Here is a 70,289-nt window from a genome sequence, read left to right as displayed (position 1 = left end):
TATTTGAGGCCAATCACATGCATAGCATGTTTACTCCAAGGAAGAGGATAAGCAGCAATGGCAGCATTTAACATCCAAATAGTAGCACCCTTATCTGCTAGGTATTGATGAAGACGATCCTGTCTATTTATATTTAAGTCTTGCATGCTTAAGCATGTAGCAAGATTGTGAAAGCTTCTTTTCCTTGGAACACCCTCACTTATCTCATTGGAGGGATGTTTCTTGGGTCTTGGTTTCCTTTCAGCACAAGGGACCATCTAATTCCCAGTGCTGAATCTGTTGACAATATCTACAAATGTCCTTCTCCATAGGTAGTTGGTTTAGGGAGTGGGCCACCTAGCTGTGTCACCCGCATGGCCACCACTTCTCCTTGTCTTGTTTTTGTTGTAAAGCCCTTTCCAAATGTTCTCCCAGGTCACTGTCGTTCAGCTAAAGGGGTTCTTTTCCCTTTTAATTTATGTTTTAAAGTTAGGTCTCCAATTTCAGGTGTAACTCCACTGACAGAATGAGATGAAAGGGTTACTGTTACAACAGCACCTTTTTAAACTCACGAATGAGAATGAAAAATATTTCCTAAAAATACCTGAATTGGCATTTGGTATTTGGCTTTTTTATAACCATCACCACCCCTTTTTTGACCCTTTAGTTTACGGTAGAAAAGGGGGTCTTGTAGGTGTCTTTCTAGGTCAGTCCAATCAGCTTTTTCCGTTCAAGATTTATCATTTGAGAGCCCAACCAATATGTGTATCGGTTGATATATGTCCGTTAATCCTGGGTCATATATGCACCTAAAAGAATTTTAAATGCTTCTATGAATATTTTCTGGTCCTCTTTGGGTTAGAAACATCTTGAAGTATAAGCTCTTACATAAGTTCAGTTTTAAGATTTACACGGTGTGCTGTTGCCTTCACACCTCGCTATGGGAGGGACAGATCTTTAGAGGCCAGGGGCACTTTGGTGTTTTAGGTGAATTTGGAGGGCAAAGTGAGGGATCTATAGAAGGGGAGGGACAGAGAGCAGGTGCAGGAGAGAGACCAGATGCATAAGAGGAGAAGCAGATACAGGGACACAACTGGGGCATGAGGAGGGGAGGATTTACTAAAGAGGTTTTTCTACTTTATTCTTGTTTAGGTATGTCAAATTGTTCATTAGCTTTGTCCAAACAATCTTTCAGTGAGACCGTTTTTGATTCAGAATTTCCCTTGGAGGTCTCAACATAGCAACCAAAACGTATTGCCAATTAGGGTCCTTCCTTTTTCTAAGATGCTTCTCAAATGAATGATTTTGTTCAAATCAGCTAGTCCAGAGTTGGCCGTGGAGATCCAAATCATCATCTGTGAAGTCGTGGGGAACAAGAATTAAGATTATAATGAGGAGTGCCTGGGTGGCTCAGTCAGTTAAGCGTCCAACTCTGGATTTGGGCTCAGATCATGATCTCACAGTAAGTGAGTTCAAGCACCACATCAGGTTCTGCGATGACAGCACAGAGCCTACTTGGGATTCTCTCTCTCTGCCCCGTTCCTCCCTGCCCCCCCCCAACTGACCATCGCTTTCAAAACTAAATAATCATTTTTTTAAAAGATTGTAATGAAGTATATGTGAAAAGCAGTAATTTTTTTTTTCTGGCAGGGGAAAGAGTTTAGGTTTAGAGGATCCCAAGAGAGCTGGTGACATTTGTTAGAAATAGAACATTTGTGGACCTCATGCCTTGGGCCCCCAAAGTGACAGTTGGCCAACTGCCTGAACACAGACCCAACAATCTGTACTCCCCAGCCTGTGGGAAACCAGAGGGAATACTCTCAGGACACAACAATCAAGGTGGTGAGAGAACCTCAGTTGGCTTGATTGGTGACTTTCAGCACAGTTCATCCGGGTTGATACCAGTCCGGTGAGATCATCAAAGTCACGGTTCTGTGAGGCTGGCTCAAAGGGTCTAGACTCACAAGGGCCTGTTTGTGGCTCTATGCTCAGATTCTTCTTATAACGCACAACACTTTTACACAGCACAGCACAAAATAGTGACACAAAAGACAGCATAAGGGGACAACAAGGGGCCAGATTCCACCAAGGAAACCAAACAAACAGGAACCAAGAATAAGACCCAGGCACCAGAATGAGTGTCAATAGCCTAGAAACTCACTCCAACAGAGCAAATTTCAGATGCAGTGTTCACTCACCATGGCATCAGGGACTGGACAAGCTGCAAGCAGCAAGGCACAAGGGGCTTCTGTGGGCACCACACTTGCTTGAAGGTTGGGGTCTTGCAGCAACAGGCAGCTCAGACTGGGTCTCAGTGGGGCCTCTGTGATGAACTGCCCAATAAACAAAGGCCAACAAAATGAGCACAAGCAAAGAATATTTGTCAGAGCTTACTAGAACAAGGGAGTCAGCCACCATTACTTGTGTTTTGGCAGAGACTCAACATCATGGAGGAGACTGGGAATTCATTTGAGTGGGGCAAAGCGAAGGCTTTAGCTATGCGCTAATGGGAGGCTATTAGCATGGGGAGCCTATAGTGAGCTGTCAAGAAGCGAGGTATCCTATGTGATTCTTAGGGGTGCATATTTGTCTTTTCTCTGGTTCGTTGGCCCTCTGTTGGAAATGGGGACCAAAATTCAGGAATGTCTCTGTTATAAATATGGCCATTTGGGGCCAATTGTTACAAGGTTGTGGTGTAGAGTCCTGAGCAAGTTGCTAGATACAGCAGCCAGATTTCCTACAAGTCTGACTTATATATAGTAGACCTGCTTCCTCAGCAGAAAACAAGATAATGGGTCGGTTCCTGAATTAGTTGTGGGTCAGAAACCTATTTTTACATATGGTCTGGCTATGGCCCAGTGGTGTATTCAACCTTTGGTGTGGATGTGGGGGAGGGGGTCAGAAACCAGGGAAATGCTAGGGAAGTTGTTGAGCACGGCTGAAGGCAGAGGGTATAGATTTGAAGATCCAAGGACATCAAGTGCCTAGATGGGACCGGTCCTTCAGGATGAGAGTCACAAAATGTGGGAAAGAGGAAATTAGTCAAAGCTACATAAAGGAGCTGAACAAGAAGAAAGAGTGAGGGTAAAACAGATGAAATAGGAAAAAAAAGTACCTACCTATTGTTGATCTATGTATCAGAATCTTCCAAATCACCAGAGACGTCTTCCTTGTGTACAAGGACAGGAATGGGGATGGGTTGTCCTTGGGTAAGGAAAGGGGACAGTCAGGGTGAGGTGAGAACTTGAGCTGGTGCTCCTGGGATTAGTTTGCTGACCCCAGACCTCAATTCTGTCCTCAGCACTGCAGTCCCCTTCCCCCTCCCCCTGCCCCTCCTGGGGCCATGATCCCTTCTTCTCTGTGATGGGGAGGTTTTCTAAGATCTTTGGGCCCTTCTCAGGTCTCAGACTCCATACCTGGGACCAGGGAGCAATGCTTATCACCCTGTTCCTCCAGGAAGCAGTCACTGTCCCCATGACTTTTATGCGTGGTATTCCTTGCCTCCCACCTCCTTCCACTTCCTCCCTGTCTTCCTTCTTCTTCTTTCTCCTACTCATTTATTTCTCATTTCCCTTCTCCTTGTCACCTCCTACAGCCAGATTGTCCTGTAATAAGGGAACAGTGGAGAAACAATCATGGGTTTACTGCCACCTTCCCTAATCAATCAATTAGTTGATCAATTAACCAATCCAGCCAACACAAGGGCACCTGCCATGGGCCTGGGGTTGCTCTGGGCCCTGTCAGAGTGACCACTAACTCAGCATATCAAGTGACTGTCCTGTGCCTGAGGGATCTTAGGTACTTGAGACACACTTATTCTTCATAACAGCTCCTAAGTTTCCAAGCCCATTGTGGGGATAAACATGAGAGTAGAGGTAAAGTAACTTGTCCAATTTCCTACAGTCTAAATTTCCTATAGTCTGAAAATGGGATGATGGAATTTCTAAAGCAGGTGTGGCCACATAAACATCAGTGCCTGCCTGCATTTAGCCCAAAACTGAAAGGACTGGGGTGAAGCCCCAGGCAGGCCTGAAGGAAGGTCACAGGGTGGACCATGACCGTGGTGTTGGGAGCAAGTCCATCACTGTGTGGCTGGAGCAGCAGGTACTTGCAAGGGCAGAGACCCTGGCCCCACTTCAGGGAGCACCTGTCCTGGGCCTGGTCAGTCCCAGGAGTCATCTCAGTGGGGCTGCAAGAGCCAGTGTGTGCATCCGGCCCAGCAGCCTTCACACAGGCTTCTAGAATTCCCCCAACAAGGGGCGCCTGGGTGGCGCAGTCGGTTAAGCGTCCGACTTCAGCCAGGTCACGATCTCGCGGTCCGTGAGTTCGAGCCCCGCGTCAGGCTCTGGGCTGATGGCTCGGAGCCTGGAGCCTGTTTCCGATTCTGTGTCTCCCTCTCTCTCTGCCCCTCCCCCGTTCATGCTCTGTCTCTCTCTGTCCCAAAAATAAATTAAAAAAAAAAATGTTGAAAAAAAAAAAATTTAGAATTCCCCCAACCAGGGAGGGTCTCAGGGCACCTGCACACAGGCCTCTGTCACCTGGAGGCAAGTGCAGGATTCATTCTGGTCCTGGGACTGGGATTTGGGTGAGGAGAGGAGGAGAGAAATGTGATCCAGGGGTTGCCTCCCACCTCAATTCTGCCAAAGGTCCCGGGACAACTTGCAGGAAGCTGAGAGTGAACATTATCTGTGATGCCCACCCCAGAAGTGCCCTTTCACCCAGGGGTAAACCTGAGGGTGTCCCATGCAGGTGTTGCTCTGTGACCTGAAGGGCAAAGGGAGAGGGTCCCAGCTCCCCAGCACCGGACTCACAAGGAAGCACTTTGTGTCCAGTTCGAGTGTGCGTGACAGAGTGTGTCTCATGAAATGGCCTCAATATTAGGTCAATGCCAACAACCCAAACCAAAATCTCTCATGCTCTATTCCCAAGAGATTCTAATCAAACATAACCAAAGACTTTGACGCTTGGCAATGGCAAGGGTACCCTGAACTGGTCTTCTGGGAAAAATCATCTTAAATACCAAACAAACAAAAAAAATGATTACACCACTGTTGTTCAATGACAGCAGTGAGACAACAGAAAGAAATAAAAGGCTTACACATTGGCAAGGAAGAAGTCAAACTTTCACTCTTCGCAGACAACATGATACTCTATGTGAAAACCCAAAAGACTCCACCAAATGAGAGACCTGGGAAGATGGCGGCGTAGGAGGATGCTGGGCACACCTCATCCTGCTGATCACTTAGATTCCACCCACATCTGCCTAAATAACCCAGAAAACCACCAGAAGACTAGCAGAATGGTCTCTTCGTAAACAAGAGGCCCACGGAAGAGGGTAGGAAGGGTGGAGAGGTGGTGCGTGCTACACAGACTGGTGGGAGGGAGCTGGGGTGGGGGAGGGGCAGCTCGCCTGGTAAGGCACAGCCCCCAGAGTCTGGCTTGCAAAGGTGGAGGGGCCAGACTCCATGAGTTCTGACAGCCAGCAGGACTTAACATCTGGAATGTTAAAGGTGAACAGCTCTGCTCTTGGAGAGTGGGGAGGGCAAGAGGATGCCAGGAGGGAGAGCTGTTGAGCCCCAGATGACAGAGCTCAGCTCAGCGGGGAAACAAAGGCACTGGCAAGTGCTATTTCCCTCTCCCATCCCCCAGCCGAAATTCCAAAGGGAACCAGTTCCCGTCACCGAACTTGCACTGCGCAAATGCCCAAGGCTGTGCTTCTGAGGATCCATCCTTCCGACAGGCCTGCCTCCCTCCAGGTGCTGCAGGGCCCCTCGAGCAGGGTAAGACCGAGGGCTAAGTGACCTAAGCCTGCCCCTCCCACCCCTGTGCACCTTGCGGATCCACCCCAGCTAATATGCCCTTGGCCAGATCCCATCGAAGCAGCACCACAAGCCTGGCAGTGTGCAAGTAGCCCAGACAAGTAGCCCACACTACTCCACAGTGAGTCCTGCCCCTGGGAAAGGGGAAACTAAGGTACACAACAGTCTGACTGTGGCCCCAGCGGTGAGCTGGGGGAAGACATCAGGTCTAACTGTGGCCCCGCCCACCAACATAAGTTACTCCCGACAGCACAGGGGAAGTGCCTTGCAGTTTGGAGCTACCTCAGGGACTACCCAAAATGATGAAACGGAAGAATTCTCCTCAAAAGAAACTCCAGGAAGTAGCGACAGCTAACAAATGGATCAAAAATGATTTAGGCAATATAATGGAACAAGAATTTTGAATAATAGTCATAAAATTAATCGCTGGGCTTGAAAAAAGCATAGAGGACAGCAGAGAATCTATTGCTACAGAGATCAAAGGACTAAGAAATAGTAATGATGAAATAAAAATGCTATGAATGAGGTGCAAAATAAAATGGAGGCGGCCATTGCACGGACTGAAGAGGCAGAGGAGAGAATGGTGAATTAGAAGATAAAACTATGGAAAAAGAGGAAGCTGAGAAAAGGAGAGAGAAAAAAATCCAGGAGTACGAGGGGAGAATTAGAGAACTAAGGGATGCAATCAAACGGAACAATATCTGTATCATAGGAATTCCAGAAGAAGAAGAAGAGAGAGAAAGGGGCTGAAGGTGTACTTGAACAAATCATAGCTGAGAACTTCCCTGATCTGGAGAAGGAAAAAGGCATTGAAATCCAAGAAGCACAGAGAACTCCCTTCAGATGTAACTTGAATCAGTCTTCTGCATGACATATCATAGTGAAACTGGCAAAATACAAGGATAAAGAGAAATTTCTGAAAGCAGCTAGGGATAAACAGGCTCTAACTTACAAAAGTACACACATAAGAATAGTAGTAGACCTATCTACTGAAATTTGGCAGGCCAGAAAGGAGTGGCAGGAAATCTTCAATGTAATGAACAGAAAAAATATGCAGCCAAGAATCCTTTACCCAGCAAGTCTGTCATTCAGAATAGAAGGAGAGATAAAGGTCTTCCCAAACAAACAAAAACTGAAGGAATTCATCACCACTAAACCAGCTCTACAAGAGATCCTAAGGGGGATTCTGTGAGTGAAATGTTGCAAGGACCACAAAGTACCAGACACATCACTACAAGCATGAAACCTACAGACATCACAATGACTCTAAACCCATCTCTTTCAATAATAACACTGAATGTAAGTGGACTAGATGCTCCAACCAAAAGACATAGGGTATCAGAATGGATAAAAAAATGAGACCCATCTATTTGCTGTCTACAAGAGACTCATTTTAGACCTGAGGACACCTTCAGATTGAAAGTGAGGGGATGGAGAACTATCTATCATGCTACTGGAAATCAAAAGAAAGCTGGAGTAGCCATACTTATATCAGACAAACTAGACTTCAAATTAAAGGCTGTAACAAGAGATGAAGAAGGGCATTATATAATAATTACAGGGTCTATCCATCAGGAAGAGCTAACAATTATAAGTATCTATGCACCGAATACGGGAGCCCCCAAATATAAACAACAATTAACCACAAACATAAGTAACTTTATTGATAAGAATGTGGTAATTGCAGGGGACTTTAATATTCCACTGACAGTAATGGATAGATCATCTAGACACAGGATCAATAAAGAAACAAGGGCTTGACATGATACATTGGATCAGATGGACTTGACAGATATATTTAGAACTCTGCATCCCAAAGCAACAGAATATACTTTATTCTCGAGTGCACATGGAACATTCCCCAAGATAGATCACATACTGGGTCACAAAACAGCCCTTCAAAAGTATACAAGAATTGGGATCATACCATGCACACTTTCAGACCACAATGCTATGAAGCTTAAAATCCACCACAGGAAAAAGTCTGGAAAACCTCCAAAAGCATGGAGGTTAAAGAACACCCTAGTAAAGAATGAATGGGTCAACCAGGCAATTAGAGAAGAAATTTAAAAATATACAGAAACAAATGAAAATGAAAATACAACAATCCAAACACTTTGGGATGCAGCGAAGGCAGTACTGAGAGGAAAATATATTGCAATCCAGGCCTATCTCAAGAAACAAGAAAAATCCCAAATACAAAATCTAACATCACACCTAAAGGAAATAGAAGCAGAACAGCAAAGACACCCCCAAACCCAGCAGAAGAAGAGAAATAATAAAGATCAGAGCAGAAATAAACAATATAGAATCTAAAAAAACCTGTAGAGCAGATCAAGGAAACCGAGATGTGGTTTTTTAAAAAAATAAACAAAATTGATAAACCTGTAGCCATGCGTCTCAAAAAGAAAAGGGAGATGACCCAAATAGATAAAATCATGTATGAAAATGGCAGTATTACAACCATTCCCTCAGAAATACAAGCAATCATCAGGGAATACTATGAAAAATTATATGCCCACAAATGGGACAACCTGGAAGAAATGGACAAACTCCTAAGCACCCACACACTTCCAAAACTCAAACAGGAAGAAATAGAAAACTTGAACAGACCCATAACCAGCGAAGAAATTGAATCAGTTATCAAAAATCTCCCAACAAATAAGAGTCCAGGACCAGATGGCTTCCCTGGGGAATTCTACCAGACATTTAAAGCAGAGAAAATACCTATTCTTCTCAAGCTGCCCAAAATATAGAAAGGGAAGGAAAGCTTCCAGACTCATTCTATGAAGCCAGCATCACTTTGATTCCCAAACCAGACAGAGACGCAGCAGACAAAGAGAACTACAGGCCAATATCCCTGATGAATATGGATGCAAAAATTCTCAACAAGATACTAGCATATCGAATTCAACAGCCTATAAAAATAATTATTCACCATGATAAAGTGGGATTCATTCCTGGGCTGCAGGGCTGGTTCAACATTCGCAAATCAATCAATGGGATACATCACATTAATAAAAGAAAAGGTACGAACCATATGATCCTGTCAATTGACGCAGAAAAATTATTTGACACAATTCAGCATCTTTTCTTAATAAAAACCCTCGAGAAAGTCGGGACAGAAGGAACGTACTTAAACTCATAAAAGCCATTTATGAAAAGCCCACAGCTAATATCATCCTCAATGGGGAAAAACTGAGAGCTTTCCCCCTGAGATCAGGAACACCACAGGGATGTCCACTCTCACCTCTGTTGTTTAACATAGTGTTGGAAGTGCTAGCATCAGCAATCAGACAACAAAAGGAAATCAAAGACATCAAAATTGGCAAAGATGAAGTCAAGCTTTCACTTCTTGCAGATGACATGATATTATACATGGAAAACCCAATAGACTCCACCAAAAGTCTGCTAGAACTGATACATGAATTCAGCAAAGTCGCAGGACACAAAATTAATGTACAGAAATCAGTTGCATTGTTATACACTAATAATGAAGCAACAGAAAGACAAAGAAAGAAACTGATCTCATTCACAATTGCACCAAGAATCATAAAATACATAGGAATAAACCTAACCAAAGATGTCAAAGATCTGTATGCTGAAAACTATAGAAAGCTTATGAAGGAAATTGAAGATGATACAAAGAAATGGAAAAACATTCCATGCTCATGGATTGGAAGAATAAAATTGTTAAAATGTCAATACTACCCAAAGCAATCTACATATTCAATGCAATTCCAATCAAAATTGCACCAGCATTCTTCTCCAAGCTAGAACAAGCAATCCTAAAATTTGTATGGAACCACAAAAGACCCCGAATAACCAAAGTAATATTGAAGAAGAAAACCAAAGTGGGAGGCATCACAATCCCAGACTTTAGCCTCTACTACAAAGCTGTAATCATCAAGACAGCATGGTATTGGCACGAAAACAGACACATAGATGAATGGAATAGAATAGACTCCAGAATTGGACCCACAAATGTATGGCCAACTCATCTTTGACAAAGCAGGAAAGAATATCCAATGGAAAAAAGACAGTCTCTTTAACAAATGGTGCTGGGAGAACTGGACAGCAACATGCAGAAGAATGAAACTAGAGAACTGTCTTACACCATTCACAAAAATAAACTCAAAACGGATAAAGGACCTGAATGTGAGAAAGGAAACCATCAAAACCCTAGAAGAGAAAGCAGGAAAAAACCACTCTGAACTCAGCCACAGCAATTTCTTACTTGACACATCTCCAAAGGCAAGGGAATTAAAAGCAAAAAAGAACTATTGGGACCTCATCAAGATGAAATCTTCTACACTGCAAAGGAAACAATCAACAAAACTAAAAGGCAACCAACGTAATGGAAAAGATATTTGCAAATGACATATCAGACAAAGGGCTAGTTTCCAAAATCTATAAAGAACTCACCAAACTCCACACCCGAAAAACAAATAATCCAGTGAAGAAATGGGCAGAAGACATGAATAGACACTTTTCCAAAGAAGACATCCAGATGGCCAACAGACACATGAAAAGATGCTCAACGTCACTCCTCATCAGGGAAATACAAATCAAAACCACACTGAGATACCACCTCACAACAGTCAGAATGGCTAAAGTGAACACATCCAGAGACTATAGGTGCTGGAGAGGGTGTGGGGAAATGGGAATCCTCTTGCACTGTTGGTGGGAATGCAAACAGGTGCAGCCACTCTGGAAAACAGTGTGGAGGTTCCTCAAAAAATTAAAGATAGATCTACCCTATGACCCAGGAATAACACTGCTAGGAATTTACCCAAGGGATACAGGAGTGCTGATGCATAGGGGCACTTGTACCCCAATGTTTATAGCAGCACTCTCAACAATAGCTAAATTATGGAAAGAGCCTAAATGTCCATCAACTGATGAATGGATAAAGAAATTGTGGTTTATGTGTTATAATGTTTAAATAACTTCCAACTAGTAAGACTCCAATATGTATAAATTAGACCTCACTAAAATGTAAAATTTTAGTGACTCAAAGGACACCATTAAGAAAATAAAAAGACAGGGTGCCTAGGTGGCTCAGTTGGTTAAGTGTCCGACTTCGGCTCAGGCCATGATCTCATGGTTCCTGAGTTCAAGCCCTGCATCGGGCTCTGGGCTGACAGCCCAGAACCTGGAGCCTACTTCGGATTCTGTGTCTCCCACTCTCTCTGCCTCTCCCCAGCTCACACTCTGTCTCTCTCTCAAAAGTAAAATAAAAAAAGTAAAAAGACAACCCACATTATAGAGAAAATTTTGCAATTCATATATATAATGAGAAACATAGCATATATTACAACTCAGTTATAAAAAGACAAAGAACTCAATTTTAAAATGGACAAATGATTTCAAAAGAATATTCTCTAAAGAGGCTTTTCAGATGACCATTAAGCACATGAAAAGGTGTCCAACATCACTAGCCATCAAAAAGCTACAAATCAAGGGGCGCCTTTGTGGCTCAGTCGGTTAAGCGTCTGACTTCAGCTCAGGTCATGATCTCGTGGTTTGTGAGTTCAAGCCTCGCATTGGGCTCTGTGCTGACAGCTCAGAGCCTGGAGCTTGCTTTGGATTCTGTGTCTCCCTCTCTCTCTGCCCCTCCCCTGCTCATGCTCTGTCTCTCTCTGTCTCAAAAATAAATAAAACATTTTTTAAAAATTTTTAAAAAACTACAAATCAAAACCACAGTATATCCTTTCATAGACACAAGATAGCTATAGCTATAAAGACAGATAGGTGATTGCCAGTGAAATGACAGAGAAATTTGAAGCCTCACACATGGCTGGCAAGAATGGAAAGTGGTAGTCACTCTGGAAAACAGTCTTGCAGCTATTCAAATAGTGACACAGGGACTTACCTTATTACCCAGCAATTCCACTCCTAATTTTACAGCCAAAACAAATGAAAGACATATCCACACAAAAACTTATATATAAATGTTCACAGCAGCATTATTCATAATAACCCCCAAGTAGTAACAACAAACATCCATCAACTGAGGAATGAATAAACTGTCTTGTATCTATACAATGAAAGATTGTTCAGCAATAATAGAAGAAATGAAGTGCTGATCTATGCTACAGCATGGGTTGACTTTGAAAACATCATACCAAGTGAAGAAGCCAGACAACAAAGGTCATACATGGAATTATTCCATTTATATTAAATGTTCATAATAAACATATCAGTAGAAATAGAAGATAAATTAGCTGGGGACTTAGGGATTAGGGGAAATGAAGATTGTCTGCTAATGAGTATGGAATTTCATTGGGGACATGATGTAAAGCATCTAGAATTTATTGTGGTAACTTGGCACTATTTTGTGAATACACTAAAAAGCAGAATTGCACACCATCTAGTGTGACTTGTGTGTGAATTTTATCTCAATGGGAAGTGACTTTGCCAGAGAGGATTTCTATATGAATGGCTAATGTCTCCTTTCCCCTCCCTCCCATCAGCACTGGCAGACTTCAGTGAGCAAAACAGCACCATGGAGTGGAGGCTGGAGCCATTTACACCAAGTCTCACACCCCTGTGCCCTGCAAATGCATCATCACTAGGACAAGTCCACCTGAGAATCAGCACAGCAAGCCGCAGCCATAGACTAGCACAAAACCCATGCTCCCACCAAATCTACTGATCGTAGAGTGCTGTAAAGCTTCAGCTCCAGGGGAAATAGGATCTACCTTCCTTTGTTTGTTCATTTGTTTTCCTCTTAATATGGTCATTATTATCTCAGGAGCAGGAATAGAAGTTTTCCCTAACAATCACACAAGAAATGCAGTGACAAAGAACTTCCACTCAAATCCTATGGTTTTATAATTCTTTATGCCTTGTTAACCCACTGGTGCAAGCACAGGGAATTTTTAAGCTTCTAAGCCCACAGTTTTCTATGACTGAATAATATTCCATTGTATACATATACTACATCTTTATCCATTCTTGTATTGATGGACACTTGGGCCATAATTTGGCTACTGTAAATAATGCTGCTATAAACACAAGGGTCCGTGTATGCCTTCGAATTAGTGTTTTTGTGTTCTTTGGGTAAATATCCAGTGGTACGATTACTGGATTGTAGGGTATTTCTATTCTCACCTTTCTGATGATCCTCCATACTGTTCTCCACGGTGGCTGCACCAGTTTGCATTCCCACCAACAATGCAAGAGGGTTACTTTTTCTCCACATCCTCACCAACAATTGTTGTTCAAGAAATTTTTAATCGCAAGATGATTATTTAATTTGACTACAGGCCTTTAGTGATAGGTTATCTGAGAGGTCAAGTTCCTGTGTACATGGAATTGGTGGATTTAAAATTCAATGACATGCCTCTTCATGTCTTTTGCAGATTTTGTAATCAGACCATTTGTTTTTCACCACTGCATTTAGAGAGTTTTGTAGCTTCAGACACCTGGCCTTGGTTGCGTGTGTAGTTTGTAAATACTTCCTTTCAGGATGTATTTTGTTGTTTCATCTTCTTAAAATGGTCTTTCACAGAGCCTAGGTTGTTAATTTTAATAAATTTCAGTTCATCCATTTCTTTTTATGGATCGCACTTTTGGTGTCAAGTCTAAAATCTCTTTGCCAACCCTAGACCCCCGACTTTTCTCATAGACTTTTTCTCCTAATGTTTTACATTCTACAAATAAGTGTGTGATCCATTTAGAGTTAACGATTGTATGGCGTGTGAGTTTTAGGCTTTTAGTATAGTTTAATTTTGCCCTGATGTCCACTTGCCCTACTTCCATTTGATGGAGACACCATCTTTCATCCCATTAATTACTTGGGCATGTTTGCCAAAACTCAGTTCAGCATATTTGTTTGGGTTTCTATGCATTGCCATTGATCAACATGCCTATCCCTCCGCCAGTACCACACATAATTTACTAGCTATGTAATAACTGTTAAAATAGGGGAGATTTTATCCTAAATTGCTTTAGCTATTCTAGTTCCATTGCCTTTACATGGGGGTATTTATTTAATGTGCATTTTTTTTTCCAAGAGAAGCTCTGAAACTTTCTATTTTCATTATCAGCTCATCATCAACCTCTTTCCATGTCAGTACCTGTAGATCTACCTCATTTATTTTAAGTTTATTTATTTATTTTGAGAGAGTGAGAATCAGGGCAGGGCAGAGAGAGAGGGAGAGAGAGAGTATCCCAAGCAGGCTCTACACTGATAGTGCACAGGGCTCCCCACCAACCTGAGCTCATGACCTGAGCTAAGATCAAGAGTCAAATGCTTAACCAACTGAGCCAACAAGGGGCCCCCGGATCTATCTCAATTAAAAAGCAAAAATCAAAATAAAGTAAAATACATCTAGTACATCATGGCATTGATGTACTAGAATTTATTTAAGCTGGTCCTTCTTAACAGCAATTATTTCCCCTCAATTTCCTGCTATATTAAGTAATGTTGAAATCAATATCATATTCTACATGTGTTTGCACAAATGTTCCCCAAATCTGTTTGTTGCCATTTGACTTTGTTTGGGCTTTGTGCAAAGATCCATTTTGTATAAACGTTGTGAGGTCAAGTTTATTGATCATTTGCCTAATGGCTTCTGGGCTTTGTGTTATGCTTTAGAAAGAACTTCCCCACTCCAAAATTGTAAATAACAATGATTCATCCATGTTCTCTTGGGGTACTTTCACGGTTTCAGTTTCCCAGTCCTTGTCCCGCTGAGCCCCCTCAGAACTGACCAAGTCTCCCTGGAGACCAGAACCGCCTGGGCTGCTCTGGGGAAGCCCACGCAGCGCACCCTGGCCGCCAGCCTCTCAGGGAAATGTTCCAAGAACCCAGTGCGCAGCAGTGTCGTGCCTTGCAGGCCAGCAGCTCTCAGGAGGAGGCCCCGGGACGCCCTGGACGCCTACTTCCCACCCCCAGGAGGACAGATGCCTTGCGAGGTGGGCTGGGAGGAAATTACCCTATTAGACTGCCAAGGTGCACCCTCTCCAGCGCCTAGACTGTGTCGTCCCCTCGAAGGCTAATAACTGTTCTATGGCGCCATCTGGTGGCCACTTTTATATACTTTTCCACCGGCCTTCAGGCGAAATCTGCAAGTGTGGTGTTTGGCCTCTGTGCGCCAGGCAGAACTCCAGGAGGCCTGTGGCACCTGCGGCAATCTTCCGGGTCCCACTGGGAGTCGGAGCATCGACGCCTATCCATTTGCTGGAAAGTAAACAAGCAGCGTTTTGAGGAGTGACCGTCGCTGTCCTGCCAGGTGTGGACCACAACCTGAGGGTGCCCCTTCACACGCGGGAACCAACCAAAGTCGCTATGGTGTAACGGGAAAAAAGTGTTCGGCGCCCAGGCACTTTCACACACGTGGCTCCGCCATCGGGTCTTTGTGCTATCCGTTTTTTCCCACTCCCGCCCGAGGTGGGACTGGGTCATAATGGGAGGACAGGCTTGCACATCGCAGGGTCAGACATCAGCCCGCGTGTGTCCCAGCTGTCAGCAGCGCCTCCTGAAATTGTTTTCCAAGCCCCCATTCAAAATGGTAGGCCGGCACGAGCCGTCTGTGAGGGACAGAACGGGGCTCTGGCTGGGCTCAATTCCTTCGTGGGGTCCGGTGATCGGAGGTGCCTCCAAGATTTCCCGAGTTCCACTCCAGAGACACGGACCTGCTATTCCCGCACAGATGGCCCGGGAAGGTGTGTGTCCGGGCCTGGAATCGGCCCTGCGTGGGTATCGGTTGCTGGACTTTCCCATCAGCTTTTCCGAGTCCCGCTCTGGAAGTGGAGACCAGCTTGAGCCCCATGGGTTAAGTCTAGGTAGGGGCCCTTCATTCCAGGTGCCTGTCTGTGTGGAACGCGGCCTTCGGAACGCCCCCACATATTCCAAGTCCCTTCTCCGGAGCTGTGGCCTGGACAGGACGGCAGATGCGAGGAGGCCTGCGAAAGGCTCTCCTGGGCCTCCCAGTCCTCCGTCATCTCACCCTGACGGACCGCGACAAGGCCAGGCCAGGCCCACGAGGCGGGGGGATGCGCCCTCCTGCTTCGTGACCCAAATCCGTCCTGGTGCGGTCAGCGAGGGTGGTACTACGCCACCTGGCGGCCCCTTTTATATCGTTTTCTCCCAGAGCTCAACTTGAAAAGCGCTAGGAATAAGTGCGGAGGCAAAGCCCAGAGAGTGGCCACAAACAAGGGCAGGATCCTTCCAGTGGCCTCCCGAGCCCATGGGGAGCGATCCCAGAGATCGGACCGAAATCCCGGGAGGGTTGGGGGGCCGGGGAGCAGCGTCCTTCCCGCCATCCTCCCAAGCGGCTGGCTAACGTGGCGCTTAAGGGTCGACCAGCAAAAGGAGGCGTGGGTGGTTCACAGACTGGATCGCGTCCTGCATGGGCTTCACTCATTGGAGGTGTAGCTCAGAAAATTTTCCAAGTCCCCATTTATAGTCAGGGACCAGCACGGGCCGCCTTGAGCCCTTGGAAGGGGGTCCCTAGCTAGGCTGCCGTCCCTCTTGGGGTCCAGTCTTCGGAGGCACCTTCTGGGGAATGTTTCCAAGTCTCACTCTGGGACACGGACCAGCCCCTGCAGGCGGGGTAGCTGAGGAGGACACCCCTTGCTGGGAAATACTAACTGGGAGGAGGCTGTACACACGGAGGGGTCAGGAGGGAAAATAGTATCTATGAAGATAAGTTATTGAAGGGGTTTACTGGAATAGAAAATGAAAATCCTGAGATTTTTAGGAATAATGATTGCTACTATTGATGTTACTATTATTCATCATTATCGTAATTATTACTGGTTTTTTTTTCTGGCTAATTGTAGTTGTTGTAAAAACACTGAAGTTTCTACTCTACCCAAGAAGAGTGTCTGGTTGACTTAAAATGATGAAGCATGGGTTTCGGTCCACAAAATTTTTAAATATTGAAATACAATTGGCATAACAATGTATATTAGTTATAGGTGTACAACGTAATGATTTGATATTTGTATATCTTGCAAAATGATCACCACGGTCCAGTTAATATCTGTCACCATACATAGTTAGAAAAATGTTTTCTTGTGATGAGAACTTTCAAGATCCACACTCCTAGCTACTTTCAAATATGTAGTATGATATGATCAACTATAGTCACCATGCTGTGCATCCCCATGGCATTCATTTTATAACTGTTAACTTGTACCTTTTGACTCCCTTCACCCATTTGGCCCCCCTCAGGCCCTCCATTCCCTCCTCAAGTAACCACCATTCTGTTCTCCATATCTCTGAGCTTGTTTGTGTTTTTTCCCTAGATTCCACATATAGTAAGATCATATGTTTCTGTTTCTGTCTGACTTATTTCACTTAGCATAATGCCCTCAAGGTCCATCCATGTTGTTGCAAAGGCAAATTTTCATTCTTTTTGTGGCTGAGTAATATTCCATTTGTCCCACAGAATTTTCTAAATCCCCTCAGAAGCCCGGGAGCTTGCTTGCTCCAACCAGTGAGGCCCTGCCCTGAGAGCTGCAAGACCCAGCCTGGAAGGACAAACTACAGCCTCCACAACTGGACCCAAGCAATCAGGACCTGATCAATATCTGACATTTTCCCCTCAATGTCCCTTTTCCTCAAAAAGCTTCCAAAATAGAAAATGGAAGAAAGCCAAATTTTCTCCCCCTCACCAATCTTGTCTGACCTTGAGTCAGCCTGACCCTCCCATCAGGACGTGTCTTCCTTTTGTTTCCACCAGAAACTTCTCCCACTCCTCCACCTGCCTTGGAGTCTCTGCAACTGCTGGTGGCTGATTCCCTCGCCATGTAGAGCAAGCTCTGACTACATGGTGCTTGTTCTCATTTGGAAGGTCTTCCTTTATCTCAGTAGTGGGGGAACCAAACAAAGCGCTCAGAGAATCATACTGTTCCCCATGTTAACTCTTAAAAAAATATATATGTATGTATTTATCATATAATTTTTTAATTGAGATATAATTCATGTACCATGAAATTCACCCTTATAAGAATGAACAATTCAGTGATTTATACTCTATTCACAAAGTTATGTAAATGTCACCACTGCCTAATTCCAGAATATTTCATTGCCCTAAAAAAGACATTCCTTCCCATTAAATAGTTTCTTTCCATTCCACCCTCTCCCCAGACCCTGGCAACCACCAATCTGCTTTTTTATCTGGATCTATGGATTTATCTGCATCTCTGTATTCTGGATATTTCATGAAAATGAAACCATACATTATGTGGCTTTTATGTCTGGCTTCTTACACTCAGTATCATGTTTTTGAGACTCATCTATGCTTTATCATATATCAGTGATTCATTTCTTTGACCTAATATATTTACACTTGAAGCCATTGGGACATTTTTTTTTTTCTGCATGTTAACAAGTCCCTTAAAAAAAAGGTAGTAAAATGCCCATCACATTACATTTAGATTTTTAATCATTTTAACCTTAACTACAGTGGCATTAAGTGTCACCCTCCTCCCCAGACCCAACCTGCCCCACATACCTGGAGCCACTGGCATGCCCAGTGGACACCATTCCAGCCCAGTTGCCCTGACTCAGAATGCTCTACTGCACCCATCTACCTGGACTAGAATTTCATGGGTGGGCATCCCAAAGAGTATCCAAAAGGAATGCTATTAAAGGGGAGAGACAAAGAGAGGTTCTGGGGAGGTTGGCAGCTTCCCCACAGGACCATGGCCATGCATGGGCTGGCCAGAACAAGGAGACTATGCCTTGAGGCTGGCAGTCACCCAAAGAGCTTCAGGAGGTACAGTGACTATCACTTAAAGTGTGTTCACCTCTGATTCCAGTGCCCATGCAGATCCAAGTGTGCTTGAAGGGTCAATGGCAGAGGTGCTGTTTGCAGCCTTTGGCAGGCCCCTATTGGTGAACTACAGTGCAAGCCTTCGGGATTTGGGAGTAAGGCCTGCCATCATCTACAGATAATTACACTCCTTTTGAGAAACAGCTCTTAGCCCACTACTGAGTCTTAGGAGAGACTGAACACTGAACTATGGCCACCAAATTACCATGATCTGCCTATCACCTGAGCTGCCCATCATGAACTGGGTGCCATCTGACCCACCAAGCCACAACACCGGGCATGCACAGCAGCACTTCATCATCAAATGGATGATATCATTGGGCCTGATCAGGCCCTGAAGACAAGTAAGTTACATGAAGAAGTGGCCCAAATGCCCATGGTTCCCACTCCTGCTACACTGCCTTCTCTCCCAGCCTGCACCTATGGCCTAACATGGGGAGTTTCCTATCACAGAGAAAGAGAAGATGTGGGCCTGGTTTACAGATGGGTCTGCATGACCACCTGAAAATGGACAGCAAGAGCACGAAAGGTCCTGTCTGGGGCATCCCTGAAAGACAATGGTGAAAGGAAACCCTTCGAGTGTGTGGAACTCCTAGCAGAGCACCTGGTTGTGCACTTTGCTCAGAAAGAGAAATGGCCAGATGTGCCATTACCAATTCATAGGCTTGGCTGGATGGTCAGGGACTTGGAAGGAACATGACTGAAAAATTGGTAACAAACTTGGGGAAAGAGGTGTGTGGACAGACCTTCCTGAATAAGCAAAAGAAGGAGAAGGAGAAGAAGGGGAAGGAGAAGAAACGTGTGTCCAATGTGAACGCTCACAAAAGGGTGACCTCAGCAGAGGAGGATTTCAATCATCAAGTGGATAGGATGATCCATTCTCTGGATACCAGTCAGCCTCTTTGCCCAGCCACCCCTGTCACTGACCAATGGACTCATGAACAAAGTGGCCATGGTGGCAGGGGTGAAGGTTACATATAGATTCAGCAAAATGGACTTCTCACCAAACTGACTTGGAGATGGTCATCACTGAGTGCCCAATCTGCCAGCAGCTGAGGCCAACATGGAATGCCAATATTGCACCACTATACAGGAGTAATGTCCAGCTACCTGGAGGCAGATTGATTCCACTGGACTCCTTCTACCGTAGAAGGGGTACTGTCTAGTCCTTACTGGAATAGACACTTACTCTGGATACAGATTGCCTTCCCTGCACACAATGCTTCTGCCAAAATTACCATCCGTGGAATTACAGAATGTCTTATCCACTGTCATGTATTCTACACAGCATTGCTTCTGATTAAGAAACTCACTTTATAGGGGCGCCTGGGTGGCTCAGTCGGTTAAGCATCCGACTTCGGCTCAGGTCATGATCTCGCGGTCTGTGAGTTCGAGCCCCGTGCCGGGCTCTGTGCTGACAGCTCAGAGCCTGGAGCCTGTTTCAGATTCTGCGTCTCCCTCTCTCTCTCTGACCCTCCCCTGTTCATGCTGTCTCTCCCTGTCTCAAAAATAAATAAACGTTAAAAAAATTTTTTTAAATAAAAAAAAAAAGAAACTCACTTTACAGCAAAAGAACTACAGCAATGAGTCCATGCTCATGGAATTCACTGATCTTACCATGTATCCCATCATCCTGAAACAACTAGCTTCACAGAATTTTTTTTTCTTGATAGAGAGAGAGGGAGAGAGAGGGAGAGAGAGAGAATCTTAAGCAGGTTCAATGCCCAGTACAGGGCCTGATGCAGGGCTCAGTCTCACAACTGTGAGATCATGACCTGAGCCGAAATCAAGAGTCGGACACTTAATCAGATGCTTAACTGACTGAACCACCCAGGCGCCTGGACAGAATGATAGAATAGACTTTTGAAGACTCAATTACAGTGTCACCTAAGTGGCAGTATCTTGCAGGGCTGAGGCAAGATTCTCCAGAAGATCGTATACTCTCTGAATCAGCATCCAATACATGGTGCTATTTTTCCAATAGCCAGAAGCCATAGGTCCAGGAACTGAGGGATGTAAACTGAAATAGCACCACTCCCATTACCTTAGTCACCCACTAGCAAAATTTCTGATTCCTACTCCCACAACCTCATGCTTTGCTGGCCTGAAGGTCTTGAAACACAGAGGGAGAAAGGCTTCCACTAGGAGACACAATGATTCTATTGAACTGGAGGTTAAGACTGCCACTCAGCCACTTTGGTCTCTTCATGCCTCTGAATCAATAAGCAAAGAAGGCTGGTTGGGGTGATTTACCCTGACTACCAAGGGCAAATTGGACTACTACTCCACAATGGAAGTAAGGAAGAATATACAGGAGATCCCTTAGGGCCTCTCCTAGTGTTACCATGCCTTGTGATCAAGGTTAATGTAAAACTATAATGACCCAATTAATAGGCAGGATTATTAATGGCCCAGACCCTTCGGGAATAAAGGGTTAGGTTTACCCACCAGGTAAAGAACAAAAATTAGCTGAAGCGCTTGGTAAAGGCACAGGGATACAGAGGAGTAGTGGAAGAAGGTAACTATAAATACTAGCTACGACCACATGATCAGTTATATGAGGACTATAATAGTCATGAATATTTCCTCCTTATTTTACTATGAATACATTTGTGTCTGTCTTTGTTTTCTTTCCTCCCTTACATTATTATCATGTAACATAAGATGTACCAATTTTTGTTATAGGATTTAAGTATGGCCAATTCTACATCATAGTGTTTAAGTTACATGGTTTCAAGGAGAAAAGTAAACATCACTCAAGAACTTCCCTCCTCTTCTAGGGAAGGAGTTAGTGCCTTTTTGGTCTTACAAAGGTTGTATCATGCTAGACAGAATCATGACCTTGTTACTGTCCTTATTTGGCATTTATTTATGGCTTAAAGATGTATATGGGTGCCAAATTGACAAGGGGTGGGCTTAGGATGGTTAATTTTATGTGTCAGCCTGACTAATCATCGGGAGTCTATATTAAACATTATTTCTGGGTATGTCTGTAAAGAAATTTCCAGGTCAGAGCAGCATTTCCACTGAATCAGTGGCTTCCAAAGCATATTGTCCCCACCCTGTGTGTGGGCATCATCCAACCCACTGAGGGCCTGAATAGAAACAACAGAAAGCAGAGGAAGGAAGAATTCAACCCTTTTTCTTTGCCTTGCTGTCTGAGCTGGAACATCTCATCACATCTCCTGCTCTCAGACTGGGATTTTTATCATTGGCTCCCCTGTTCTCAGGCCTTCAGACTCACACCAAATTACACCATCAGCTTTTCTGGGTCTCCAGCTTGCAGATGGCCAATCATGGGACTTTTCAGCCTCCATAATAACATGACCTGACTTCACGTACTAACTTCATAGATATCTGCAGCGCACACTGACAAACCCATCATGTGTTTGTCCTTGCCTCACACACCAAAAAGGATGACAAAGAAACAAAAGGGCCAGAACTGCAGCAGGGGCTGTGGTATGCCCCATCACTGAGAAGCCCATTAAGGAGCCCACACCTCAGCAGAGCTCCTCAGGAGTCAGGTTGTGAGTAAAAAGTGACCTCAAAAGAGGCTCCACAGGCCTCCCCCAGCATTCTAGAAGGTTCACAGATGTTCTGCCAAGACTTCCATCAGCTGTGGTTCATGCCTTTGTTTGCATGGCCTATGTGGATGTGTGCAGGGTGCCAGGACACCAGAGCAGAACCATGTCTCTATGTACACAATAAGACACTCACACACAAAAACTCAAAGCACACACAACACTCAAGCACCAACCCCTATAAAAACCTCACAGTGAAGCTTTTAGCCCCACACACATAGATACACACCCCCTCACGCCACAGACTCAGCTGTGCCTGTTCAGGCACACAGTCAGAGACAGGGACTGTAGCTCCCCAGCACACAATACAATCAACCGTACCCGCCTGATATTGAAGAGTCAGCCCAGTGTGCTCCAGTCACCGAAGTGCTACCAGCCAGGTTCTTAGGCTTGGGAGGTCAAGTGGAGTGGACAGATAGTGACTACAGAGTGAAAGTCCATGGTAGACACTATCCAGTGTGTGAGTGTTATGTGGCTCCACTGAGTCCAGATACACAGGGGATGTGTACCCCCACTGCATGTCCCAGCTACATGCCAGTCCCCTGTTCCTGCAGACAAAGCTCCCAGTGGTGCCAAAACCATCAGCCCTGGGGATCTGGCGGTCAGAACACCTCCCTCCAGATTGGGCCCTTGTGATGACCCTGAGGTAGCCCAGGAGTCCCTGTGCCTGAGTGACCCACTGTCTATGTCCACACTGGGGAGAAGGGCCCCTAATGCAGGTCAGAGTAGGGTTGCCAGAGAGGGCCTTCCTGCTCCAGCAGCCGAACAAGACTGTGGAGCAGCCTCCAAACCAGGTCTGCCAGACTTTGCCGACCTGGCCTTCCCAGGACTTGGAACAACCAGATACACTGAGCTTGTATGGGCAGAGGGGCCTTATGGTCACCCAGATGACACAGCACAAATCCCTATCTTAGACTCCAGGCTTCATGCAGGTACCCTTCACAGATGGGGAACTGAGAGGTGGGCCCAGACTGAATCCCCATCACTTTCCGTCACCCAGGTCTCCTTCAGAACTTGGGTGGGCACCCTCACCCAGATGCTGCTATCACCCTCTAACCATGACCTCCAGGGAGGTGACAGCATCCTGGCCTAAACCAGCCCATTCCTCCAGCCACTCACAGCCGCTCAGTGCCCAAGTCGCAGCTCCTGCTCCTGCCACCAGCTAGGAGTGTGGTGCAAGATGCCAGTGTGCACCTCCAGCTATGGGTTTTGCCTGTCCTCCATACTCTACAGCACTGGCCTGAGTGCTTGTCATTCATTCATTGTATTCATTCCTGGCCCCAGACTCAGAGCATATGTGGGGAAGGGAGAGCCACTCCTGCCAGGACTGAGGAAACATCGTGGAGAAAACTGTGAGGACTAAGTGGGGACTTCAGTACAACCCCAGATGGCTCTAGAACCCCACCTCCCTGTGTTGCCTTCCCCTGACCCTGACCCAGGTGAAGCCCTGTCATCTCACCAGCATGGTGGCTACTGAGTGGCTTGTGAAAGGCAAATCTGATCATGTCTGTGCCCCCAAACCTTCAGATCTCCCTACTGCTCTTAGGACAATCCCTCAGGAGCCTCTGTAACATGTACCCCGCTGCACTCTCCCTTTGGTTGCTGCAGCCCAGCCACATGGGTCCTCTTGAGAATAGGAGAGTAGGGGACAAGGAATCTGATCGGTTTCAAGGACAATCAGATGTCAAAGGTAGGGAATTCTCTCTAAACTGACTTACCAGGATTCTTGCTGCAACTAGACTAGGCAGGCTTAAGACAGGGCCCAAGCATGGGGCCTAGTTAAAAAGAGAGCTAAAGGGAGCCTGACCAAAGTTTGGTTAAGGAGTCTTCTTCAAGGAATCAATCACCCCAGGAAACGCCCTAGTTAAGCTGCCTCCTCTCCTTGGGGCTGATCCTACATAGCCCCCAGGGCGTCAGCATGCGTTTCTCCTCCAAAGTCTGGGCATTCTATCCATAGTCAGTTGGATTTGTCTGCTCAAGTTGGCCACACAAGCCTTCTTTCTGGTTGTCTTCTTCATGAATCTACCTACTTTTGCATTTTGCTATACAGCAGCCTCTTCCCAGTTTTTGGCAGCACTGAATACTCTCCCACTGAGATGAAGAAAACATGATGCTAGTTCTCCATGGCGGGAATCCCCTGCCCCCATGAGTCCAGCAGGATATTCAGCAATCCAAACTTTGTTTTGTATATTTTTGTGGCTTATGAAGAGTATAACTGTGGATTCCAGGACTTTTATTCTCAATGTTGGATTGAAGCATTGGGCCAGGTTTTCTTCGACACTTTGACGACGCTGGTGGAGGCAGATAGGGGGTGGGAACAGAGCTCTCCCACGAAGGTGTTGGGGCTGGGGAGGGCTAGGGACTCACCGCCATCCTTCCTCCAGCGCGCAGACCCTTCCTGCACCACGGCTGCTGGAGCTCCCAGACCCCGTGTCAGAGAGGGAGAGAGGGGTCTCGCTTGACAGGTAACCCGGACAAACGCCCCATGGGTGGAAGACAAGGAGACTGAGGCCTGAAGGTGACAAAAATGGCCCAAGGTCACGCCGCTAGTATTGGTGGAGCTCGGGACTCAGTGACTCAAGCGCTTTTGCGGGGAGCAAAGAGGAGCAAACACGTTGCGACAGCAGCAACCACACGGCATCCCAACAGGCGCATGCGCTGGACCACACCCACACCCTCGCTGAGTTAGCCCAGTGGGGCGGGGCCTCGGTCGGCGCCGACTCGGGGCGGGCAGGGTGGGCTTCTTCGAAATCTCGCGATTTCGAGGCTGTGGTGTTATGCCTTAGGTCGCGTGGGCCAAATGGCAGGATAAGGGGCGGGGACAATGAGGGACCCTCCTAGGAACCTCTGCGTAAGAGCGGAGCGAGCCTCGTACGGGAGGGCGCAGGAGGTGGGCCGCCCAACCTCAACTGTCGTAAAAGGGGGCGGGACGCGCCGCGTTCGAGATGGTCGTAAAATGGGCGGGATGCGTCTCACTCGGACCTGACGCAGAGGAGGCGCGGGTTGCTCCGGCCGGCGGCTGACTGGGCGCGACCACCATGGAGCGCTACGGTGGCGCCTTCGAAGAGGCGGTAGATGGGGCCCGACAGCAGGAGCGGCACTACCAGCTGCTATCTGCACTACAGAGCCTAGTTAAAGAGCTTCCCAGGTGCGCGGCCGCGGGGTGGGGCGGAGCGGGCAGCTGAGGCGGCCCTGGGTCCCGCCCGCGCTCACCGCGTCCCTCTGCCCGCAGCTCTTTCCAGCAGCGCCTGTCCTACACCACGCTCAGCGACCTGGCTCTGGCGCTTCTTGACGGCACCGTGTTCGAGATCGTGCAGGGGCTGCTGGAGATCCAGCACCTCACCGAGAAGAGTCTGTACAATCAGCGCCTGCGGCTACAGAATGAGCACCGAGGTGCGCGGGGGAGGCGGGACGACGCACGCTTCTCCTCCGGGAGTTTAGCTCTCGGTGTCTGTGTAGGCCGAGTCCTTCCCTGGGTGTCGCTCGGATGAAGACCCTAAAATTGACCAGGTCAAGCGCGCGGAGACTGCTAGCGCTTTTTTGGTGACAAAAAGGTCAAGGCAGTTTAATTTTGTCAGTTGCACGACCCCGCATCAACATAACATCGACACTCCCTGCCCAGACTTAGCCTTGTCTCCACCCTCGTCCACGCAAGATGGCCCAAGGCCTTCCTGTGTGGTCATTCCGTGGGCGGATCCTGGTGCTGGCGGTCAGCGGTAGCGGCTGACTACCTTCGGTGATGCTCCAAAGTGTTGACAGTTCTTCCGTGCTTTAGGGTCAATTCCCCTTCCAGCGGCGCAGAGCCCCACACCACCCCTGACCCCTCACCCGCACTATGCCCTGTGCCACCCTTTGGAACCAAAAACTTCTTCACTCGAGCCACACCCTCAGCCCTTGGCTCCTCCCAGGCGTACCCACTCGGGGGTCTCCGGAGCCCCTTCCTGCAAGGTATGCTGGGCAGTTCTCCCTGCCCCCATGAGATTTCCTACCTTTGTTATTGTATTTTTACCAAACTTATTTAAAAAAAAAAAAAAAGGTTAAAATATTTAGTAAAGTTGGAAGAATAATGTATACCTGTATCCCCTCCAGGTAGATTCAATAATTAACATTTTGCCGAAGTTCTTAATACCTCTAAATATATATGTAACACCATAGGGTTTCACCCTGGGTCTTCAGCATTCCTCTAGACTGGGGTTTTCTAACACAGCACTGTTATTTGTGGCTGAACAAGTCTTAATGGTGAGACAGTGTCTTGTGCATTGCAGGATGTTTAGCAGCATCCGTGGCTTTTACCCATTAGATGACAGTGGCATATTCCTCCAGTGACAGCCAAAAATGTCTCCAGACATCATTGGGAGTCAACCTTGGCCCAGGATTGAGAACCAGTGCCCTAGAACAAGAACACTCCAATGTGACCAGGGACAGCATCCTGAGAATTTAATCATTCCAGGGTGTCTTCTGACCTTCAGTCCACAGTCACATTACCCAACTTGTCACAAACTGTCTCTGTAAGGACAGTGTAGGTTTATGCATTGCATTTGGTTACTTTGGTCTCTGCTCCTGGAATAGTCTCAAACATTTACTATGGCATTGACTTTTTGAAGAGAATGTCCCCATGCTGGGTCTGTCACATTGCTTCCTCATGCTGTCATTTAACCATTTCTCCACCCTGTTTCCTGTAAACTGGACAGCAGTTGCAGACCCAATGATATGCAACTTAAACGTTTATGGCAGAAATTAGCATTTCTCTCAGAAACCGACATTGGATTTTGTTGAATCCCTTTTTCTAGATCTGTTGACATGATCATGCGGCTTTTTGGTTACTATGGTGAATTACACTGATGTTTTTAATTCCTGAGATAAATCCTAGTTGGTCAGGATGTATTATCCTTTTTGTCTATGTTGGATTTGATTTACTAAAATCTTGTTAAGAATTTTTGCTTCTGTGTTCATAATGAACATTGATCTGTAGTTTTTTATAATGCCTTTGCATGGGTTATTAGGGTAAGGCTGGCTTCATAGGATGAGTTGGGAAGCGTTCTCTTCAGGTTTTTAAGTTTTTATAGAATTGGTGTTACATTTTCCCTGCTGTTGGAGTGGTTGTCTTTGTAAACCTTTCCATTGAGGCGTAAAATGCATACAGTCAAAAATCCAAAGTACATAGCTCATTATTCTTTATAATGCTCAAATTGGGCCACATATGGTCAGTGGGAGAGCTCTTGGGCTGGCTCCTGTGTTCTTTTGATGTGTCCCCATCATTCTTGGAGCACTTCCTTGCTTTCTGGTACAGGAAGGTGTTTAGGCTCATCTTTTCTTGTCTTTCCCTGCCTCAGTCTGTTTCCAGCTTCAGCAGCCTCCCATCAGGATGGACCTTTCCCTTTGGCCACCAAAAAGCTTTCCCACTCCTCCTGCCTGTGGTTGAGTCTCTACCAAATGCAGGCAGTGATGGTCACTTACTCTTGCTGTCAATAAGTAGTTCTCATTCTCATGTGGGTGGCCTTTGTTTATCCACAGAGATTACTAGTTCAGGGAGTGAATAAAGCACTCCGAATAATAAAGGGGGGCGGGCAGGGAGGGCAGCAGTTACTCCAGAGTCCTGGTTCCTTTTAGTGAAGATGTTTTGATAATCCTCTAGACACCTTGCTACTTGTGCTTCAGAAGTTTTGGACAGGTTTTGATGTCACCAGCAATGGGTGAGTACCCTGTGACTTTCTGCTTTTCCTTCCGACTCAGCAGGTGGTAGTGATTGGCTGCCATTGCTTTCCTTGGTCACTGCTAAAGCCAGGCAGTGGCCACAGCTCTCGTCTCACCCAGTGGAAGCTGGATGTTGTCCTGAGATTTGCAGCAATGTTTGATAAACAAAGTGAAGGAGATAACGTGTTCCTGCATTTATCTATTTATTTCCTCCCATCCTGCCTCCACGTGGTGTAAACATTTACCAGGGAGCATCTTCCTTGTCCCTGTGTGTATGCAGGTGTCTCAAGGGTGGTTCTTGGTTTCACACTCATTTAATGTGATAAATGCCATTGTTGAGGTGTACACAGAATGCCAAGAAACAGGAGATTGGTAAGGTTCAGGGCACAGCAGGTGCCAAACCACTGGCTAAGAGGTATCTGCCTAAGACCTAGTGTTGGGTTTGTTTCCTTATGGCTGAGGACCCCTCCTTACAGGAGAGATCTAGCCATTTGACATGGGTCTAGGATCTATGCTGTAGAGTTTTGTATATTCTGTTTTGTGATTGGTTTCTTTCCATCCCATGATACCTTTCTCCTCAGTCCAGTCCTATCAGACTAGACAACTTTGCTTATGTTTATGGTATGATTTAGTGGCAACTGTAGGAGCTTTCCTCAGTGGCCTTGGTGAACTCCTCTCCAAGTAACATAGACACCCCCCCCCCCCCAGCAGAGGACTTCTAATGGCTCATCTCATCCTTGGGCCCATCCTACTCCCTCTGGGAGTGGTGGATGGGGTGGGGCAGGTCTGCCCACCCTGAAGGGCAGCTCTGAGGGAGTGACACAACCATGCCTCTGGAAGCAGAGACCATGCCATGCTTTGGCACAATGACTCCTCATCCTCCTTTTCCCAGACCTTTGCCTGGGTGGTCTCCTGGACATCTCTGTATATATCACATGGGTGATGGGCAGCTCACACCCAGGAATGCTGGCCTGTGGCCATCTGAACCTAGAAGCCTCCAGACCGCAGTCTCCCACTCCTGTTGGTCTTCTGACCCCAGGCTATAGCCCTGGCCCCACCCCTACACCAGCCTGCCCTCGCTCACCCTCCTCTGTTGCATTCTTGCACCGAGTCCCCTCGGTCCTTGCTGCTAGAGAATGGCCCTGCCCTGGCTGAGGGAAAGACTGAGTGAGCTAGGGGATTGGGCATCCCCCAGAACTCCACCCAGCTGCTAGTGCAGGGCTTCGGGCAGGCTGGGTCATCAGGCAGGGCTTCATGTCTGCGCCTTGTCCTGGCTGCCCCATGGTGGGACAGCCAGGGCAGGTGCTGAGGCAAGAGGTGTTCCCTGACCCCCTCCCATCTCACCTCCCACCACCTACCTGACTTCTCTGGTCTCATCTCCTCCTAGTGCTCAGGCAGGCGCTGCGGCAAAAGCACCAGGAAGCCCAGCAGGCCTGCCGACCCCACAACTTGCCCGTGCTCCAGGCAACTCAGCAGCGTGAGCTGGAGGTAGGGGTGTGGGCAGGGTGACTGGGCCATGGTGGAGGGGGCCCAGGGTGGAATGGGAGCTGCTGTCTGCTCTGGGCCTCAGCTTGGGTGGTCCACTAGAGACCTGATGAGCCCCCAGTATGGCTCTTCACTGTGGGGGTTGGGATGTGGCAGAACTGGGTAAAAGCGTATGATTCCCTGCTCCCTGGGGCTGCAGCTGCTCGTGGGCCGGGCCTGTGCAGGGCAGGTGCTGAGTGGGAGGCCGTTGTGCCCCAAGGCTTTAGAGGTGCAAGGGCAATGGTGGGATTATGAGGCCAGCCCCAGAGGCCTGTCCTGTTCCCAGATTGCTCAGGACAACCAAGAGACCCATATGTAACTGAGAAGCCACGGGTGGTAGGAGTACATGGAGGGATTTGTACAGGGTCCCAGACGACCCCAAGCCAGGGCATACAGGGAAGAGGTGCTGAGCTGGGGTTGACTGGCAGTCCCAATGGGGAGGGAACATATGCAAAGGCACAGAGGTGGTTGGCAACTTGATAGTAAGCAGAGGTGGATCTGGCATCTGGCCAGCTCATGGTGGTCCTGAGCGGTCATTGCTGGGCAAAGTCTGGCACAGCAAAGGAGGGACACCTGGCCGGAGGTCCTGGAAGGGAGAACATTTGGGGTGAGGCAGCTGAACTTTTCTCCAGGGTTCAGTGTGGCCGAGGAGGGAGCAACCTGGTGCAATAAGGGCACCATCAGTGGCCTTGGAATGATTGGGAAGGTGGGGGTGGGGTGGGGGAGGGCTAAAGGAAGTGGCAAGCCACCAGTGTATGTTTGAGGCATTGATGGGCAGGGGGCTAACCCCCTGAGCCGCCCTCACCGTGCAGGCAGTGGAACACCGGATTCGTGAGGAGCAGCGGGCAATGGACCAGAAGATTGTCCTAGAGCTAGACCGGAAGGTGGCAGACCAGCAGAGCACACTGGAGAAGGCAGGGGTTGCTGGCTTCTATGTGACCACCAACCCACAGGTCAGTGCCTCAGGTCTGCCCTGGCGCAGCCCAGGGGATGCTGGTTCCCAAAGGTCCAATTCCCTCTGGGGTTTTATCATTGGTCACTGGGGAGCCAGGCCCAGGGTGTGTAGACAGAGGGGAGAAGGGAGAAATTAGTAAGGCAAGTCCCACTGCCTCTGCCTCCCCTTCCCCAGGCCTGCTACTCACAGGACCCTCATCTCCTCCCTACATACATCTCCGTGTGCACCAAGCCTGGACAACTGCAGCCTTGTTGGGGTTGGCATCCCCACTTTTTCCCCTTTCTGGCAAGCCATGGGCAGGATTCACTGGAAGTCAGTCCCATGGGTTCATTGCTTGGCACTCTTAGGCCCTGGTAGCTGCCTGTGGGCCTTTGGGAAAAGGAGGCTTCTGCCTGGGGCTCTTGCCAGTGCAGGAGAGTCTAGGTGTCATGCTGACCTCACAGCAGCCCTTCTGCATCTCAGGAGCTGACACTGCAGATGAACCTATTGGAACTCATCCGGAAGCTGCAGCAGAGGGGCTGCCAGGCGGGGAAGACAGCTCTATGACCAGATGGGGTCCCTGCCAGTTACCTGCTGCCCATCATAGCTGAGAAGACAGCCCTGTTCCTCAGTTGCTACAGGCAGCAGAAAGCTGAATGGAACCTGGCCACCACCTTCCCAGCTGCCTGCAGGAGGAGTCAACCCTCTGAGGAGAGGCCAGATGGGACTCTGGCTGCACCTGCCATCCACCTTTGCTTTTGTCCAAAGCTAGGATGGTATGGTAAAGGGAAGAGTGGGCCCATCCTGCTAATCGGATGCCTCAGAGCTGAGCACAGTAGGGCTGGAGGTCCTAGCACCTTCTCACTCCACTGGGCGCACCCAATCTCTGCCATGCTTCAGGCTTCATGCTTGTTCTGGTCTTAGCCCTTCCCTTGGCAGATGCAGCCCAAGTCAGTGGGAGAGGCTCCAAGGCCCAAGCCCTCTGAGGCCCAGAGAAATAAAGGTGCCACAGTGTGGCCTGCACGTGGCTTATATGATAGCTCTGTGGTATCTGCCATGACTGGGGCCCTCACCTGGTAGCTCCATGGCCTATGGAGGAGCCAGCAGATGCCCCCACTCCCCATGTCACAGAGGTTCCTCCCAGGGGCACCCCCTCTGGAGCTCCCTCATGGAGCTGCAGGCCCAGCCATACCACCTTTCCCCCAGGGCACTAAGACTACATCTAGTCTGCTCTGGGGCTGAGGACTAGAGGGAGGAGGCAGCTATGAGTCAGCTCTGGTCACAACACTAGGAGCATGATGGGTCATTAGGACAACTGGGGTGAAGGGCACCGAGCAGCAAGTGTCGGGGGGGGTGGGGGAGAGAGAGTCCAAGGTGGGGGAGCAGCAAGCCCACCCCAGGAGCATCCTGTCTGGGGGGGGGGGGGGGGGAAGAGAGTCCAGGGTGGGGAAGCAGCAAGCCCACCCCAGGAGCATCCTGTCTGCATTGGTCTGTGCCCAGGGGCGCTGCTATCTGTCATCTTGGGGTGGGAGTGTCTAGCACCCTACATAGCCAAATCTGTGATACAGCCTGAAGGAAGGATTGGTGGGTCCACTCCACGCATGGTGGGCCTCACTCCCAGGGATACATGGTGACAGAGAGGCAGAGCCATCAGAACACTCTGTCTTTGATACTGACCCCACAGGAGGACTTGAGGGGGAAAAGCGTTGCAAGAAAGAAGTTGAGGGCTGCAGGAATAGTGGTTTATTGACCAGGCCAGCTTCCCCACTGGTGACTACCCACCTGAGGGGCTCAGGGTATGAGCTGGATGAACTCTGTCAGAAGGTGGTCCTTTGGGTCCAAGGTCATGGGGTTGTGCCCACTTATTGAAGGGCAGTCCCTGACAGTTCCCAGTGGCTCTGGCAAGCAGCAGACATGGTCTGGGTGCCCATGTCCTAGGCAGAGGCCAGAGGGGCACCGAGGCCCGACTTCCAGTGGATCTCATAGTCTTGGGGCATAAAAAGGTGAATCCACGTGAAGTTTTGGTTGGGCTATAAATGTGGCATTGGCCTAGGAGGCCATAGCCCAGGCAAGGGAGCGTCTGAAGGCCAAGTCTGAAGGTGGGTGGTGGTGCCCCACGAGCACTAGGCTGGACGGTGAAAGAGGTTGCCTGTGCGGAGCCTCCGCTTGAGCTCCTGCCACAGCAGCTGCCTCTCCCGCCAGGCACCCTTCATGACACCACTGTTCTCCAGGGCACGGCGGGACAGGTAGGGCAGCACTTCCATCACAGGGCCATAGGGTACATACTTGTACACGGGAAAGCCCGCCTGACCTGTACACACAGGCAGAAGCAGTGAGTCCCAGTCCTAGACTTCCCCACCCCTGCTCCCCTGGGAGACTCAGCTCACCTAGTGGGAAGCTGATCTGATCACACATGCCCAGTAGCTGTCCAAAGTACACCTGACAGTCAGCAGGGTGCAGGCCCAGCTCCTCCATCCTGTAGACAGACAAGATGGCAGGTGAGCCCCCAGGGCAACTTGAGCTAGCTCTGAACCCTCCACTTCCACTCCCAGATCTTCATACACTTTAGTTTCCATCCCCTGCAGGGTGGGGCATAGGTTTAGGCTCTGTGCTGCCCAGACCAAGCATCTGCCCTGCAAGTCCGACCTCAGGTCATGGCCACCAAGTTCCCTCCTCTCCCAGCCAGCCTCCCCCTCCCACTATGCTTGCTCCCCATGGCCCCTTCCCTCTCCCCTCTCGTCTGCCCTAACCTAGTGAGGCAGGCCTGCCCCAAAGCCTGGCCTGGGTAAGCTCTCAAGAGACCCTCGTCCAACCCCTTTTTGAGCCCCTCTCCTTCAGTGCCACATCCCCTCCGTCCCACACATCCCTCCACCCCACCCGGTCTCTTGTCCTCCCCTTACTGGCTGCTCTGTCCCATACAGCAGCACCAGCCACTGGTGCCCACTGAGTCTCTGAAAGTCAACTGGTCTAAACTGAGACGTGCTAGAAGTATCTAACACACATGGGATTTTGAAAACTGGAAAAAAGAATATATTGTTTTTCTGAAATACTGAATATAGGTAATATTTTGGATATGTTGGGCTAATTGAAAGGTATTATGGAAATTAACGTCATCTCTTATGTGGCTAGTAGAACATTTAGAGTAGATGTGGCTCACATTTCTATTAGTGCTGCCCAACATCTGGCCCCCAACTGTGTCCAGCACCCTTTCCTGACTTCACACCTCCCTTGTATGGTCTTAGAAAAATTTCCAAGGTTTGCAATGTCTACTTACTGAGGATTCTTATATTTTTACCTCCAGCTTGCTGTATCCACATGTCCAGACTCAATTACCAGCGCTCTGGAATCTGCCCTCATCCTTCCACCTCCCTCCAAGGGCATGTTTAGCCTGGGTCCTCCTCACACGCACCCAGGCTGCAGGCCAGCAGTGTGCTTCCCTGTCTCCAGGGTCCCCCTCTTCTCACTGTCTCAGGCCCCTCACTCCTAGACCATTGAGGACATCTCACCCCGGCCCTCCACATGAGGATCATCCTCCAGAGGTCCTCTCCCTCTTTCTGTCAGAGTGGCTCCAATGTGGGGGCCACCTACTCTAAAGCAGGCCATGGTCTCTACCATGTGGCCCCGGTCTCCAGCTTAAGTATCTCTGTCCCTCACTGGAGCATGAACCCTGTGAGAGCAGGGCTGCCACCACGTTGCTGCCCACCTGACTGGCAGTGGTGGGGACATTCATGTGGTTCCTGCGGAAGTGGCTGCTGACCCCTCTCCACCCGCTAGGCCATGTGACTGCAGCTTCTCCCAGCAGGCAAGGTTCTCCACCTGGCTTCTGAGCTAGGCCTCCTGACTTCCTCTGGCCAAAAAGAGAAGAGCAAATGTGATGTGGGCAAAGGCTTGCCCTCTCAGGGCTTCTGGAAGCCTGAGACCACCATGTGGCAAAGCCTGCACTGGCCTATAGGAAACTAGATGTGATGCAGTCCCTTTGCTGCCCCAGCCATGAATGAAGCCATTTAGGTCCAGTCAGGCCTTAGCTGACCACAGATACAAGTCAGATCTCAGGGCAGGGCCAGCAGAAGCAGTCCCCAGCTGAACCCAGCCAACACTGCTGGCCCACAGAACATGCTGTTGTCCAGGCCTCTTGAGTTCTGGGTTGGCTTGCCACTCAGCCAAAGCTTACACAGGCTGTCTGAGCTCCCTGATGTGGCATCAGAGACCCACACTACTTCATCAGGGAAAGTAAGCCCAAGCTGCCATGGGCTCCCCAGCTCCCAGTGCAGGAACACAGAACCATGTCCTGCAGGAGCCAAGCCTTCTCCATGATAGTATTTGTGGAGTGTGGCACGGGCCCTGGGGGCTATGAGAAAGGAGAGCGCACTCAGCTGGCACTTCAGACAAAGGAAGCCACGTCCAGGGCAGGAGCCTCCCTGGCTAAGATGCCGAGAACAGGCTTATTCTCGGCGGGAAGATTCAGAAAGCAGAAGAGAGGAAGCCCTTCTGAGGGCGGGTTATACCTTTAGAACTTTCACTCTTTTCTGTCTAGCTGGTGAGTGGCCTACCTGTGACCCCTACCTAAAATGGGAGTGGTCAGGCAAAGCCTGCTGAGCTCATAACTGAAACCTAAGAAGATGCCACTTGTACATCACTGACCCTGTGGGCCTGCCACTTGTGTAGGGGTGCAGGTTCCCAAGTGCCAGGCCAGGGGCACAGGGAGGCTCTTTGTATACATCATCTAGTGGATGATCAAGTTTCCATCACGGAGTAACAGAATATTTTTTAAGTCTAAGGGAAAACCAGGTTTTAAGATTTGCAACTTAAACCATCTGTTTTAAAAGTCAAACCAGAATTTTTTTTTTTTTTTCACCAAGCACAAAAGGTACCCCTGGCTCTCTGACATCCAGTCACAAGGCTGGGGCATCCAAGGCAGTAAATGAGCAGCTGGGAAGTCCCCAGGGATGGAGGGAAGAAGGTGGAGCAGTCCTGTCCAGCTAGGACTCCACTCAGCCCCTCACCAATCCCACAGAAACAGCCAGACCCTGATCCTGGCAGGGACTCTCAGGAGGGAGACTTACCACAGTCTATACTCGGCCTGAGTGGCACTGGTGGCCTCAGCACTCACATCCCCACCCTGATAGCTGCAACTGCTGTGCATTAGAAATCATGGTTTTCACTAACGGGAAAACATGCTCAGCATCACTCATCATCAGGGAAATATAAATCAAAACCACAATGAGGCACCACCTCACACCTATCAGAATGGCTAAAATTAACAACTCAGAAAACAACAGATGTTGGTGAGGATGTGGAGAAAGGGGAACCCTCTTGCACTGCCAGTGGGAATGCAAAGTGGTGCAGCCACTCTGGAAGACAGTATGCAGGTGTCTCAAAAAATTAAAAATAGAACTACCCTAGGGATGCCTGGGTGACTCAGTAGGTTGAGCATCTGACTCTTGATTTCAGCTGAGGTCATGATCTCAGCGTTCGTGGGATCGAGCCTGCTTGAGATTCTCTCTCCCTCTCTCCCCCCTCAATCTCAAACAAACATTTAAAAAATAGAGCTAGCTACCTACAATCCAGCAATTACACTACTATGTATTTATCCAAAGGATACAAAAATTCAGATTTGAAGGGGAACATGCACCCCAATGTTTATGGCAGCACTATCAACAATAGCCAAATTATTGAAAAAGCCCAAATGTCCAACTGACGAATGGATAAAGAAGATATGGTGTGTATGTATGTATGTATGTATATTATATGTATACACATACATACACACACAATGGAATATTGGCGACCAAAAAGAATGAAATCTTGCCATTTGCAACAATGTGGATAGAACTAGAATATATTATGCTAAGCAAAATAAGTCAGAGAAAGACATATCATGATTTCACTCATAAGTGGAATTTAAGTAACAGATGAACATAGTGGAAGGTAAGAAAAAATAAGAAAAACAGAGGGAGACAGTCCGTAAGAGACTCTTAAATACAGAGAACAAACTGAGGGTTGCTGGAGGGGAGTGGGTTGGGGGAATGGGCTAAATGGATGATGGGCATTAAGGAGGACACTTGTGATGAGCCCTGGGTGTCCTATGTAAGTGATGAATCACTAAATTCTCCTGAAACGAGTATTATATGTTAAATCACTTGGATTTAAATAAAATTTTTAAAAAATAATAGTTTTCAGCTGCAATTTTAGGCTGTGAAAAAGCAGTACCATCACAAGCAGAGAATAAGCACTGCTTCACCAAATGGGTGTAGAGTGACCAGAGTCAGCTTGTCAGGCAGCTGGCTGTGCCGTGCCTTGGCTGTTCATTCACTGCTTCTTCTGGAAGCCCTGCTTGGCCACAATTTGGCTGCCCTGCTTTGCTCTTGGAAAAGGCGAGAGCCACCAAGACCACTGCCACCGTGCTTCCTGTCGGGCCTCAAGCCCAGGAAGGTGGAGACTGGGGAGCAGGAGGAGTGGCTAGGACCCCTCATGTGGTGCTCCTTGGGTTAAGATAGAAAACACAAAAACATGGTGATAACACTGGAATATTTAAGAATTTACTTCATGGGGCACCTGGGTGACTTGGTTGAGTGTCCGACTTTGGGTCAGGTCATGATTTCTGTGGTTCACAAGTTCGAGCCCCGTGTCCGGCTCTGTGCTGACACCTCAGAACCTGGAGCCTGATTCACAGTCTGTGTGTCTCCCTCTTTCTATGCCCCTCCCCCCTCTCATGCTCTCTCTGTCTCTCTCAAAAATTTAAAAACATTAAAAAAAATTTTTTTTAATTTACTTCACCTTATTCCTATATCAGACTTGCATGGATTCTACCAAAGTTTTGCCCCACAAGACACACACTTAAAGAGAAAACAGACTATATTAAGTTCCAAATGCAGTTTAAAATGTTAAGAGTAACTATTTATAAATAAGATGATATGCTGGAGGCCTCCTGAGGGGATCTGACATTGCACACTGTATTTGTGCATTTCAGCAAGCTATTTAAATCACCTAATGAAATTTAATTTCTGATTTGAAATTTCAATAAGTCAGGTATTAATTTTTAAAAACCCAAGTCACTGCAAATAGCCTTTTTGCTACTGCAGTGCCAATGGCCAGCTGGACCTGGGGAGACAGGAAGCTGGCAGGACACTAAAGGTGCCACTCTAGCTCATCCCACATACATCACCCCTAAATGCCACCACTCTGCATAGCTTCCACACCACTCATCCCAAGCCCTCCCTCACTAAGAACACCAGACAGCTGAAGGGGGTGCCTACCTGCGCAGCGTGAAGCGAACTGTGTCCTCATTGTGAGAGGCCACCATCACTTTGGCCTTGGCATTGTGCTTCAGCTCCTCCAGGACATAATTGAGGCACCTAAAGGGAGTGCACGTAAGCCCCAGCCTGTAGAGGCCACAAGCAGGCCCATGGCTGTCCAGTGAGCCCACTCCAAGTGTGGCCATGGTAATGGGACCAAGGCTGTACTTGTCATTCCTCAACACCTCGTAGGTAAGAAAGAAAACGTGAGCAGTACCTGGGGCTAGACATTCAAAAGGAGACTACCTGGGACACAGTGCACTCAGGACAGATGGAGCTTTGCTTCCAGAAGGGGTCCATAAGGAAACTGAAGCCTCCCTGAGCATAGAGAGTGTGAGGGTTCTGCCATCTGGCAGTGATGGTGTGTGTCCTTATGACCATTTCCAGGAACATGTGACAACTATGTCTTTGCCCGTGAGTACAGGAGACAGGGGCAAAGTGTGCTATGAGTCACTACTGTAATGGCCTGACCGCAAACCACCAAAAGCTCACAAAGATGGGCACTCTGCTGGCTGTTGGGTTAACACTGTGGGCTGGCACGCTGACACAGGAGGATCCAAATACGTGTTACATGGAAAAGCAAGGGCACAGGACTGAATGCACAATGCCAAAGCAGATGTGGGTATACCCATGGCACACTTGGATACTCCCAGAAACCAGGGCACTGCCAGGGAGGGAGCGGGAGCCAAGGCACTCAGGGTCTATTTGCGACACACACACACACACACACACACACACACACACACACAACCTCACAAAGAAAAAGCATGGGATCTGCATGCAAGGCAGGAGGGCTGCTCAGGGATCTCTTGTCCTAAGTGTCAACAAGAGCTGGCTGGGGGACCTGGGCCAGTTTAGTTTTATTCAGTAGACTTTTCTGTACTAAAAATCCACCTTAAAAGTTTTTAGAAAGGTAAAACAAAAGCTGAGGATTCAAAAAATAAATAAAAAGCAGAGAAGATAATCAGCTCTGGTCTCAGGACAGAAGTCTTGCTCCTACAGAGGCTTCTGACACACTGGGCTGCTCCACAGTCAGATAGGGGTCACATCAGGTCACTTCCACCACCCCTGCCCTATTTTGTCATTCCCCTCCCCAGGAAGCCACGAGGCCCCCAGGGGCCAAGAAGGGCTGGCGCACCTGTGATACATGGCATGAGTGGCTTCGTACGTAGGGTTAATGGGGTCCTCATAGCCAATCTCCGCGGCACGGGCGCGTTCCTGGGCCATATATGCACCCCGCACCAGCTTGGCCCCAAAGCACCAGCCCTCACGGCGAGCCAGCTCCACATCCAGGGTGATGTTGTCATAGGCGTCCTGTGGGACCAGGGCCAAAAGTTGCTGCTGACCAGGATGGGGCCCTCTCCAGCCTGTGTCCCCTGAGGCCCAGGTGCCCAGGGAAGCAGGGAGACAAGTGTGAGTGAGGAAGGCCCTCCAACCTCCATCTCTAAGAAATGGTGGCTCCTCAGTGTGGCCTGAGGACAACTTTGTTGGGGGACAGACTAGGTGCCAGCAGCCACGGTATTCTCCGGAGTCTTCTCAAGCTGACTCAGGGGCAAGGGATGCTGCCCCATCCACCCACCCACCCACCCACCCACCCACTTCCCCCAGCCCTAGAGCCTTGACACCCATCCCACACCGTCTCCTCCAAATACCTGGCTGGTCCCAGAGCAGCCCAGCCCAGGTCTGTGCTCAGCGACCCCACCCTCAAGCACCCTGGGCTCCCTGAGGTACATGCAAGTCTCTTTGTGGGAAGGGGGCCAGAGATTTCATCTGATCCTCAGAGGGACCCAAACTAAAAAATGGCAGGAAATAAAAATAGCAGGAAAAAACTTACTCATGAGGCCTTCAAATTTTAGGGATTAAGGCACATGAAGCAGACTGCAAAAAGCCTCCTTCATCTTCCTTCTACCCCTTCAAAACCCTGTCTGGGATCTGAGGCCCAGAGAAGGGCCAGCACACAGCCGGTAACAGAGTCCTGGGGCCTTTCCTCCCACTCAGAGGCTGGCACACTCAGGCAGCGGCCTCTCCCAGCACCAGCACAGGACTCAAGTGAGGGGCATCACCTGCAGACCGGTGGCGGAGGTGGGGGGCAGTAGGCAGGGGCCATACCTTGAGGTAGCACTGGTATGTGTTGAAGATGAGCGGCTTCTCTATGTTGAACTTGCGCTGCATTTCCAGTGTCAGGCGGCTGATGGCTGGCTGGAAGTAGGTCTGCTCGGCATCCACCATCAGCCGCACGCCCACCTCGGTGGCTTTCTGAGAAGTACAGGGTGGGACAGAAGGTTTGACTGGGATCAAGTGAGACAGGTGCCCCCCCCCACCCTCTCTGGGCACATCCCAGGGTCCTCGACCTTGGCCAGGATGTCCATTCTTTGCAGCATCCTCGTCATCTGCCGCTCTTCCTCCTCAGTGAACTGTGACAGGAGAGGCTCCAGCTGTCCTGTCTGGGGCAGCATATGGTCAGGCCACAGCAGGGCTCCAAGCTCCCACCTCTCAAAGCCACAGCTCCCTCTGCCTGAGGGCACCCACCTGCCCCCATGTGCAGGTCCTACCAATACCCCAGGACCAGCAAAGGCTATCCCATCCCCTGCCTTGGTCACATGGTACCCCAGAACCTTGCTGCCAGCCAGCACCCTCTGACTCACAGAGCTAGCTGCCCCAGGTCACACCTACACCCAAGGTGTCTGCTCCCACACAAGGGTGAGGGTCCATCCGATCACCCAGAAGGACTCAGCCCCTAGCAGAGAGAGGGATCGGAGAAAGAGTGGTGGCTACAAGCAGGAGGGAAAAGTTGCAGTAGACAGACAACACAGAGCAGGGACAGAGGCACCATCTCCAGACAGTGGTGGCCTTCAGGGAGCTGGCAGGTCAGCTGTAGGCTGGCCCTCAGCAGCTGGGGGGGGGGGGGGGGGGGGGGGGGGTTTGCGGGTGGGGAGCACCTACCCTGGAGGCCTGTGCAGCCCTGGGCCCTCTGCTAGCCCCAAATGCCCACTAACACTGCCTGGGGCGCTCTCAGTGGGGCCTCAAGCATGCCCTTCCATTGGCCCTCGGTGTCCTAGCTTGGGGACTGAGCCCTCCATCAGCTGGGGCTGGATACTCGTGGAAGGCAGTATCTGTGGGATGTTTTCCCAAGGGACTTCTGCTGCTTTCCATCCCAGCTCAGGGGTGGTTTCAAACAGGGCACAAATTCCAGGCACCTCCCACAGGCAGGATGGGGCGGCTGGGCAGGGGTGGGGGTGTGTGTGTGTGTCTCATTCCTCTCCCCCTGAACACAGGCTGGCCTAGTAACTCGCTTTTAACAAACAGAACTGGGCATAAGTGATGCTGTGGGACATCTGGAGCTAGGTAATAATGCTTCCGCCTGGCTCTCAGGGGACACTCAACCTAGGAACCCAGCCACATGGTAAGGAAGCCCTGGCCCACAGCCAGAGTCAACTGCTGACTGTGTGAGTGGGGACCCACAATGACCCCAGCTCCCACCACCCTCTGAGAACCGCAAGGGAGACCTTGAGCTAGAACCACCCAAGCTGAGCCCTGTCCTTCCAGAACTGTGACGTGGGATAATATGATTACTGCCATTTCAGGCCAGTAATCATATTAGGTTTGGGGTGACCTGACATGCAAGGAGAGAGGACACAGGTCTCTCTCCCCTTCTGTGGGGCACTCATGGATCTGTCCTCTTCCTCCAGACCACAGGGGTGTTACGCAGCCAGGAAGGACTCTGGTTTCATCCAGCTGCGACCCCAGCTGCTGCCTCAGGGAAAGCAACAGGGAACATTTCCCTTCTCAGCCTTGTGCCCCTGTGAGATAGGGTGAGGGGGCGAGGGGTCATCACCTGCATGTTAGGGACCACCAGGTGCTTAGAGAGCTCAGTCCTGCTGTCGATGAGGCTGCTCCAGTCCAGTAGGTCCAGAGTGCTGTGGAAGAAGCTGCATCAGCACATGGGTGCTAGAATCTGTGGGGGGGCCTAGGCCCCAACCAGCCCATTCCTTAAAAGAGCATCCCAAGCCCAACCCCCACAAAACTTACCTCAGCTTTCAGTTTCAAAGGACAGACAAAATGTTAACATCATCCTCTGTTTACAAAATGGAAACCAAAACCAGAACATTCTTGTGTCAGGGTGGTGGCAGCTATAAAAACCCAGGGAGAACACCAAGAACACCACGAGCTATGTCAGGCTTGGGAAAGAGCCAAACACGGGAGGCCAGGAAGGAGGCAGACCCTGCACGTAAGGGGACACCCTCTGCCAGTCCGGGGAACCTGGTGACCTCAGGTCCAGCCCCCAGGTCTCTCAGGATGAGGCATGGGCCCCTCCAGGATCTCAGCTGCCCTGACCCTCCACCTACCTGCCGTGTGGGTCCCAGGAAGGGCTGAGTGTGGCACCCTCATGCTAGGACCTGAATAATTCTGTGAGCAACCCTGCCGGTTGTTGTCTAAGCTAGCCCTGGGCTAGCTGCAGCCCCAGCCCCCAGGACTCCAGACTCCCTGTCAACTCCTGCTGTATGTGTCAGGGAACAGGTCCTTCAGCATTGTCACCCCAGGCCCATGCTCTTCAGGAGGGCAATCAGGACTGGGAGAAGCCGTTGCGGCTCAGCTGGAACCATGGCTGAACCAGAGCATACACTCCCAAATTCCCAGCTAGGGGGCTACTCTTACCCAGACACGCCCAAGGTCTCCGCAGTGAACCAGCTCTCAATCTCCGTCCTGGATGCGATGCCCATCTTTGCCACACTTTCCTTGAGAAGTGAGAAGGTGGCATTCCCATGGACGTGCCCCAGCCCCATTCACTAACATTTCCTGTTTCCCTGAACATTTGTGTTGCTCTTTTGACTTTATTACACAATTAGCGAGAACAAGATAGTTTTGGCCTGTGTTTCTGTTCCATAGACAGGTCTATTCCTACCTGTCCCTGATGCCCCTTCCCAAACCCAAAGCCAGCACTCAGCCATGTGCAGGGCAAGTACCCCCCTCCCTAAATCCTGCTGCCCAGCATGTCCTCAACCTCTGGGAACCCACCTCAAACACTGCCTGGCGAGGTCCCCCCCAGGCAGGGCTCCTTCCCAAGCCCCCACTGTGTCCACCCACTCATACCCACGAGGGCAGGGCTGTCCCACCTGTAGCACTGCCACCTCCAGCTTCATGTCCATGGCAGCCAGCCCAGCCTTCCCTTGCTCTGCAGCCATTTGGTGAAAGAATCGTCTCCACTTGGTCAGCACGTCTGAGAACTGCAGCTGCAAGTGCAGGCCTGAGGCACCGGCTCTGGCACATGCCCAGCTCCCTGCCCCCAGGGAGCATAGCTCCAGGCCCCCTCCCAGTCTTTCCTGTGTGCCTGGCTCCCAGCACCAAGGTACCAATACATGAGCTTTCACTTAATGCTCATAGCAGCCCCAAGTTCTCACAGACTCTCTCTGCAGGTGGAAGGTTCTGGCACTTACCAGAAACTGGGGTCTCCCCAGTGCGGTGAGCTTGATGGCTGAGAAGCCATCATCACTGGCTCTGCCTGTCAGAAGCCACAGGAATAACCATTAGGGCTCCATAGGGGGATGAGGAGGACCAGAAGCCTGTGCCCAGAGCGTATACCACTCAAGAGTGACAGACACGTGACAGACTGCAAATGGCTGGCGTGGCCCCTCTTCTTATCAGTTACCTACAACATACATGGTACTGGGTCTCCCTGACAGATGGGCCCCCAAGACCACCAGGGAGCCTTGAATGATCCAGTCGCCAAAACTGATGACAGTGCAGTGGGACCAGCAGATCTCTCCCCCCTCCCCCACCCAAGCCTAGCAGGGGCTGCAGCAATGTCTGGGTGGGCTGCCTGCTCCCCAGCATGCATGCCTTACCCTTCCTAGAAGTAGTTCTAGTGACAGCTCAGCAATCTCAGGCTAAGGTGGGTGGCACCAAGGATCCCTGCTGCCCCTGCCCCCAACAGGAGGAGAGAGCCCAGCAAAGAGTCAGATATCCTGGGCTGCTGGCTAACCATTTATAGGCAGAAGGACCATGTCTCTACCAAGCACATAAATGCCCATGTACACAGCTGCTCAGATACCCCACCTTGGAGGCGGGAACAGGCAACTTGGCAAGGTTTGTTGGCCACATGGGCCCAGGAATGCACTGGGCAAAGGAGCCAGTGAGACTGGCCCATTCTGTCCCTGCCTCCATGTCCTCTCCCATGCCACTGGCACCCCAGGCTGCCCGTGGGGGGATTCACAAAACACAGAAATGCCCAGTGAAGCACAGGGTGGAGCACCGAAGGCACTCAACCACACTTGCCTCTCTCCTCCCTTCCAGAAACCCATGACCCATCTTGGCTTCTGTGACCTTTGCTTCAGGCAGAGCAGGCACAGAGGTAAGGAGGCGCACCATGCTCTGGACCCTCTCTGCCTGGCATCTCCCCAGCGCTGATCTCAGAAGGCTGCTTCTGAGTACAACTCACTCCTGCTCCTTCTAGCGTTCAGAAGGTACAGAGCCCACTGATGGAAGGGGGCTCTGTGGCTGGGGCCACATGGTGGGCCGCACTGTGGCTGGGGGGGATGTCCTAAAGAGTAAAGGACTCAGAGGCCCACTTAACTCACCTCCCTTGGCAGGCTCTCCACATAAGGCCAGGCAGGAGGAGTCCTCTGTGGCAACAGCACAGCCATTGGCAAACCCCAGTGCCACATGTGGTGAGGCTCAAGCCCCTGACCTATATGGGGGTGCTGCTCAGCCCACTGACAGCCTTACTGAAGTTCACATCTGGGCACTAGTATCTAGGAAGGGGCAGGAGGTGCTAGGCTCCTTGGGTAGGAGCTGTACTCAGGCGTGACCCCAGTGTGACCTAAGCCCAGCCTATCTTCCCCAGTGTCACCCATGGTCATCCCTCACGACTGTCCAAGCCCCAGGCAAGTACTCTAGCCTGGCCTTGCTTTCACCCACCAGCATCTCTACACAAAGAGGTTGAGCCTCCCTGGCAGGTGTACAGCCGGCCCCACCTGAAGCCTCAATGCAGCGCAAGAACGTCTCCATGTGGCTGTCACACTTGGCTTCATTGGCATAGAAGTAGGTGCGGGCACTGATGACACCATCCCTGCGGTCTCCAAAGGCCCGGTGGGCCTGGTACTGCTTCTCCCTCTTACTTGTACCTGGAGGGATGGGCACATGGCCTGAGCACACACAGGCTCTGTGCTGTGCTCTGGCTCCCACCCCACTCTAGGCAAACATGGGGTTTCCCCTGCATCCAGCAGGACCTGCCCATGGCCCACAGCCCTCTTCCCTCAGGACAGGCTCCTTAGCAGCCACCGCCCCCCTCCACTGTGCTGCCCACCACTCCCTGCTCCTATACTCAGTGTTCCTTCCCCCTGGCCAAATCCTAGTCACATGGCAAACTCAGGCCAAAAGGCAGAACCCAGACCCACTTAGGACAAGGGGATGAGGACCCCTGGGAAGGCCCTGAGGATGTCAGCAGATCTGGAGCAATGGCCTGGGTGCACACAGGGAGAAGCCACATAGGCACAGGGAGGAGCCTTGGCCCCAAGTCTTGCCTGTGCCCTTGAACCCAGGTCTCCCAAGTAGGGGTGGTGAGGGTGAGGGGGGCAGGTGGTGAAAGTATTTGTTCCTGAATGGCCTCCTCATACTCACCACTGCCCTCCCTCTCTAGAGCCGATGTACAGGACCTGTGGGAAGGAACAAGAGGGTGAGGGTGGGTCACACCACCTCAGGCTGCAAGTGACAAGCACGTATTCCCTTTGAGCAAGCAGAGGTGAGAGGAAGCCAGGGGTGGAGTCCTGAACCTGACCTGACATGGCGGACTGTACAGGAATAGCTGGGTTAGCCTGGGCAGGTAAGAGTGACTCAGGTGCCCCACCCACCTCCTTACCCACCCCAGGCCTGCAGGGTCACCTCCCCTGAGCAGGGCAGGGCAGCAGCCTCACAGACCAACTTGGCCTACAGGCTCTACACCCTGGAGAAGGCTCAGATTCCTCCTGGGTAGGTGAGGAGTGAATAAAACTAGCTGATAGCCCAAGGCAAAGAGGAGGTGCTTGATGAAAGCTAGCTATGGGGGCATTCCTTCTGAGGGGAAGACAGAGCCTCAGGGCCAGCCAGGACTGATAAGGAACGGAGCCCGACAACTACCAAAGTACAAAATTCCCAAAGCTGAGGAACGAGGCCGCTTGCTCTGCCCTAAGCCCCCTGCATCCAGGCACCTCCAACCACCAGGAACCCCAGGCCAGGCTCTGGGCTCCTGCCCAGGTGCACAGCTAGCCCCACCTCCAGCCACTGCCTGCCAGCGCCCTGCTTCAGTCTTGCTCCTTAGGTGTATCTTCTAACCAGTAATCAGAATTTTTCTTTTAAAATGCAAGCCCTCCCCTGGCCTCCCATCACAAGGGAATAACACCCCCCCAGTTCTCATGAGGACAGATCAGTGAGGCCAGTCTGAGAACATGGTTGCCTCTGCCCACCCTCAGGCCTCCCTGCAGTCCCTTGGCCATGCCCTCACCACCCCTGCCTGGTCTGCCCCCACCCAGGTGCCCCCTCACCCAGAATGCCTGCCAGAATCACAACAGACACCATCCCCCTCTCAGTGGCTATGACGTCTGGGACAGCAAATGTCATGGCTAAGCCTACTCAGATGAAGGAGCCGCTCACCATTACTGTCCTGGAGTGGCATTCGAGCAGCTTTGTCCATCATCTGACTTTGTATTTAAAGCCTCTTAAATCAGTTCCCACAGAAAGAGTGCAGCTGAAGCCCTGTGGCTTATCTGGTGAACTCCTAAACGCTCAGACCCCTGGGGGCCCCTGAGGTTCTGCCCATACTTCACAGGAAAAGGACAGTGTTTTCCCCGTCCCCCACCCCCACCCCCTGTGCTGGGGCACTTGAGACAGAGGTAAAGCCAGCGAAGCCACAGAAAGCTAATTGCACCTGTGGTAGCCTCAAGCTGAATCAAAGGTCTAAGGCAGCTTTTGACCTCCCTGCTCCTGCACCCAAGGGCTGCCAGCCACCTTCCAGGGAGCCCTCCCTTTAGACCCTGGTTCCTGTGTAACCTCAGGGCCCATATCTGGCAACTGTGAGCCAGGATGCCCAGGTCAGGACCCGGGAGTCCCAGTAGCTGGGACAGTTCACAGGGGCCGCGCACATGGCTGCACAGCCCATAAGACCCCCACCTGGGAACAGGGGACAAGAGCCACTTCATGCCAACTAGACATATGTGCTTGACATACAGAAGAGGGTGAGGTGTGCCTGTGTGACAATATCTGACTCAGTAACATAAGGGAGGGGGTCAGCCCCACACACAACATCCCCACTGGGAATAAGGAGCACCTGTAAGACCAGCCCCAAGCTGTGGTCCAGGTACAACCAGGCAAATAGCATGACTCAGGACCCACCATCTGCACTAAGGCATGGGTCTAACCAGCAAGGACGATGGCTGCTGGGGACTCGGGCCTTCTCTGTAACCACACAGCCCATGGCTCAGGGAAACACAAGTATTCACCTTCAAGGTCCCTGCATTCTAGGTAGGCTGCATTCTTTCACATGGGCCCCCAGGGACCCAGCGCTGTGTAAGGTGCCCACTCAACATTTCCACAGCTGGCCTACCCACCCTCCAAGCCCCAGCCAGCCTCCAAAGGGTGTGGGCCACTCCCATCCTCACTGCCAGTAGGTTCAGTGGCAGGAAAGCAGTCAGTCTGTGCTATTTCCATCCATGAACCTTCTGGGCACAAACCAGAGGGGAAGCACTTTAGAAATGGACTGAGCAGAGGAACTGGGTCAGCTGCACAACCATGTGGTCAGGGGGACAGCGGCCTGTCTCTGAGCAGATGGCACTGAGAAGGATCAGGGTCACACTGTCAACCAGACCTGGTGGGTGGGTCACAAGAAGACAAAGATGGCAGCTGCCAGGTGCAGTGGAAGGGAGGAGGGTCACGTGACTGGCAGGGACCGGAAGAGACCACCCAGTGCAAGCATGCGCACACGTATGCACACATGCATGGCCCAGGATGTGAAGGAGGGAAGAGAATGCGCCGAGGGGCAGAGGGCAGAAGAAGATGAATACAAGTGGCCTAGGGGGTTGAAGAGGCAGTAGGGAGGCCCTGACCATCTCTTGGCTACCTCCAAGCTCAGCTCACTACACTGGGTGATGTGTTGACTGGACGCCTTTTAGAAAAAAGCAGAAAGTGAGGGGAATAAGGTAGCAGGAAGGAGTGAAGCACAGACAAGCCCAGTGGAGCTCATTCCTGCCTGCACATCCACATCCCTAGCCCCTCAGACCCTGGCTCCAGGCAGCACCTGAGTGTTCTGCGCACACCAGTCCTATAGAGCTGCCCCTACCTTGGGGCTGCACCGCCAGCCAGTCCTGTGTCTGCACAGGCAAGACAGGCACACCTGCCATCCACACTATCCCCAGATGTCCTCGTCATAGTCAATCATCAGGAGGTACGCTTTCCCTATCCCCACAGCTCTCAGCCTACTGGGGAGACCCTCTGGGGCTCCTGCCTTCTACCAGGTGTTCTGAGAAACACCGTCCCGCCCCTGCCCTATGTGGCTACTCTCTCCCTCTGCCACCTGTAGCCTCCTACCTCCTGCTTCTTGCCCAGGGATCCCTTCCAGGGTCCCCTCCTCAGAACTTCAGGAGGCCTGCTGGGCCTCCTGTGCATTCAGACACTTCTATTCTTTCTGTGCCTCACATGGTTATGCCCACAGCAGGCCCAGCACCACCTGTACCCTTCCTACTCCAACCCCTGTGAGCTTAATTTGGGGTAGTGGCCTCTATATCACTCCCCAGAGCAGGGTCTATGTGCCTCGTGACAGGATTAGCAAAACAGACCTCTGGGCCCCACCAGGACACAGAAGTAGTTCTCTGCATGGGGGGCTGCGTGGATGAAGGCTGCACGGTAGGAGTCACTCTTGACTAAACACCCAGGAAGCCAGGCAGGCAACTTGACAGTATAGATGTTCAACTAGCACCCACAAGCCTGGTTCTGTCACCCTGGTCCAGGCCTCTCCAAAGGCACATGCCTGGCAGCAGACCTGGGCATGAGTGGACACCTGCCACTGGCATCAGATGGTGGGCACCATGTTAGGATGGGAGGGACCACCACTCACATCCCAAAGCCCACCAAGCAGGGCTGCTACATCATGATGGGTATCAACAGCAGCATGGCCCAGGGGCACAGGTTCCTTGGCTCCAGGACAGGGCAAGGCCAGCCCACATCCCAATGCTCCCCCTGCAGGACAGGAAGGAAGCCAGCCAGATCACCCTAGGAAAGAAGTCTTTTCACACCAGAGGGAGAAAATCCTATTGTGAAATCACTCTGCCCTCAACTTAGACACAGCGGGAACACAGAGTCCCTTAGTTATTCAACAGGCAGCCTCACTGAAGGCTGCAGCCCCAGGCCACAGTGAGAAACACACAGAGGGGTGCCAAACTGGAGAACCCTGCCTTTAAGACAGCAAATGGCTAGACAGGGGCTGGGCTCCCCAGGCCAATCCTCTGCTGCTGTTGCTGCTTGGCTTGGACATTCCGTTCCCAGGGCAGGAGCTTCATGTGATGCCTTTCCCTCCCCTCCCCTCCTGTCCCCATGCCAGAGCAAACACCCCAGCATGCGACAGGGCAGGTTACTCAGCAGGCCTGTCTCGAGCCTCACGTGGTCAGGCACAGCTGCTATCAGAACTAAGGGTCCCAAATGCAAGCAAGGGCCTGGCATGAAGGGGTGCATGTATCAGCACAGGAACCAGTCATTTTGCACAGAAAGGGCTGGTCTTGCCGGGATCTACTGTGAGGCCACCTCTCCCGGAAGCAGAGGGTGACCTTGTCCTCTAAATTTTTTTCTGTGGCCCAGAAATGTAGGTCAGGGAGGTACCCATCTGCCCCTATACCCACTGCCCAGAGAACAGGTCCTACAGCAAGTTGGTGATCTCAGGAGGAGACCCCAGGCCAGCCCGTCACACTGCTCCTGGCTGCACATTCCCTTCTTGGACCCCTGGGTAGGCACCAGGCTTGACAGGCTCCATACTTACCAGGCAGGGCCCACCTGCTAATTAGAAAATCCTCCCAAGAGCTAGGCAAGGGTTGGGCAGTGGTACCTGTCCAACAGGTTAGCAATGCCTCAGAAGAAATGCTTTAGTAGAACAGAAAGCCAGAGCACCTCCTACATCAGGGTCAGAAAACGGTTTTTGTAAACGGTCAGGTAGCTTCTATCTTCAGCCTTGGGGGCCATATGGCATCTGTCACAGCTACTCAACTCTGTTCCTCTAGGTCAAAAGTGATTTGAATTTCATATACTTTGTTTTCAAATGTTTATTTTTGAGAGAGACAGAGAGAGAAAGAGAGAGAGACAGAGCATGAGTAGGGAAGGAACAGAGAGAGAGGAAGACACAGAATCCAAAGCAGCTCCAGGCTCTGAGCTGTCAGCACAGAGCCTGCCACAGATCTTGAACTCATGAACTGTGAGATCATGACCTGAGCCGAAGCTGGACGCTTAATCGACTGAGCCACCCAGGCGCCCCGAATTTCACATACCTTTAAAGTGTCACAAAATAGGGGCGCCTGGGTGGCTCAGTCAGTTGACCATCCGACTTCTGCTCAGGTCATGATCTCACAGCTCATGAGTTCAAGCCCCGCGTCAGGCTCTGTGCTGACAGCTTGAAGCCTGGAGCCTGCTTTGGATTCTGTGTCTCCCTCTCTCTCTGCCCCTAACCCACTCACATTCTGTCTCTGTCTGTCTCAAAAACAAATAAACATTAAAAAAAATTTTTTTTTTAAGTGTCACAAAATAGTATTCTTGTTTTCTTCCAACCATTTAAAAAAGCAACAACCAATCTCACTTTGCAAATCACACAAAACCAGGCAGGCCAGCCACATTGGGCTGTGGATCATGGTTTGCCAACCCCTATCCCTGCCCCTCCTCTAGGCTTGTGAACGCAAGACCTTTTGTGAAAGCCCAGAGCTGTCATCCTCACAGAGCAAAAAATACAAGAACCCCAGGCGGAACACAGGAGGGCCACTGGTAAGCAGACTGACCAAGCCCTCCTATCCTTGGGGACCTCCTCCCAGCCCAGCCCCAGGTGGCCCCAGGATGCTTTGGGGTTACAACCCGATGCCCAGGCAGGCCTTACTCCATCTCCTTGTGCTCCGCCTCCTGGGGGCTCAGATCCTCCTCCACCCCGTAGTCCAGGATGGAGCCCACGCCAAAGGCCCTGTTGTGCTGGATCAGGGGCCGGATGGACTCCTGGTCCTCACCAGCCACAAACTGCCCATAGAAGGTCATCTTCATCAGCTTGTCAAACAGGCTTTGCCCCAGAAGTCTCCTGGTGAGATGGAGCAGCTGAAAGGTAGAGGGAAAGGGCTGTCCTGGCTGCCTGGCCTCCCCCATCCCAGCAGGACACCCCTGCTTCCCCACCCACTTTGCTCCAACCATAAAGCCTTGACACACATCTCCCAAAGTCAAACACAACTCAGGGCCTTGATGTAACTGTGGACACCACCGGAAGCAGCTTGCCTCTCCACTTGTAGCTACTGTCAATCTACTCATCATGCAGGGCAGAGGTCCCAGAGCTGCCCCCATGGCCACTCACACTTCTCTGCCCTGCACACTCACGGGTGACCCAAGCGGCACATAGCAGTGCCAGACTATCATTTGGTGGATAAAGAAATGAATAGCAGGTCTCTCTGGGAATAGCAGTGGGTGTGTTCATAACATCCTCTGTCTTCATACCTCAGTGGGTTATGCCAGGTAGGATTCGGTGCAACTTTCTAGCAGGCAAGCACCCAGATTTTTTAATATTTTGTTCACTGCTTATTCCCAGTCCCTAAAACAGTGTCTGGCAAGGGGCCGGCCCTCTAGTAGTTACTGAGCAGATGAACACATGCTAAATTCAGAAGGAGTCCGACTTCAACTGGAGCAAACATTAGGCGAATAATAAGCCAGGTGGCCTTCTACGAAGTACACAGTCATCCAGGGCCACAGCAGACCCACAGCTAGAGTGGACATGCCCCTGAAGAAGACAGTTGCCCATAAAGCACTCAGCTCCTCTAATCACATTTCACCATATCCTCAATTTCTGCCATCCTTTAAACAAAGTCCTGAGTCACTGCTTTGTGCCCAGTACAATTCCAGGCTAAACAAAAGAGAGAAGGAACTCACATCAAGTCGGGAAGAGACCTCGATGGAGCGAGGCACCTTCACGGTGTGATTCAGAACAGGGGGTGAGGGAGTGACTGCCAGAGCACGGGTGGGAAATGTTTGCTAACTTAGACCCAGAGAGGGGGGCTTGCCAAGGCTTGGAGGTGGAACGGAGTTCCTGCAGTAAAAACAGCCAGGGCAGGAAGGAGTGAGGACAATGGAGGCCCCTGAGCCTGGAAGGGATGGCTGCTTGGAGGGCACGTCTGCCACCTGTCTGGGAATTCCTATGTGTCCACTATCCCCCTCCACTTATCTCCAAGACAGAAAAAGCCTGAGGTCTGTCAAACCCAATGGATAACAGAACCCCTTTTGTGAGGAACATCTCTTGATTCAGGGCTTCAAGGAACAATCTCTAGTTTAAGCAGAAGTATGAGTAAATCAAACACCTTCATCCCCAAACCAGTCCTGAGCAGCCTCACATTGGCCCAAGTCAAACACACCCTGAATCACAGGCGGGCATTTGGTGGAGATACCTCAGGACCACACCTGAGGTCACCACAGGGCGTCCCAAGGACAAGGGTTTCCAGGCCATCACCTCTGCCTTGCTGCGTCCTCTCTGCAGTCGTGTCTGATTTTATTGCATCTCATTAGGATTTTGTCTGTTTTTTTTTTTTTAGAAAGAGATACAGAGAGAGAGAAAAAAGGGGAGCAGGGCAGAGAGAGAGAGAAAAAATGGATCTTAAGCAGGATCCGTGCTGGGCAATGTGGGGCTCCATCCCACGACCCTGGGATCATGACCTGAGCCAAAATCAAGAGGCAGACACTCTCAACCGACTGAGCCACCCAGGTGTCCTGCATCTCATTTTTATAAAGAGGATGAGAAACAAAAAATTATAGCACCAACTCGGGAGAACAGGACAGGGTGTCTCGGCACCATACAGCCTGGGCCAGTGGTCAGGGAGTCCATCGACCAGAGCAGCCTCGCCAGTGGAAAAGCCAGGTCTTGATTATATCAAAAATCACCCTAGTGGCAGGTGGGGCAGAATCTGACACCCCAAAATCATTATATGGCTCTGGGAAACCCCGACATTGTACATATCAGCTCTGAGAACTGTCAGAAACCACCATGTGCAGAAATGGGCCAGTCATCTACTCTTGACCCAGCAAACTTTCCTATACAGGGCCACATGGTAAATAACATAGGCTGTGTGGGCCACACAGTCTCAGTCATAACTATTCAGCTCTGCTGACGAAGCACAAAAGCAGCCACAGCCAATGCTAATAGAAGAAGCAGGAGCAAGGCAGACACTGGAATTTGGCTCCGGGGGGGGGGGGGGGGGGGGGGGGGGGAGGGGGCCCGGGGCGGGGGCCTGGGCTGATAACCTCCCGCACACCCTGCACTTCGCACTGACCAGCAACTCAGGTGTAGGCGGGGCTCAGAGGGAATGACAGGGAAGGCCAGCCAGGTCACTGAGCCGGTCACTTACCCTCTCACTCTGCCAAAGGGGAGGCCAGCCTACCACAGAAGGTTATGGAACCACATGGGACAGGGCTGGCAGTTTTAAAGCTATCTCCAGAGCAAAGCCGCCCCTTTAAAACCATCCTGGCATCAGGTGCATCCCTGGATGGCACAGCCTGAGATGAGGGTGGCGTCCCCTCTTCTCCAGGTAGGGGCATCCTTCATGGGTTTAGAAACTCACACCAGGAACACATATACTCGCTTTCACTGTAAAAGACTCAAACAGATGTGTGCAGATCAAGAAGGGGTAAAGCCAGTTCTCTGTCCCACAAAGGCCACCATCACCATCCATCCTGTCTCCTTCCCTTTCTGTTACCCTCTTCTGCACTGGCTTATACCCAAGTACAGAAGCTTTGTCATGGAAGACTTGGGTTTTCTAAACTCTTGTCTTCTGGCAAGGAAGGGACAAACTGGGTGCCAAACCAATGCAGCAGCTCCAACTGAGCTCCTGTAGGCTGACACTCCCTGGGAACGGATTTGATGATTCCCCCACCCCGCCCCACCGAAGGTGCCGCACAGACCCACACTGCTCAGCAGGAAGAATTTTCACTGCAGGCCAGAGGACAAGGTAAATGCTGGTTCTGAAGAGCAGCCTACAACCCTGCAGCCTGGTCTCTGCCCCATTTCCTTCCAGCACCAGGCACCGAGGCCACTGGCACCAGTGTGACCCCTAGCAATGTTGTGGTGGAACAGGTCCCACAGGGGGCAGACAGAGTGCCGTTAGTGGGCTCCCTGAAGGCACCCCCAGGACACAGGTGGGACAGGAGGGGAGCCTGGGATAAGCCTCCCCACTCCTCCAGGTACCTATAGTGGTCCTTGCACTCCAGCACTTTCTGGCACTTGGACAGTGGTCACCCACAGCACCCCCACGGTCTCCAGCTGTGCTGGCTTCTCTCTGGCTTTGATCCAAAGGAAGAAAGCTCAGAGAAATATGGCCTAGATGGCTCCAGCCTTCACTCTCTCCCTTCCAGTCACATGGCAGCAGGCACAGCTCCTGCACCACTTCTGCCCCATGCATCCCAGTCCCACCCAGCAGTCCCATGATGCCCCAACAGCAGGAGCCAGGTCCCTGTCTTTGTCCTCCACGGAGACTTCATGGCCAGCCACTTTCTCCCCTAGTCGTTCCCACCCACCACCCCCGCCCCAGCTGCCTCCTCCCTCCTGACCCCTGCACCTCCAGAACTTGCTGCTCCTTTCTGCCCTTCAGACGCTGGTGCTCCTCAAAGGGTTCTCAACACCTCCACCCCTCACCAGGCTCCTTGAACCCCAAGTGTTCCTTTCTGCCCTCCTCTTCAGTTGGCCTGGGCTCTCCACAGCCACAAATTTGCCTCAGTACATCCACATCTACTGCAAACACAGATGACTTCCAGAAGCCTCCATAACTCCATTTCTGCCCCTTCCGCCTCCTTCAGGGACCAAGGGAGGCAGTATGATACCCTCAGCACAGCCTCGCTTGAGAAATCAACACCACCTGCATAAAGAGCCTTCCAGACACTTAGCACCAACATGCACCTTTGCAAACTGTTTCCAGGATCACCCTGACATAACTGTCATCTCCATACACCCAGACTGACAGTGGCTAAGACGGCGTTCTGCTTTTTACTTCCCCAAAGCCCACACACTTTTCACAAGTTACTATATTGAAGTAATAAAAGTTGTAGTTCAAGGGGCTTCCCATTTTCCCTCAACACTGTTCGGAGTGGCTGTGTCTGGCGAGCTCCTGAGTCACAGTTTCTGAGAAACCAAGACCCTTCAATACCACCAAGACTCCCTTTTAGGCAACATTTAAAACACTCAATTTTCAGGTGACAACTTTGCATCACCACAAGGAGCATATAGCTTAAAAATTCAGAAACTGGTCTTTGTTTTTAGTTGGTAGTAACTGGTATTAGGAAAATTCACGAAGCTCAAAAGAGAATGCAGGAAACACCTCCCCTTCCTGACTTCCCGGCTACAAGCAATGCTCAAGGCGCTCCCCCGCGTTACAGTGAAACTTCATAACGGATCCCGGAACACGCAGAGGATCCAGCGCGCTCCGCTGCGCACCTACCCACCCACATGCCCACCCGCGCACCTGCTCGTGGTGCGCCAGCAGCGCAGGTGAGGCGCACAAGCGCAACACCAGCAGGCTGCGCGCCAGCTCCCAGCTGCGCCGGCTGCGGTACGCCTCCTGAGTGTTGCCGAAGTCCACGACGGGCAACGGCGGTCGCGCACCTTTGGCCGCCCGGCATCCTGAAGTGGCCTCCCGGCCTGCGGCGGACTGCTCGCGAGCCACGGGCTGCTCGCGAGCCACGGGCGCCGTGGACAGTGGGGCGACGCGGGGAGTGCCGAAGCGCAGCACAGAAACGATGAACCTCAGAGCCATGGCGGGGCGTCCGCAAGCGCCAAGACTGCTAAAGTACGCGCGGCCGGCCCCGCCTCGCCCCGAGCTCAGCCGCGCTCTCTTCTAAAGGCCCCGCCCCAGGACCCGAGCTTTCTCTTCGGGAGGCCCCGCCCGCCCTGCCTTAGGATGCGCGCCTGATGCTGAGCCAAGGCCCTCTCCGATAGACCCCCAGCCACCCAGAGCCCTGAGCCACGCCCCCTTGCCAGGAGGCCCCGCACCGCGCCTCGCGCCGCGTGGGCTCCTAGTGAAGTCCCGTTCCGTCCCGCCCCGCTCCAGGACCCGCGCCTTCCGCCCTAGAAACCCCGCTCCGCACCCTGAGCCGCGCCCTCTCCTGGGGGTCCCCGCCTCCCGCCCTTGAGCCACACCCCCACGTCGGGAGGCCCTGAGTGGCGCCCTCCCCTTGGGAGGCCCCGCCCCAGCCTAGGATCTGAGCCACCTTGCTAGGGAAAGCCCGCCCTGGACTCCGCGCCGCGTCCTCTCCCCTAGGAGGCCAGACCATTGAGAGTTCCCACATCCGATACGTTCTGCGGCCGCCTCGGCCACCCAATGGCGCCAAACGCGCTTGAAACCCTCCTTCTCAGCCTGTGGCCACACCCTCAAAGAAGACCCTGCCTTCTTGGATGCCTATTCCCAGCTTCATCTTTCCCGTAAGAGACTCCGCGCCTCCAGGGACTGGATCCGCAACCAAGTGTGCGATTTCTCCCTGAGTTTCCCCGGTCCACATGCTGGCCCTGTGGGTCCGGAGCCTGCGCGTCGGCGCCATCACACACCTGCATACCTGGGCTCTTGCGTGGTCGTTGAGCCTCACGGACTCACAGCTGAGGCCGGGAGGACGTAGAAGCCATTAAGGCTGTAATGTGGTGCCGTTCCTCGCGCGTACAGGGACGTTTAGGAGGCCATCTGGCCTCCTTCCCAGACCTATGGCGTGAGCGGGGGAAGGAGCCCCATTAAGGGCATGCCCAATTCTGTTCCTCTCCCGTCCGTCCAGTCCCACCGCCCACCCAACGTATAGGCATGCACCTCCAGCTTCCTCTTGGAACCGCTGCAGCCCCCACAGTTTCTACCCCCAGCCACCCCTTCAGGCCCTCAGTGCTGCCCTTGGGGCTGATAGCAAAACCATCTGCTTTGCTACCTCTTTAGGGCCTCCCTTCACTCATAAAAGCCTTCCCACCCTCTGCCCCTTTGCTTCCAATCCCTTCCTTCCAACATTGTAGGTGGCCTGCTAACGGAGCCCCAGATATCCTCTCTTGGGAGGGACCGGCCCTGACTGCCAGCCTTAGCACCTTCTTCCCCTTCGTTCACCCCTTGGCCCCTCCTACCTCTCATCAGGACATTCTGGCACCCCCTCAGCTGGGTCTGACTGTGGGTGGCAGCCTCTCTCAGCCTCACTCACCTGGTGCTTCATGCATCTTGGGGCATTGGATTCCCTGAACTATTTGACACTGTTGACATTTAGGGCTGAATAATCCTTTGTTGTGGGGAGGATCTGTGCATTGCAAGATGTTTATCAGCCTCCTTGACCTCTACCCACCCAATGCCTGTAGCATCCTTCCCCCAGACCTTACTAATGTTCCCTGAGGGACACCATCACCACTGCTGTACACTAAGGGAGACTTCCTGAGGCAGTCATGGTTTTTCTACCAGCTCTTGCTCTCATTGGGGCTGAAGAGAAAAAAGGGAGAGACAAAAGGGGCAGGTGAGTCAAGGCCTAGAGGCAGGAACTCAGGGATTCCTACAGCAGCTTAAAAACAACTCACAAGAGGTCAGCGTTGGCAGCTGGCCATGGTCACCAGACTACTTTTCCTTTCACAGATGATCTTCCCTCCTCCTGAAAATCCTTCAGGGGCTCACCACTGCCATCATAGCAAAGCTGCATGGCTGTGTGGCTCATCCACCATCAGCAGCCCTGCCCACACCCACCATACCTCTCTTACCCATGCTGGTCATTTCGCCAGCCCCCCCCCCCCCCATGAGCTCCAGGCCACTTGAATTCCGCTCTCCGGCACCTGTCCCTCCCCCTGCACCCCAGCCTCCCTACTACTCCTCAGGATCAGCTTGGCAGGCATGTCCCTGGCTGGGCACCGACTTGGCCACAACACCCTCTTCTTACACACGTTGCTGGTTTTAAACCTTAAAAATAGGGACACCTAGGTGGCTAGTCGGTTGAGTGTCAGACTCTCGAATTAGGCCCAGGTCATGATCCCAGGGTCTTGGCATCAAGCCCTTATGTCAGGCTCCGTGCTGAGCTTGGAGCCTGCTTAACATTCTCCCTCTCCCTCTGCTCCTCTCCCCTGCTCATGCTCTATCTAAAATAAAAAATAAATAAACCTTAAAAATAAAACTGTCCGTTAAAACAAAAATGGGTTTATTCGGGAATCTCAGAGAATTGCAAAACCATAGGCAAGTCTGGAGAACAAAGGAAAGTACTGCTCTTTTATAGAGGAAGGGGGGAATTGGGGAGGAGCTGTTATAAACAAGAAGTCCATTGGAGAAAACTGGGAGTCTGAAGTATACTGGCTCTTCATTGGCTGAGTTGTGACAGTCTCATTGGCGGTCCTGTTGCTGGAGGAAGAGAAAAACCTTTCTCCTGCTAGGGTAGTAAAGCAGCTCAAGTAGTATGGACAGGCAGGGAGCAGCTCCTCCTTTTGGGCATGAGAGCTCCCACTGCTGGCTTCCATTCTCCATTTATAAACGACTTTTCTTTTTATTAATTTTCACACTGGTGACCCTGACTGCTGAGTCCCAGCCACTTGCCATGTTCCCCCACACTGCCTCTTTAATGTGTCTTTATTGAATGAAGGAAAGAAGGAGCATGTGTGGTGTGGGAACTCAGTCTCTAGGCAGGTGGCTGTGGGTTTGAGACCTGTCCTCTGGGCCCTGCCCTGACCCCTGAATCACCTTGCTCCACATCCAGCCCTTGCCCAGCATCCGGGCTCCTACTTTCCCATGCAGACACCCCTTTGGGGCCACATTCTCTTGTGTGTTGTGCACACCAAACTTCCCAGGCTGCAGTGTTCCCCCAACAGCATCTGTACCCAGGTACCATAAGTGCACCCAGGTTCCCAGCACTCAGCCTCCACCCCAGCTTTATGTGTCAGGAGAAACAGTGCAACTGAGCAGGAGGCACAGTCCTGCCTTGTGGTCAGGTACATGTGCCAATCAATGAACCCAATGCGCCAGTCAGTGTTGCTGCCAGCAAACACGGGGCTGGAGAAGGTGGGAAGAACTGACCCTAACCCTCCCCCACCAGGAGCCAGTACTGTGCTCAGCCCATCTTGGGTATAATCTTATTGATTTTATCTGCTCCTGCCTAGTGACCTCTCTCTGATACACTCATATTAGGGGCAGGGAGAGGGGAGTACCTTGGCACCACCGGCTGTGCCACCTGTCACTGCCCTGATAATGGAGAAGACTCATATGGACTTTTGGCAACACAACTGAGCACATGAAATTCCAGGTTAGCCCACAGTCTAACGGTCCCATGCTCTCTCCCCCAACATTCATGGCAAATGCCAGGCATCTCCATCCCTGCTCTGACTCAGGAAATATCAGAGAGGAGTCTAAACCAAAACACAACTGACAAGGTCAAGGCTAGGTCCAGGCAAAGCTCACATATGAGATGGCCATTGTCTTGTGGTGGTCAATGACGGGGTCCAGCCTAGCACCAGCACCCCAGACACCCAGGACAGTCCCTGGGGTTACTCAGTCCAACCTCATGCTAGGAGGAGGATGCATTGGGTTCATCACCTCTTACAGAAAAATGTTCACTCTGTAGCCTCTGGCTCAAAAGCAAAGGATTTGAGGATGGGCAGTGAAAACAGTGGAGTGGAAAGCCCCAGGCATTAATCTCTCCACTGAATGAACAACAATTGAACTAACAATTGAACTAAATGAAACTGTCTTAGGCAACTATTTTCTGGCTCTGGAGCCTAGTAGACCGCTTGCAGCCTGCAGGGAACAGCTAGATGAAGAAGTTGGTAAATTTCAGTGAATTTTAGTCAATTTCCACCTTTCTCAGGGCATCTACCATCCCCCAATCCCTGAGCCAGGGGCAGGCAGCCTTGGGGGAGAGTGACAAGTGATCCTGGTTCATAGCAGCACTAGTCATAATAACCATAATAACTAAAAGGTAGAAGCAACCCAAGTGTCCACTGATGAACAAATGGAGAAACAAAATTGTGGCACACTCACATGGTGGAATATTATTCAACCATAAAAAGGGAATGAGGTACTAATGCATGCTACCATATGGATGAACTTAGAAAATAGTATGCTGATTGAAAGAAGCTGGACACAAAAGCCACTTGTTGGTAATTCTATTTATATGAAGTGTCCAGAATAGGCAAATCTATAGAGACAGAAAGTAGATTAGTGGTTGCTACTAATAGGTATGGACTTTGGGTATTAGATGTTCCAGAACTAGATAGTGGCGATGTTTGCTCAACATTGTGAATATATTAAAAGCCCTTCAGTTGTACCCTTGAAATAAGTGAGTTGTATAGTGTGTGAATTGTATCCCGATAAGCTGTCATGTTATAAAAAGCAAAAGGCTTACAGTTAGGGCATTTGCTTTAAGGGAGCCCATGACCTGGGGAGAGGATACGGAGGCAGGGCACACGGTGTTCGCCAAGACCGTCTGCTCACCTCCAGACTGAGGCAGGACACGGATGAGCATCGCAGTGCACAAGATCCCCAGGGAAGATAATCTACCTGTGAGTGTGCTTGCAGAGATAAGACTGGCCTGCAAGATGCCAGCCTAGTACAAACATAAATAAAACAACTGAGTTTCACAGGTGCTCGGTCAATGCTAAGAAGGCAATTCTGCTGGGAATAGCTGCTGGCACATTTTAAAAGAAGGACAGCCCCAGGGCCATCAATTCTGGTGGGAGTTTGTGTGGGGGTCTCCAGGAAGTGAGCCCAGGAGGCAAAGGGCTGGGCTTTCTGTCCTCTATCTCAGAAGACTGAGGCATATCCAAGAGGGCCAGACCTCAGTGGATTTGGTCATGTGGCAGTCACCTGGTGGTCACCTCCCGGGGTTAAGCCAGTCAGCAGGGCCAGGGACTCCTGGGGAGGAAGTACCCAGGGGACAGACCTTAGCAGGCCACCTGGCCAGGCATCTCAAGACACTTACAGACCCCCTTTTGCTGCAGTCATGTGCCATGGCTCTTCCCAGACAGCCCTCCCTCTGAATTCCTCCCGTGTCCTGTCTCCTACAGATACTTGGTGAAATATTTGTTTTCACTTCAGTCGTGAATTTGACATTGGAACTCTGTCAAAGCTATTATTTTGCCATGTGCCTCTTACCCATATTTCCTGAAATATCTATCTACCCGAATAGTCAGAATTCATTCTGATTTATTACGTTTTGCTGCTTGCTCTGTACCCATTTTTACTGATATATTTGCTCCGTCTGCTTGCAGAGGAATTCATTCACATTTGTTTAATTTGGGGCTTGTTTTCCTGTTATCAGCCTGCACCAAACACAAGCCAGTATTTGTGCCCCCATCTTGTAAATTCCCTCATCGGCACATTATCCCTTATCCACTCCATGCCAGCGTTCATGGATTCTGCTCAAGCTCTATTTAGCTAAGAGATGTTATTCATTGTTTTCAGAGCTAGTAAAACATGATTGTGTTTCCTGAAGTTAAGATTGTCTGCTAGATCCTTTGTACTACGTTTACATGAATGCAGTCACACTTTGCCACACCAGCCACTTTGTACGGTCACTTCCAATGTTTGTGTGAGAAAAGGCGCTTACAGCCTTTCCCCACCAGATTCCTTGTAAAATCAGGGGGTACTCCATATGCGCACAAGTGTGGCAATCACAACCTTCCCCTACAGGAGCTACAATTACTGCCCCATTTTGTGCAGGGGAAACAGGCTCGACAGAGGAGGAGCTACCTGCCCAAGGGTTCACAGCAGGATGTGAGGCCAAGGTGGCTGTCCCTAGAGCCTTCTTCCACCTTTTCCAATTGTCAATTGTCAAGGTCCACAGGGACCGCCACCTCCCATGGGATCCCTGGCTGGTGGTGGCTGGGGAGGTGGGAACATAGGAGCCCAGCGTAGGCACAGGCCTTGAAAGGGGGCCAAGCTGGAGGGGCCCTCAGCCCCTGGCAACAGAAGGGAAGGAAAGACGATGGATGCCTTTAACAGGACCAAGTAAATGTGTGCTAAGTGGAGACTGGAATAACACAACAATTACAGCAGTGGTGACCCCAGCTCCCATTATGTCCCAGCACAGTCTTGCACCAGGAGCACATGGATGGCAGAGCCGGTCCACAGATGGCAGTCTTGGACCAGAGAGAGCTTGGGACTTTTTGTATGGGGAAGTAAGAATAATCACAGTACCCACTCCTCAGGGTCATTGCCAAGATTCAACAGGCCCCAAAGTTGTTTAGCACAGGCCTGGCACCTACTAAGCACCCGACAAACCAGAGCTGTGCCTTTGCCATCTGTGTGGGACACCTGAGAGGTTCAGGGAAGCCTCAGGAGACCAGGTCCCCTGCAAGTGGGGAGGAGCCCCAGGGGAAATCTGGCTGCTTCCTTGAAGGGGTCAAGGCAGGGCTTGAAGACGAGGAGGTTACAGGTAGGGGGACCCCATGTGGAAAAGGATACCCTGCTAGCATTAATCCTAAGGACACGGATGTGACAGTGTCCCCCCACAGCTTTCCTGCATGGTGGCTGGTAGCCTGGGGGTGGTGGCAGGTCACCAAGGATCTGGACCTTTGGAGGGATGACAGGTTTTGGGCCAAGTCTCAGAGGCAAGGCCATCCTGAAAAGCTTGACTTTGGCCTCCCTGCAGCCCTTTCTGAGGGCCTACACACACACACACACACACACACACACACACACACACACCCCTTATATCTGGACAGGATGTCACAGACATGCCACATGGGTCCTATGGGGTTGACCAGGAGCCAGAATGCTTGGTGACACTGGGCCAGCCACACCCTCTCTGCTCCAGCCCTGTGATGGTGACCCCAGCTTGGGTGGAGACTTCCCCAAAGAGAAGAGCCTGGCTGCCCCACACGGGGCCCCCAGGGGACTCTCCTGGCATCTCCCCAAGGCCATGGGGCAGGATGCAGAATGACACCCGTGACAAGCTGCTCTGGTGGCTTCAGTATGTGCCCTAGACCCAATAGGGTTTCCTAGGAGGTGTGAGGTAGGACAGAAATGGCTACTTGTTACTCTATTTCAAGCTTTTTCTCCCAAAAAACATGTGTGACTTCTGTGATAAAAAAATATTTTGGGGGACGCCTGGGTGACTCAGTCAGTTAAGCGTCTGACTTCAGCTCAGGTCATGATCTCACAGTCCGTGAGTTTGAGCCCCACGTCGGGCTCTGTGCTGACAGCTCAGAGCCTGGAGCCTGCAGCCTGCTTCAGATTCTGTGTCTCCCTCTCTCTGCCCCTCCCCTGCTCATGCTCTGTCTCTCTCTGTCTCAAAAATAAATAAAAACATTAAAAACTTAAAAAAATATATTTTTAAGTGCATAAATAATAGCCATAGAAAGAAAAGGCACAGCAGTGGCTTCTGGCTGAAGTCCTGGACACTCACGAGGGGCTGGCCTGTCTGGATTACGTGACCAGCTTTTCATAGCTTTGGACACCGGTGGAAATGGCCTTCACTGAGCCAGCTGCCTTGCATTGGTAGAACCTCCTGCTCTCTGTCCTTGGCAGTGTGTCCTCTCAAGGTGGGTGGCCCCTGGTGTTCAAGGATGAGCTTGTCCAGTGTCCCCAGGGCCCAATCTGGATGTGTGTGTCAAGCTGGCTGCCAGCAAGGGCCTCAATGCTGGCTGTATTTCCTGGGTACGCATGCAGGGGATGGAGGGCTTCCCAGAGGAGGTGACAGATGAGTTGAGACAAGGAGGACTCTGGCTTGGTGAGGAAGAGCTGGGGCCTCAGGGGGTCACAATGAATCTTGGAGATGGATAGGCTGGTACCCCTCCTTTACCAGCCAAACTCACCCTGAGCTGCCCTTCTAGCCAGCAAAGTGCCTGGGGGTGGCTCACAGTCTCTGCTTCTGATTTCTGACCCTTTGCCGTGGGCACCTCATGCCCCTCATCTCCCTCTAGCCATGCAGGGACGAGCCCAGCTCCCAAACTGAGGGTGCCAAACTATGGCCTCTCATGAGAGTCTGGGCACAGTAGGAGGTTGGGGACACCCTGCTCTACCCCCACCCCAGTAGATGCACCAGAACTTCCACCAGGGTCACTGAGCTGGGTCCCCTGGTAGAGCTGGAATGGAAGGGAGCTGCACATAGCATGGCTGAGGGCTCTGGTTCCACCTGCTGCCCGAGAGCCTCTCAGAGGCGTCAGGCCTCCTGTAGGGCTGGCTCCTTGGGCTTCGTGGGAGGCATTTCAGCCCAGGTCTTGCTGGACCTCGCTCGAAGGCAGGGGCAGAACAGGCCTGGCCCACAGGTCCTGGGTGAGGTCTTGGACTGGGGCCTCTCCCCGAGCCCCCTGATAAAAATGGTTCAGGATATCCTTAAATGTCACCACTGGGGTTGAAGGGCCAGGAGCACCATGGGGCATCCACACCAATGATAACATGAGCAGCTATTTGGGTGCTAGCCACATGGTATGTGTCCCTGATACACAGGGAGGGAACACCTTTACAGGTGAAGCTGTATGCCCACAAAGGCAGTGGGAAGGGGGCAAGAACACACAAACTGATGGGGCACCTGGGTGGTTCAGTTGCTCGGGCATCCAACTCTTGATTTCGGCTCAGGTCCCATCTCACAGTTCGTGACATCAAGCCCAGCATTGGGCTCTGTGGCGACAGTGTGGAGCCTGCTTGGGATCCTCTCTCTCCCTCTCTCTTTCTCTCAAAAAATAAATAAGCATTAAAAAACATTAAAAACATAAAAATTAAAAAGAACACATGAACTGAGGAAGGCAAGACTCAGGATGACACTTGTTTTTTTATTTTATTTTTTTAAATTAATTTTTTTAACATTTATTTATTTTTGAGAGGCAGAGCATGAGCAGGGGAGAGGGAAAGAGAGAGAGAGACACAGAATCTGAAGCAGGCTTCAGGCTCTGAGCTGTTTGTCAACACAGAGCCCGATGCGGGGCTCGAACTCATGAACTGCAAGACTATGACCTGAGCTGAAGTCTGACGCTCAACCGACTGAGCCACCCAGGCACCCCGACACTTGTTTTTTATGGTAATGTGTTTGTATCGATTGCTTTTTTATAAAGAATCTCTATCACGTTTTACAAAAGCCATAACACCATAAAATAACCCTACGGCTTGGTTTTTAATGTGTGATAATTTGGATGAGTTGGAGACGTGGGCCCCTAGGCAAACCCCTAGCCAGTGCCCTTCAACCCAGGCTCTCAGGAACTTATCAGAGATTGATTGACTGGCACTGTCCAGGGTGTCTCTGGATGCTGTTCAAGGCCTCTGGCTCCTCTCTGGGAAATGCTCCAGTGCCCAGTCAGCACTTTTGCTCCATGTGGGCCAGAAGCCTGGCCACCCCCACCAGGGATGTCCAGAGCCCAGGTGGATGGGCTCCCCTGGCACTATTCACCAGCTGCCCCTCCTGTAGGTTCCCAAGGTAAATGGAAATGTTCTTAGGGCATGTGGAACCCCAGGTTGCTCTGGCACCCCCACCCCATCTGTGTCCCTGGCCCTGTCCTTGTTCCTGCCTGAGTGCATCTGCAGCTGCGGCTAGTCTCTCAGCCCGACATTGATTTTCATTCCTCACTCTGGCCATGCTTTGACGTTGGTACATGCTGTACCTCCAGGTGCTGAGAGATGCTGACCTTGGCCTCTTTGCCCCCGGCAAAATACACGGCTGACGTCCACCTGTGCATCCTGCCACTCTCCTGAAGAGGCTGCAACCAGCACCAAGGCATAAACAACCCGGCCCCCCAGACATTTGTGTTAGACTCTGTTATCACAGACAGCAGCCCAGATGGACCTCCCTCTCCTCTGATTAATGTTTAAACACACATGGGGGCAGGGGGGAAGCAAAGGCCAGGGGGAGTCTGGGGGGAGGAGAGTTGTGTCTTCTGCAAGCCCAGAGGCTGCCAGCTGGTGAGGCTGAAGGAGCAGTAGGAAACCATGGACATTGGGGGGCCCATGGACATGGGAGCTGGCCCTGGGGAGTGAGGGTGTCTATCCCAGGCAAGACCCAGGGGCCAGGGGTGAGTCTGGAGGGACTGGGATGGGTGCCCTAGGGCAGAGCAGGGCTATGGGGCACAGTGGGAAGGTCCCACCTCCAGGCCATAAGGAGGTGAGCCAGGAGGAACCCAGGTGGAGACTGGGAACCCAGAGGTTGTGGGGTAGCTGGTAGAGAAATGTAATACATAAACACATGGTTCTGAAACAGAGCCTTGCAGGGTCCCCCCCACCCTCAGTGCTGTACCATTTCTCCCTTAATCTTCATCCCAGTTTCCAGGAACCTAGCTCTGGCCTCACCCTCAGCCTCTCAGAGGCCTTGGCTTGCTTTGAACACCACCTGATGTTTTGAAAAAGCTCATTTCCTTTCTGATTATAGAGCTAGTATGTAGCTTTTAGTAGACATCTTGATAAAAATCTGAAAAGGTAATGGACACAACAGCATCATCTGAGGTCCCAGCACCCAGGGCGGGAAGCCAGAGCTGAAATTTCTGTATATCTCTCTCCAATTATCTTTGTAGGCATGACACGCATGTGCACACACATCATGTGTGTACATGCACAGATCCACACACACCTGCATGTGCACGCTCAGCACTCTCACCTCACGCCATTCATGTGGTTGTGTATGTACACACCCGCCCTCCTTTCTGGAACTTTCCACCCCTCCTGCCTCCTGGCTCCTGTGCTCCTGGTGCCTTCACAGCATCCTTGTCCTCAAAAGGGCCTGTTTGCTTGCTTCCCAGGACAAGCCATAACCAGGGGGCTCCTTCAAGATGAGTTCTCAAAACACCAGACAGCCGTGTGCCAGTTCATAGCGGCTCGGTGGGTACAGAGGCCCCAGGGAAGCCAACAGACCCCTTCAGCACCGTCCCTGCCAGCAGCCTTCTGGGAATGTGGTCCACCACAGGACTGGCCTGCACCCAGCAAGGGTGGATAAGATCAGGAGCAGTAGCTACAGGCAACATGTGACAAGTTGCTGCTGAAAGAGCAGGACAGGTTCTGGGTGATGTCCTAGAGGAGCAGGAGCCTTGGAGGTGCTGAGGGAGGCTGTGAGGGATATCCTGGGGCATCAAGAGCTTTTCAGTAAATGGCTTCTGTCTGGGTCACAATGCTTTCGCCCTGAGCCCTTCATGACCCTACCACCATGCCCACAGGTGAAGACCCAGCCTCAGCTTAGCCTGTGGCTGCTGAGAGCCACCAAGCTCCACAGACATGGAGAGATGGGGAACAGCAGTTACTACCTTGTGACAGCAGCCACGACTCACTGATTGATTACCAGAACCGGGTACCAGGATGAGTATCGAAGTCGCTGGATGTATGGAACACCATTAAGATTGATGGAATTCACTTTTTCTTGCATAGAGCTCTGGGCACACGGAGAGAGGGCCACCATAAAGGGGCATTCTCCCTTCAACATGCTGCTCTTTACACAGTGGGTTTGGGTGGTGAGCCTGTGGTGGGCTGGGGCTGGAGGAGCTTGACCCAAGTCCAGGGTACAGTTGGAGACAGAAGGCAGGGGACCCTGACCTTAGTTTCCCTTAGAGCCCCCTCAAGGGCTGAGAGTCGGGAGCCATAGTGCAGAGCACACAGGGTGATGTTTCAGGATGTGGCCACAAGGAGGCCCTCCCGAAGCTGCCTCTCCTCAGAGGGCATATGCCAGGCTGGCCCCTGCTCTCTGCCAGATAGAATCCATCTGGACCTCCTGGGGGAAGTGAGGCTGGGTATAGGGCTTGACACAAGCTTCCAGCCCCCTCAGACCTCAGCCATTCAATCCCTTGCTGGCCCCCAGCACCACCTGGGCTCTGTGGATCCAGGCCCACAGTAGAGAGAGGGGCCAGGCCCACAATGACAGAGCTGGCCAGCAGAGGGCAGCAGAGGGTTATAGAGCCACCTTGTCAGAGCCCCCTGCCTCCTGGGACTTTGTCCTTCTTCAGGGACACCTAGGCCCTGACCTGCAGCTGCAGGCGGATGGCAAGTTTCACCTCTCCCTCTCTCCACCACAGGCAAGCTGCTAGCCTGGGGGCCACCTCCCCTTCAGATCATTCTCCTGCTGCCTACCCCTAGCACAGGGCTCTTGGCATCCTTCCTCACTGCCTCTCTCCCCCATCACACACACACACACACACACACACACACACACACACACACGCATGCACGGGTTGCCCTCCTGGACACTGTCCTGGCCTAGCCTGGAGCCCTGCACAGGGTATCCCTCCTGCACACCCGAGCCCCAGAGGATGGGGTGAGGGTCCAGAATGTTTCAGGTGGTGTTCATGATGAACGCATCCCAGGGGCCATAAAGCACGTTTATGTTGCTGCTGCACCACACATCCCTAAGAATGTACCTCCCAGCAGCACAGAGACCCCTGCTTGGCAGGTGAGCTGATGGCACTGGTTTGTGTTTGTGGACACACAAGGCGCTCCGCCTCTGGACAAGGTCCTCCTCCGTAGACAGGGAAGGCACAACAGTCCCCATGGCTGGGCCAAGGATGTTCAGGGTCCGACAGCTTCCAGTGGGGATCCCAACAGAGGTGACCCCAGGATGGGCCCATGTGAGACTCCCTCCCACCCAGCATCTTGAGGGCTGCAGAGCTTCATTGCCTCGAGTGACGGTCAGTCCCTTTTCATCCTCCAGTGATGGGGAGCTCACCCTTTTGAGGCTGCTGGTACCAGGACTTTCCACAGGTCCTTCCCATCAGCCCAGGCTCAGATATATCAGATCCCTCAGCCTCAGGGATGGTTTTCCAGAATTTGCTGTCAATAGTCTCAAGCCCCCCTCCTCCCTGCTTCTACTGTTGGCCCTATCCCAGTCCTGGGCCCCTCCCTGCACTGTCCATTTTCTTTCTCTGGTGAGCACATCTAGGGTCTTGGCCTTTACTAGGATCCACCACCATCACTAGTGAGGTCCACGGTCCTATCTCCAGCCTGGCCACTCCCAAGACCCACCCCTGGGCCCAGTTGGCTCCACACCTGACCTATCTAAAACTAGCTCCAGCCCTGTCCTCCCCAGCCACTAAACAGCACTACTGGCCCTAGAGACGTTGCCCCCCCCCCATTCTCCTTCACTCACCCGCACTTCTTCCCTTCTCTTCCTCCTCACCCACACCACTTGGCTGACCTCTGTTCTGGACAGAAGCTCCTAACTGCCCTCCAGCCCCCACTTATTCCTGAGAAATCTCCCAGGGCCACCCACTTACAATGAGCCTCAGCTGCCCCCCTCCCAGTCACACCAGCACCATTCCTACCCCACCTGCAGCAGCTGTGACATTGCTGGGCCTGGCCCTCTCCTGTTGTGAGGACTAGAGCCTGGCTGGGCTCAGCTCGAGCCCTATGACAAGCACAGACTTGTCCCTGCCACAGCAGTTGGTCTGGATCAGGCAGAACCCAGGCTAGCCAAGTCACTGTGTCCTACCCTGGGAATGGTGATGATCCAGGTTGGTGCAATGAGAATGGAGCCCAGGGTGGCTACTGGATGGCTAAGTTACAGGTATAGACTGTGGGCAACCCGGATGGGGAGTTGGGTCCACAGGGCAATACAGCTGAGGAAACCTCAATGAACAGAGCTGAGCCCTGATCAAGCATCACCTGAAGCCCATCCAGTTACACAAGCCCACAAGTTCCTTTCACCATCCCACTCAGTTTGCAGTGAGTTTTCCGTTTCTTGGAGCCAAAGGCTCACTGTGGGTGTATCATCACTGTCCATCCCCACTCGCCCCTACCTCACACCAAAGCTTCTTCTGCAGCATGCCGAGTGAGCTCCAACTGCAATACCATTGCCCTTATTGCCCCGGTCTGGAATGTGCCCAAAGACTGGCTCCATGTCCTCTCTCCCCCCACTCTAGCCAGGCTCTTTGTTGAGTGCTGGACACTCATTATTTATCTCTCACACCCCTCTCAAGTCAGAGGTGAATGGAGCCACCCTAGGAGAGCCATGCTCCCCAGGAGGTAGAGCAAGCTAGGGGCACTGCATCCCCAACCTGGAGCCCCTGGAACCAGGAGGTCCTCGTTCCCCCACCCATGCTGGGGTTCACCATGCTGATCTCTCTTCTCAGGGTCATTGGGGGGTGTTGTGAAAATTCAGGGGAATCATGTCAGGGACAGGGTACAAGGATTCCACCTGTTTTAATAGGGAACTCATGTTTTGGTTTTATTTTTCTATTTCCCAATTAGGAGTGAGGAGGCCTAGGAGGGAGTGTTGTTACTGACCCCACGGTCTGCAGGATGAAATCCAAATATCCCCTCCACAGACAAGGGGCTGTTCTAGGCCACAGTGAACTCTGGTTTAAGGACCATTGTAGTTTTCTAAGAAAGAAAAGTGAGGAGGCTTCTGGGAGGTGGAGGGGTGGTGGTACAAATTTCACTTTTAGGGTCCCAAGGCATCTGCTCCCCCACACCTCAGTTGCCAGGAAAACACCACCTCCCTAGGCCAACAGTGGTACACCGGGGCTCCCAATTAGCCACGGGGACATGGTGAGCCACTAAATTCCTGAGTCCCAGTTTGGGAGGATGCACCCCAGTGCTCGGTTACACGAGCCT

The 70,289-nt window shown here is 51.1% G+C and overlaps 2 protein-coding genes and 1 long non-coding RNA gene across 6 annotated transcripts; 1 reads left to right on the top strand and 2 right to left on the bottom strand.

Moving 5' to 3' along the window:
* Positions 1-1,094: 1,094 nt before the first annotated feature.
* Positions 1,095-15,200, bottom strand: LOC125914925 (uncharacterized). Of its 2 annotated transcripts, XR_007455483.1 has the most exons (6): positions 15,087-15,200; positions 14,849-14,988; positions 3,396-3,584; positions 3,099-3,183; positions 2,178-2,312; positions 1,095-1,334 (listed from the first exon to the last, which is right to left on the bottom strand). It is a non-coding gene; the product is annotated as an uncharacterized LOC125914925 (long non-coding RNA). The 2 variants fall into 2 exon arrangements; XR_007455482.1 differs by lacking the exon at positions 3,396-3,584 and having other exon boundaries at positions 15,087-15,193.
* A 9,907-nt stretch (positions 15,201-25,107) lies between these two features.
* LOC125914923 (protein DGCR6) lies at positions 25,108-31,362 on the top strand. The gene is made up of 5 exons (XM_049620624.1): positions 25,108-25,321; positions 25,406-25,566; positions 29,255-29,355; positions 30,204-30,344; positions 30,809-31,362. The coding sequence occupies exons 1-5, from the start codon at positions 25,212-25,214 to the stop codon at positions 30,890-30,892; spliced, it is 597 nt and encodes a 198-aa protein (XP_049476581.1). The 5' UTR covers positions 25,108-25,211; the 3' UTR covers positions 30,893-31,362.
* Positions 31,363-32,053: 691 nt separating this feature from the next.
* On the bottom strand, positions 32,054-55,947 carry PRODH (proline dehydrogenase 1). 3 transcript variants are annotated; one of them, XM_049620603.1, is made up of 14 exons: positions 55,314-55,940; positions 50,714-50,922; positions 45,238-45,272; positions 44,592-44,741; positions 43,056-43,120; positions 42,735-42,851; positions 42,277-42,356; positions 41,456-41,537; positions 39,972-40,064; positions 39,730-39,876; positions 38,759-38,934; positions 37,582-37,680; positions 32,713-32,801; positions 32,054-32,636 (listed from the first exon to the last, which is right to left on the bottom strand). In XM_049620603.1, exons 1-14 carry the CDS (start codon positions 55,602-55,604, stop codon positions 32,449-32,451), a joined length of 1,821 nt encoding a protein of 606 aa, XP_049476560.1. In that variant the 5' UTR covers positions 55,605-55,940; the 3' UTR covers positions 32,054-32,448. The 3 variants fall into 3 exon arrangements, 2 of the variants coding, with proteins under 2 accessions (XP_049476560.1, XP_049476559.1); XM_049620602.1 differs by having other exon boundaries at positions 32,054-32,801; positions 55,314-55,939; XR_007455479.1 differs by lacking the exon at positions 32,054-32,636 and having other exon boundaries at positions 38,759-38,996; positions 55,314-55,947.
* Positions 55,948-70,289: the final 14,342 nt, after the last annotated feature.

This window comes from Panthera uncia, assembly GCF_023721935.1.
Source record: "Panthera uncia isolate 11264 chromosome D3 unlocalized genomic scaffold, Puncia_PCG_1.0 HiC_scaffold_8, whole genome shotgun sequence".
Lineage (NCBI taxonomy): Eukaryota > Metazoa > Chordata > Mammalia > Carnivora > Felidae > Panthera > Panthera uncia.
The sequence above is the reverse complement of the archived record's forward strand: the minus strand, read 5'-3'. Positions and strand labels throughout refer to the sequence as shown.

Coding starts and splice junctions, on each gene's coding strand:
- LOC125914923 (XM_049620624.1), top strand. CDS start 25,212: ATGGAGCGCTACGGTGGCGCCTTCGAAGAGGCGGTAGATGGGGCCCGA. Junction 25,322..25,405: donor CTAGTTAAAGAGCTTCCCAG/GTGCGCGGCCGC, acceptor CTCTGCCCGCAG/CTCTTTCCAGCAGCGCCTGT. Junction 30,345..30,808: donor ATGTGACCACCAACCCACAG/GTCAGTGCCTCA, acceptor TCTGCATCTCAG/GAGCTGACACTGCAGATGAA.
- PRODH (XM_049620602.1), bottom strand. CDS start 55,604: ATGGCTCTGAGGTTCATCGTTTCTGTGCTGCGCTTCGGCACTCCCCGC. Junction 50,923..55,313: donor TGCTGGCGCACCACGAGCAG/GTGCGCGGGTGG, acceptor TCTACCTTTCAG/CTGCTCCATCTCACCAGGAG. Junction 43,121..44,591: donor GCGCTGCATTGAGGCTTCAG/GTGGGGCCGGCT, acceptor GGCTTCTGACAG/GCAGAGCCAGTGATGATGGC.